This window comes from Odocoileus virginianus, chromosome 25 (genome assembly GCF_023699985.2).
Source record: "Odocoileus virginianus isolate 20LAN1187 ecotype Illinois chromosome 25, Ovbor_1.2, whole genome shotgun sequence".
Classification (NCBI taxonomy): Eukaryota; Metazoa; Chordata; class Mammalia; order Artiodactyla; family Cervidae; genus Odocoileus; species Odocoileus virginianus.
In genome coordinates this window covers 51,234,434-51,306,522 of record NC_069698.1, presented here as the reverse complement: position 1 = coordinate 51,306,522, position 72,089 = coordinate 51,234,434, and the positions used below count along the sequence as shown (strand labels likewise).

Genomic DNA, 72,089 nt, shown 5'->3' with positions numbered 1-72,089 from the left:
AAGAAGTCATCTGTTCATCCTTGCCTGGGAACAGACACATTGGAGACTCAAAATTTTGCCACTCTATCTGTGAATGACCACGAAGGTACCATATTGATTTGGGGGTTACAGACAAGTTTTCCCAAGTAGGCAAATTCATAAAAAGAATCATAAAATAATGATTTTATAAATCATTATAAATAAAACAATCATAAAATAATCATAAAAAATTCATTAAAAGAATCTTTGAATGATGAACCCTCCTCCCACCTCCCTCCCAACCCCATTCCTCCAGCATGTCACAGAATACCGCCTTTGGGTTCCCCGTGTCATACATCAAACTCCCACTCAGAGAGGCCTCAGTTCAGTTCAGTTCAGCCACTCAGTCATGTCTGACTCCTTGCGACCCCATGGACTGCAGCACACCAGGCTTCCCTGTCAATCACCAACTCCCAGAGCCTGCTCAAACTCATGTCCATCAAGTCAGTGATGCCATCCAACCATCTCATCCTCTGTCGTCCCCTTCCCCTCCTACCCTCAATCTTTTCCAGTAACACGGTCTTTTCAAATGAGTCAGCTCTTCGCATCAGGTGGCCAAAGGATTGGAGCTTCAGCTTCAGCATCAGCCCTTTCAATGAATATTCAGGATTTATTTCCTTCAGGATGGACTGGTTGGATCTTCTTGCAGTCCAATGGACTCTCAAGAGTCTTCTCCAAAACCACAGTTCAGAAAGTATCAATTCTTTGGCACTCAGCTTTCTTCATGGTCCAACTCTCACATCCATAAATGACTACTGGAAAAACCATAGCTTTGACTAGACGGACCTTAGTCGGCAAAGTTAATAGTAGCAGTTACCCTCCATCCAAAAAGCAAAATCTCACCTTCCACAAAGAGGCACGAACACTTTGGGATCCACAGGGACACACAGTGCTCCATCCAAGTCAAATCAGTACGAGTTTATGGACACAGTGGAGTCTCCCACTTGGCATGGAGAGCTCAAGAACCCACTTTGTATTAATACAATCCTCACTTCTGGCATTATCCACTGGACAATGCATCCTTGTCTTTTCCACTCACAATGCAACCACAGCTCAAGGCAAAATCTCCGGGAAAAGAAGTGAAGTCACAATTCCTTCCCCAGAAGGGGAAAGCTTAGCCCCAAGTGTTCTGGAGAAAAGGGTTCAACTGCAATACACAGACAACTCTGCCCCGTCTCAGCACCCCAAAGGTCTTGAGTACTCTGGATACTCGGCTTCCGGAGCTCAACTTTTGCTAATCTCCCTGTCGGGTCGAGAGGAGCTGGAAGCACACAAGGTTGTCAAGCTATTGCTGCTGGCACTATAAACAGGAAGTCAACCCTGAATGTTCACTGGAAGCACTGATGCTGAAGCTGAAGCTCCAATACTTTGGCCACCTGATGCGAAGAGCTGACTCATTAGAAAAGACCCTGATGCTGAGAAAGATTGAGGGCAGGAGAAGGGGCCGGCAGAGGATGAGATGGTTCGATAGCATCACTGACTCAGTGGACATGAATCTGAGCAAACTCCGGGACATAGTGGAGAGAGGAGCCTGGTGGGCTGCAGTCTGTGGGGTCAGAGAGAGTCAGACATGACTTAGCGACTGAACAACTAGAAATTTAGGGGCTGATTTAGGTAGTCATGGGGCAGCTCTCCCAAAACCAGAGCTTGCCACCACCCAGGGACTTCCTGGTCACACCATTTCTCTCCCATGGACTAACAGGATGCCTCCCATTTGTGTTTGGGTCCAAATCATGTGCCTTAAAGCTTTGTTCTCAGAGCAAAAAAGAACGCCGGCCTCTGAGGCTCCCTTGGCGGATTCCCTGTGGTAAGTACAGAGTCTATTCTGTCTAGAATTAGAGTACCAGCCCCACCCAACCCCCTGGCAGGCTACGGGAATAACAGTCGTCCTTACCTGAAGACAAGAGTGTGCAAAGAAGCCTCTGCGAAACTCTCCCCATCTCTGCACCCTGCCAGTTACCAGGTTCTCAAGTCGCTGACCAAACACCCCAAACCCCAGCAGACTGAGCAGTGGGACCTGGGCCGGGGCCACACAGACTTGGAAGGACTCTTCGAAAGCAGCTCATGCAATGGAGGCTGAAAGAAGAAACGGTCCGTGATCACATAGTCCATGGAGGTCTCTCAGCCCACACGCTATGCTCATCCCACTACTACGTTTTCTCCAAAGTGATAAACAATCCTGCAAACAGACCTGGACACGTGCCACTGCCAGGACCACAGCGGCCTGTGCCCAGGTGCAGAAAACAGGGCAGGGGTCGGCAGGCGGCCTTCCAGGTGTATCCAGGGGCAGAAACCTCTCACTGCACCCTCAGAACCCAAGTGGCAAAAGCCCAGAGCACCACACAGAGAGGACAGCATGCGCTTTTCAAATGCTCCTGGCAGCGTCTCGGAGCACCCCTGGGTCCATGAGGGGGCATGGGACAAGCACTGCCCTGTCCAGCCCACTCTGTCTGCTGCTGGAGGACACTCAGAAACCTTGCCTCAGCCCTCCTGGTACTTCTCCGTGAGGAACTGGTAGAATCGTTTCTTTCTCACCAATGTGTGGGCACCATCATGGGGGCTGGCCCATCGGGAGGCTCACTGTGTAAGAATCTGCGCAGGACTTGTTCTCGGCTCTTGGAAGTGGTCCCTTCAGTTCAAGAGACCCTTGGCAGCCACGAAAGGTCTCTCCAACCAGCAGATGGCAACTTGGACCCTTCCTAAATCTGCAGGGTGTCCCACACCCCACGCCTCTCTCGCCATCACACCACACCTGCCCACTCCCACGTGTTTCCAAAACACCTTTTTGGCACCTCCCAACTCCACCACCCCTGCTGCACACAAGTCGTCCCATGCCTGCTCAAAGGCCATCTTTGCTGGGAATCCAGTTCTTTGTTCATATAGCACTCGGGTTGCATCTCTGTGATTCTTTTAATTAGGGCTGAATAATTTCCACCTTCCCCGATCTGTGAGAGCCTCGAAGCTTGGGTCACGACCCACTCATCTTTGTATCCTGCCCAGGGCAGTACCTGCCATGTGCGGCACCTGTACACACACCCCTCGGGGAATGTGGAAAGAAAAAAGCTCTGTGGGAAATGGCAGAGCAGTTTGGAAAAAACAGCACAAAAGGAGGCCTGGTCTCCGGGGTACACACCAACTTTGCTTCCGATGTTCTCGGGACTTCCCTTTGAAGGCCTGAGATTAAAAACAGATCCCAGGAGTCCCAGCTCCACCCTCCCCTCCTGTTATGATGAAGCCAGGGGCCCTGGTCTGGTGGCGGGATGGGAAGGGCCCGGGCCAGAGGTCATTCAGAGCATGGGACTGGCAGTGCCCACCTCTGGGAGGGTGTGGTGTGCCCGAAGTGGACACTCAAACGACCAGCCCCAACTCTTCCACGTGACTCTTCTAGTCACCTTGGGGGGTTGTGTGTGTGCGCTTAGCTGCTCAGTTGTCTGATCCCATGGACTGTAACCCGCCAGGATCCTCTGTCCACAAAATCTTTCAGGCAAGAATACTGCAAGAATACTGGGTTGCTATTTTCTTTTCCAGGGGATCTTCCCCACCCAGGTAACGAACCTGCGTGTCACGTATTGCAGGCAGATTCTTAACCTGCTGAGCCATCGGGTTGCCTCAGAGGAGTCACTTATCTTACTTAGCACGTGGGTGCCCCATCTGCAAAATGGGTATAATATACGCCTCAAGGCGTTGCAGAGGGCAAAGGAATAATGCCCACCCTGAGCTTTTGCTGAAGCTGTGTGTTGTGTCCATCGGGTGTGTCAGGATGGCTGGCTCACTGCTCTTCTAGAGTAGCGCATGCTTCCAACACTCCTCCTATCTTTTAATCAATATTTCACCTTAATCAACACAAACCTGGTCTTTCAGCAAAAGGCTCGCTTGGGCTCAGTGGTTCTTTGCGGACATTTCAGGGTACAGGACTTAATTGTCTGGAGCTCAGATGCTTGCCAGTGCTTCCCTGACTTGTGTCTCCGCGAGGCAGCTTCCAGGGCACACCGGGGACTAGCGTTCTGGAGGCCTACAGCCTCCCCGACTCTCCACCTTCCTGAGCCCACCTCGTGCAAAGAAAACAAAAAACAGTGCTTCTGGAAGTTCATTCCTGCTCAAAGTGGACCACGAATAGGGTGACAAGCGTGAGAAAGAGGCCCCCAGAGGCAGCGCTCCAGAATTGTGGCTTCACCCCAAGGTCTGGTCTCTTCAGCTTCTGTGGCTCAACTCAGATGGCAGACTCCTATCCCTTCGCGTTTATTCTCCAGGGTGTCCCACCAGCCTCCAGGCCTGGCCCCCGCCGCCTCGTCGCCCCCGCCGCCTCCGCTCTCCCAGCATCTGCAAGGGCTGCGCCCTCTGCTGGAGCCACCGCATCACGTGACTGGCTCCGCACCCCACGGGTCTCAGCCCCCCGCCCCCCCCCACACCCTCTCCCTTCGCGGCAGCCCCCCAAGTTCTCTGCCTTCCCAACCAGCAGCGGCCCCGGGCTGTCTTGTTCGCTGCTCCGTCCCCAGCACGCCGCAAGTCACCATCCACTGAGGGGGCAGACCACCCAAATACCGCCCCCGCCCACCACCTACCTGAGCAAGAGAACCCCCGCCCAGCCCGGGACGACCTGCACACGAGCCCTGCTCCAACACCAGCACCGCGGACAGGCTGCAAGGGGCAAGCGTTGCCCTCAGCGCCAGGGTCCAGCTGTAAATCAGCGCCCGGGGGAGCGGAGGGGGGAACGGGAGGCTTCATTCCGGAGCTTCCGAGAAGGGGAACTGGCACACGCACGGCTGTCCTCCTTAGCCAGCCTCCTCTGAACACCCTTTAAACTGTGACGCGAGGTTCCGCATACCCCATGACCTGGAATGTCCAAGAGCCTCCATCCGGTCTTCCTGGGGACCAGCAAGTGCAGGAAACGGAAGTGGCAGTAGCACCCCCAGGCCCTGAGCGTAGCTGCTCACCACCTCCGTGGCACGTGTCACGCACTCACCCAACACCCAGGTGCCTTGTTTACAACCAGGAAGGACAGCCAGCCTCCCCGCTACTGGAGGGAAGAGACGACACGGCATCAGGGTCCCCAACTCAAGATCTGAGCAGTCCCTCGAAGTTTCGGGGTCAGGGTCAGACCTCTTGGGAGTCTTGTTCCCTCATCCAGATAACAAGGGTGAGCTCCTCATCACCAAGCTGCTGAAGAGGCTAAATGAGGTGCAGACTGTGTCTGTGCAGCATGGAGCACACCCATAACACACACACTTCAGGAAAACGGAAGCTTGCATCTCAGTTGTCAGGACCCGAGTGAAAGTGCATCGAGACCCAGACCGTTTGGTAGAGAATCTGTGCTCCCTCCAGACCTGGCCGAGTGCCTGTGCTTTCAGGAAATTCCTAATGGAACAGGAAATAGCCCATTTTCCCACATAATCTCCACTTTATCCCTTTTATTTCCAGTGTCCAATTCCTAATGACCCTCTTTACTGAACTATTGCTCTTCAAAGAGACTTTTTGTGCCTCTGGAGGAAGTGGAAGTTGGATGCTGTCCGGGCTCTTTAAGGGAAAGCCACGTGAGGAATTCGGGAGGGAGGCAGCCCCAGGCCAGTTCACAGCTGGGCGGGTCAGGCACCTGTTTGCTCATCTGTCAGTGCTTCACTGTCACCGTGGTTAGACGAGGCGGAGGCCAGCCCTCCACCCTCTCCACCCCTAACAGCATCTGACTATGATCAGTACAACGGGAGATCTAACTTGGTAACTGACGCTTCTCCCAACAGTCTAGGTGCAGAAGCTTCGCTGCTCAGGTTGCCGGCAGACACCCTGTGCGGGGGCCCTGCTCTGGGAAGATGGAAAGGCTGGGCAGCTCCTTCCAATGCACCAGCTCCTGGGAGGAGAGACAGAGACTCTTCCATCTTCACCCATCCTCACCTGCCACGGAAGGCATCCCACTGCCAGGGAACCTGGGGCCTCAGCTCCCCAGGCCTGGGGAGGAGACTGAGGTCAAAGTGTGCGTCGCTGAGTCGTGTTCCGCTCTCTGCGACCTCAGGGACTCTAGCCGGCCAAACCCCTCTGTCCAGGGGATTCTCCAGGCAAGAATACTGGAGTGGGTCACCATTTCCTTCTCCAGTGGATCCCTCTCGACCCAGGGATGGAACCCGGATCTCTTGCATTGCAGGTGAATTTTTTGCCATCTGAGCCACCAGGGACATACATGCAACTTGGTGAAGAAGAATTCTCAGACTGGGGTGTAAATTCAGGCTCACACAACAGATTCTCTGGGACTGACCAGACATGAAATCTCAGTTGGTCTCCTGATCATTTTCTGGTGGGTTGAGAGAAGACGGGCTTGAGGCAAATTAGTGCACGCCTGCTGTGTTCTCATCTGTCATTTGCCTCCCTGCCAATGTAGTCAGCCGAGAAGTCAGAATGCTGGACATTGACTTCATTTGCTTCTCAGCTTTGCTGTCTCTGGCTTGATATTGTTTATTCCTTTATTTGAGTTATACTAAAGCTAACCACTTAGGATATACAGGACACCCAGGTAAATCTGAATGTCAAATAGACACAAGAAGACAATGCATCATTTTATTTTTGGTATAAGTGTATTACCATGTAATATTTGTGAAAGCTGACTTGTCATTTAGCTGAAATTCACATTTAATTGGTCATCCTGCATTTTTATTTGCTAAGTAAATCAATTCAATCAATTTCAAGCAAAGACTGGTTGCTTCTGAGTCTCAAAGTATAACATTTCAAAAACCAACTTCTCCTCTGCCAACATAAAAAAAAAAAACTCTTCAAGCGTGTTGTTTTATTTCCAGGACATTAAAGAAAAAAAAAAGTCTATGAGTATCGAATAAAAACAACAACAACAAAAAAGATGCATCTTCTAACAAGTGCCCCGGAATCAAGAGCTCAGCACGTCCCTGGCCACAGGCAGTGGCGCCAGCTAGCACTTCAGGCACCTCCAAGTCAACAGCAGTCAGCCTCCAGGCCATCAGGGTGGCAGGGAAGAGTGATGGGGTGCAGAATTCAGAGGTGCCGACTTCCCCAAAGAGGTCCGCAGGGCTGAGGGGCAGGGGCAGAGGAACGACAGGACGCAGGCCACCTCCCACTGCCACCCAGCACCTGCCCCTCTACCAAGGGCAGTGCCTGCTGCACGGACAGGCAGAGGAGCGGGCACTGCCCAGGGCTCACAGAGCGGACCACCCCACCCGCCCTCACCCTGGCTTCTCCCAGGCTTGAACCTGGGCTCCTGCCAACACCGCCAGCAGTCTGGGCAGCCTGGAGCTGTGTGTGAGGCTTCCGCTGGCACACGGTGCCGTGGAGGGCCAAGAGGCTGAGGGTCTTTAAAAAAATCACACACTTTCACTCGATCGAAAGTGATGCATATAATACGGTGGTCTTAAAATTTTATTTTGTATGGGTGTATACAGTTTGAGTAATGAGCATGCAATCCAAAGTAGTTTTTATAAGCTTTGCTCTTCAAACTGGGGTTAGTATTGCTGTTGGGCAGGAAGTCCTCACTGACAAATCATACTCATGAGGTGAAATCGAGGAGGACATGCTGGTGCCAAAGATTACCAAGTGGCCCTAAGGCGTCACCCCCCAGTTCTCACAGCAAAGAGGACCAAGAGCTAAAAGTACCTCGGGAAAATCCAACAGTGCCAAGAGCACCCTCAGATCAAGCCTGTAAATTATCTATCCATGGTGCTCAAAAGTGAGGGAATTAACCAGAAGGCTCCGGTGAGGCGTGCCTTCTCACTTCCTCTTCTTGGTGGAATACAGCTTTTCTTCAAGGGGCACCGGGACCATCCCTTCACATTCTTTCACCTCCTGGGTTAGAGGGTGTTTTACAACATTTGGTCTAATCACATCAATGTCTCGAGACAAGTGCTCCATTATGCTTTCAACAGTTGTTGTTGGTGCATAAAAGTCCACCAAGAAGTACCTGCAATAAAATAAAAATGTGTGAACGGGCTGCATTCTGCAAGACAGTGATTTCGCTATTTTGGTCGATGTTTTCATTTTACTTCTCCCCATATAAAGACACCAACTCCCCATAAACACACATACACGTTTGCCACAAGAGAAACTGCCAGCGGACCAGTTAAACACAAGTGCAGCTGTATGCCGGACCTCCCTTTCCCAAGCACTCTACTGAAGTTTCCAAGCCGTGAGTTCACACTTTTTGTGAAAACATCTACGAGTCTTCTAATTTTCCAAAGAATTTTACAAGTGACTTGATGCACCTATGAGATAGAGTAGGAACCATGAGCCATATTCACAAACAAAGAAAACAGTTAAGAGAGGCCTAGGGCTCATCTCAGGCCGTTCGGTACCTTTAAGGACTGACAAGGAACAAGAAGAAAGTAACCTGAAGCCTGTGATGAGAGAAAAGGGTTTAACATCATCTGCTCAGACCAGACTAAGACAGATCCGCATCTCTTACAGCTCACTGGTCCCAAAAGATCAGTAACTTTATCAGTGATTGTCTCTACGCTGATACAAAGGAAGAAGCGTCTCTAGTCCCTGCCCACCCCATCCCTCAGTTCTAAACATTTAAGCCTCCCTTGTGCTGTTTAGTTTGGACCACAGTGCTGTTAAAGGGACAGTTTTCAGGGCAGTCTTTCAGAATTCTTCAGTGTTCCAGCTGGCTAAGATGACCTCTGACATCACTTACTTGGTTCTGGCCACACTCTCCTCCCAGGCATATTCCTATCCGAGGTCTCTGCAGGCGCTGTGCCTCTGCCGGAAATGCTCTTCACTCAGGTCCACACGGCCCGTCCCTCACTTTCATCGCATCTCGGTCCAAGAGTCACCTTGTTGAGAAGCCTGCTGCCCCACCCGCCTGGCCTCAGTCGCTCTCCCCTCCCTCTCTTAACGCTGTGGCTCCGTTAACCCCGCACCTGATCGCCACTGGCACGGGGCACTTGTTTGCAGCCGGCCTCACTGCACTCGAACAGAATGGCCCTAGGAAGGAGGACTCTGTCACTACACCCCCAGCATCCTGAACACAAGCTAACACACATCAGACCCACAGTAGCTATCTCACCGTGATGTGTTAGCCTGAAGGGTGGAATTCTCACAGAAAGCAGGAAAGATCAAACTGAAAATGAACAAATTCAGCAAGGAAGAAAGCTATTAGACAAACTATGGCATTTTGTGTAATTCTACACAAACTCAGGGTTCAAAACTCATAAGAAAACTTCCCAACCTCATGTGTGACCATTCACAAGCCTAGTGGGAAAGTCAATCAAGTAAAAATAATTAAAAGTTAAAGGACAGAAAAACATATATCATGCAAAAACACTGATCAGAAGAAAGTTCAAGTGGCTACAGTAATATCAGACCAAGGAGACCTCTAAACAACAACAAAAAGTTATCAGGGGAAAAATGAGACAACACAGAAAGATGGGTACACCAAGAAGACACAACAATCCTACTCTGATAACAGAGTTTCAACATACCGTAAGTAAACACTAACAGAAACGAAGAAAAGAGACAAATCCACAATCAGAGCTGAAAACTTCTAACATGCCTCTCAGTGTCTGACAGATCTAGTACACAGAAAAACCAGCAAGGATACAGAAAAAGGGCACACCACCCTCAACCAACTGGATTTGATATTTATCGAACCCTCCACCCAACAACAGCAATATATTACACATACTTGTTCTCAGAGCATATAAAACATTTACTAAGGATGACCATATTCTGGGCCATAAAATGAGTCTCAATAAATCTAAAGGGACTTGAGTCACACAGAAGATCTTGAGAAAAATCCCCAAAATACTTGAAAACTAAACATACATCTAATCAACCTACTGGTCAAAGAAGAAATCAAAAGGAAAATTACAAAATACCTTGATTGAATAAAAATGAAAACAACACATGAACATTTGGAGAATGCCACTAAAGTAGTACTTAGCAATAAATTCACAGCACTAAACATCTAGGTAAGAAAAAAGAGCTCAAATTAATGATTTCAGCTTCCACCTTGAGAAAATGGATAAAGAAGAGCAAATTAAATACAAAGTAAGACCAAAAAAGAAAATAATAAAAATCAGAGCAGAAACCTCTGAAACACGAAACAGAACATCAATGAAACCGAAGACTAGCGCACTGAGAAAATCGGAAAAACTGACACAAACAACTCTACTCAGACTAATCAGTAAACAGTCAAGATGCAAATCACTGATATTTGGGAATAAAAAAGGTGAAATGACTACAAAGTTTACAGATACTGAAAGAATGGTAAGTGAATATCTCAAAAAATATTTTACAATAAACTTGACAACCTAGCTCAAATTTCTTGAAAAAATACGAACCATCAAAACTCACTCAAGAAGAAACAGATGACCTCACCAGCCCTGTATCTATCAAAGAAATTAAATTCATAGTTTAAAATCTTCCCATAAAGATAACTACAGGAACAGATGGTTTCACTGGTGAGCTCCACCAAACATTTAAGAAAAAAATATCAATTCTGACACAAACTGATCTGGGAAGTAGGAAAACACTTTTGAACTTGTCCTAAGAAGTCAGCATTACCCTGGAACCAAGATCAGAGACAAAGACACTTCTTTAAAAAGAAAAGAAAAACAGACCAGTGTCCCTCATAAACATAAATGAAAAAATTCTCAATAAACCTCTAGCAAATTGACTACTCTAATAAAAACAACAATATATCCTGACCAAGTAGGATTTAGTCCAAGAAAGCAAGATTGGCTTAAACATTTGAACATGAATGAAAACAATCACATTAACAAGCCAAGAAAGAAAAACCATGTGATCACTCCAATACATGCAAAAAGGATTTAGCAAAACCCCATATCCATTCCTGATAAAAATCTTCAGCACACTAGGGAAAGACGTAATCTTCTACAACCTTTTATAGAGCATCTGTGAAAAATCCACATCCAGCATCACACTAACTGGTCAAAGTCTAGGTGCCTTCCCCCTAAGAAAGGGAACAAACAAGAATGTCTACTCTCACTACTTCTATTCAACATTTTACTGAAGTGTAAAAGAAGCAAAAGGCATCTAGACTGATAAGGAAAAAGTAAAACCATCTTTTTGCAGACGTCATAATTGTGTATACAGAAAAATCTGAAGCTTATAAAAAAGATATCAAAACTCTAGTTTAGCAAGGTTACAAGATACAGGATCAATAAACAAAAATCAACTGTATTTCTATATACTAGCAACAAATGACCAGACCTTAAAATTATAAATGAAAAATTTAGTGATAAGTCTGACAAAAGATGTGCAAGACTTCTACACTAAAATTACAAAACACTGCTGAAAGAAGTTAAAGAAAATCTACATAAATGGAGAGGTGTACTTTGCTCATAGGTAGAAGATTCAATTTATTTAGCTATCTATTCTCCTAAACTGATCTAAAGAGCCAAAAATATCCCAGTCAAAATCTTAAGACTTTTTTGTTAGAAATTGACAACTGATTCTTAAGTTTACATGGAAATTCAAAAGACCAAGAACAATCAACACAACTTTGATAAAGAATAAAGTTGAAGGACTAACATTACCTGATTTCAAGACTTACTATGAAGCTATGGTAATCAAGGCAGTGAGGTATCTGCATGAAGATAAGACAAATAGACCCATAGAAGAGAGTTTGGAATTAGATCCATACACATAAGGATACTGATTTGTGACAAAGGTGCCAATGCAACTCAGAAAATAAAGGATAGTCCCTTTCAACAAAAGGTACGTGAACAATTTGATATCCACAGGCCAAAAAATGAACTCTTTGATCCATACTTGTACCATATAGAAAAATTAACTCAAAACAGAACTCAGATATAAACATAAACATAAGGTTATAAAACTAGAAGAGAACCCGAGACAAAATCCTTGTGACCATGGATTAAGCAAAGATTCTTCAGATAAGACACCAAAAGCACAATTTCCATAAAAGAAAAATTTGATATTTTAGGCCTCGACAAAATTAAAAACTGCTCTTTGAAAGAGACTCTTTAAGATAACAGAAAGATAAGCCATACACTGGGACTTGAAAATCTCATATTTGATAGGGGGCTTATTTCTAGAATATTAAAACCTCTGCAAGTTTAATTTAAAAAACTATTTCTAAAAATGCACCAAAAATTTGAAGAGGCGTTTCACTGAAGATTTACAATAGCAAAGAAGTGTATGAAAAGATGCTTAACACCACTACTTATCAGAGAAATGCAAACTAGAACTACAAAGAGTTACCTACAAGAATGGCCCAATGCCCAAACCACCTATCAGAATGACCACACCAAGTGCTGGTGAGCATGGAGAGGAACTGACACTTTCATACACGTTAGTGGGAATGCAAAATGATATGACCAACTTCAGAAAACAGTTTGGCACTCTCTTAAAAAATAAGTTTGGCACTCTCTTAAAAAATAAAACATATACCTGCCATTATGATTAAGCCATTCCATTGAAGATTTACATTCCTAGATACGCCCATAGAACAACTCACGTATCGATGTTTATAGCAGTTTAACTCTTAACAACCCCAAACTAGAAATAACACAAATATTCATTAACATGTAAATTGATAAGCTAACTGTGGTATATCCATAAAATAGCATACTACTCAGCAATAAAAAGGGATAAACTGTTAATAAATACCAGTGATGAATCTCATAATAATTTTGCAGAGTAAAAGAACTACATCTTGATTGTGGAGATTTCATGGGTTTATACTTATGTGCAGTTTACTCTGTGTCATTTATACCTCTATAAAGCTGTTGATTTTTAAATGGTATACAGAAGTTGAATGAGCAAGTCTTGGTGAATCACTTGATGCAGTGGTGGGAGTAATTACAGCTGATTAAGACACCAAGGGTTTTTCATGAAATGAAATATTAATAAAAACACCAATTCCTCCACTACCTGGGCAAACTTCTTGAAGCACTGCATTGCACATTTGCTCAATGAGGAGACCACCATTTGGGCTTACTCTGAATGTTACACACCAACCTGGCCACACTTTCCAAGGTTTAGTTCTACTTGTTTATTTCTACTCCACATGGCAGCCACTAGGACTGCAATCACTCAACTTAAGAACTGCTCATTTGTTCAAAGGCTAATTGCTGATTACTTATCTTGACTAAGGCTCTGAATTAGAGCCTAAAAAATAAGTGCAGAAAGAAAGAGTTAGTCGCTCAGTCGTGTCCGATTCTTTGCGACCCCATGGACTGTAGCCCGCCAGGCTCCTCTGTCCATGGGATTTCCCGGGCAAGAATACTGGAGTGGGTTGCCATTTCCCTCTCCAGGGGATCTTCCTGACCCAGGGATCGAACCTGGATCTCTTGCATTGCAGGCGGATTCTTTACCACCTGAGCCACCACGGAAGCCCAAAGTAAGTGTATCGACCTTAAATCACCTTCTCCTTGTCCACCCCCAGTGCATTACCCACTCCTCCAACCCCCAAATAACTATGCCACCTGCTGGCCAGGGCTGGGCACTCACTCACTCAACGTGGCCTCTGGCATCTCTCTTCCCTTGTAATCCATTTGTTCTTTCATCCAGTAGTCATCAGAATGCCATGGGTGAGTTGTGACCTCACCCTCCACCTGTCAATATCCCACCATGCTTAATTCCACAGCAGGGAGTTTTACTTGAAAGACATATGCATCCTCTCTGAGCTCCCTTTTGTTCAGGGTCCCCTAGAAGTGTCCTCGTTTTGCTTTGTTCCATTTAAAGCCCTGACAGCCCAGGCTAAGTGCAGTGTGACCTGCTGTCTCCGATACGAGGTAATCTATGGAGGGAAATGCTTATGAACAAGGGCCCAGCAGGCACTTGGCACACAGCAACCCGGCAGCTGCCACAACCAGCTCCCAGGTGTCCTAAGTCCCCTCCCTCCAGAGAAGCACACAGGGGTCTCTTGCGCTAGTGAGCTAAGCCTGCCCTTCCTTATGGTTAAGTTATTCAAATACCATATCTGGGGTTCGGAAGTATTGTTTTCTTCCGTTTTCCATTCTACTAGGCGTTTTTGTGGACTCGCCTCCAAGTCCTAAACAGTTTCTGAGAAAGAATGTGTTTACGACAGCCAGGGACCAGCTCAACTGCCCCCAGTCACTTCTATTGCAGGCTTCCTGGGCAGGGTTCTCCGGCCACTGGCACTCGTCAAATAATGCCGCGAAATAACCCCAGCCTTTGGATGCCACTTTGTGATAAGGGGAAAGAGGATCCCCAAGGATGGAAACCAGAGGCCAGATGGATCAGAAACCTCTCATTTCAGAAATGTAAAGGAAAATGTCTTGGGTAGAACTTTCTTTTGAACAGCTCCTGAAGAAGAGGGAGGAAGTGGACACTCCACTCTGCGAGGCAACTCAGGGACTGCGAGCAGCAGAAGCATGCTGGTGCTGACTGGGGCTCACAAGCCTCTCCCCAGCAACAACTGGCGCGCCAGCCACTTTCAGCACGGTTTCCTACGCCGTACCCTCCTTTGAATTTCACACCAATTAAGTCATTCGTTCAAGGTCACTCAGCTTACTAAGTGACCACTGCCAGAATTCTAACAGCCACCGAGAGCTTTGGAACCCAAGGGTTACATGTAGAATCTGAGAACGTAAGGGCTGGAGGGGACCATGGAGACGACATAGTCCAACCCCGAGGGGCCACTGCTTTCGAGAGAGCAGAGCTGCGCTGGGTCACAGGGTCTTCAAGAGAGCCGAGCTGCACTGGGTCACAGGGTCTTCAAGAGAGCCGAGCTGCACTGGGTCACAGGGTCTTCAAGAGAGCCGAGCTGCACTGGGTCACAGGGCGAGGGGCAGGCTCCAGACCCCCATGGCTCCCACTCGGTCCAAACTACAGCAACCAGCATGTTGGAGGTTTCTCAAGGATGAAGAAAAGCCCGAGAAAAAGGCCTGGAGAGCATAAGCTTGGCTTTAGTGGGGGTGGGGGTGGGGGGGGGGGGAGTCGGTGGGGAGGCTCTGTGACTTCCAAGCCCCCCAGTCTTCACCTTCTTTTTACCTCTTCTGCCTTCCCTTTCCTGGTCACACTCACCCAGCAATCAACTCCAGACAAAAGCACTGGCCAAGATGCAAATGGGCTTGTGCCCACAGCCACAGCTGTGACACTCATTTCACGCTTATCACCCTGCTGATCTACGCCTGGGGCTGCTCCTTATTACATCATGGAAATTTCCACCAAAAGAAAACACCACCACCACAGGGAAGGGGAGGCATGGCTCACAGATAGACAGGTCTTGCTGCAGCCAACACTCCTGGGCCAGAGCTGAACCTCTGACCTCCACCACCTCCCCCGCAACCCCCTGGAAACCAAGCTGTCCCTCCCCACCACAAGGGAACCAAGCCAGGGTCCAGAACAATCTCCGTCTGCCTCAGCGGCCCAAGTTCTAAAGCAACAGTCCAGCATGGCTTCTCCACACAGGGGTGCCCTGACCAGTTCCTGGTGGCTGCAGGACAGAGTCTCTTTCTCACTGATTTATCTCAGGCAAACTTAACCTGTCAGTGGCCACCGACAATGGGCAAAGCTCAAGAGACAAAGAAGATGAGGCACACACGGCCTTGACCTGAGTCCGACTGGGGAGACAGGTCACAGGGCCACTGTGCTGGCGAAGACGCAGTCTTCCACGACCCACACACGTCTTCCCGTCCTGCCAGGGCTGTGGAAGGGATGCAGTGGTCATGGACACCAACTCCTGGCTGCTGGCGTTTTCTAACCACAGGGGGCCTGAGGAATGACTGTGGGACTTTCTATCCATGAGGAAGGGAGGCTCAGCAACAGCCTACTTAGGGTTATAGGTCTGGGCAGCTTCTGATGCCTGCAAGGATCCTTCTCCCGTGACTGCACAGGTCCAGCACAGACTTGTAGAAATGGGAGTACGGCTGACAAAACAACCTCAGCACACCCTACCTCCCACTGAAACCCACCATGGAGAGGCCACTCTGAAATTCAGATGAGAGGCTGTTCTAACTGTTGTTCAGTTTTTCAGTCGTATCCATTTCTTTGCGACCCCATGGACTGCAGCGTGCCAGGCTTCCCTGTCCTTCACCATCTCCTAGCTTGCTCAAACTCATGGCCATTAAGTCGATGATGCCATCCAACCATCTCATCCTCTGTCACCCTCTTCTCCTCCTGCCCTGATCTTTCCCAGCATCCGAGTCTTTTCAAATGAGTTGGGCTGTTCACATCAGGTGGCCAAAGGACTGGAGCTTCAACATCAGGGCTGTTCTAAGGAATGTGCCAGAAGAGGGGCTCCGTGCCTCCAGAGGACTCTGCCCCTCCTTTACCCACAATAAGACCATCCATGCGGGCTGCCTGCCCTAAACCAGCTAGGCAGAGTCAGCACACAGACCCCCAACGTCACAACAAGTGGTGACTCTTTCGTCACCTCCATCCTCACAATAAGCTCCTCACTCAAGGAAGTTCAGAATTATGACTGTAACTGCCTGGCCTAGACGGGCCCCAAAGGTGACATTCCAATAAGGGGGAAAAAAAGAAATCAAGTTCTCCGAATAGCTAGTTCTTCCTTTTCCCCATTTACTCTCATCAGTGATTAAGTCAGTAAAGTGAACGGATTATTCTGGAAAAGCCCAGTGTAGTGATCTGAAGTCTAACTGTAGTGCACACTCCCAGCATCTTCAGCCACGTGCAGGGAAATAGCACTGCCCTCGCCTTCAACACAAAACCCAGTGGTGCTGCCGCTCTGAGGTGTGTTTTTCCCACATGTGGTTCTAATTACAGTATTACTTTATCCGCAAGGTAGACAGGAGCTTCATCCCAGCATCTCTCCTTTCTACAGAAAAGCACTAGGGTTTTATGCAGCACCAACTCTGCAGAAGCAGCAGCCAGGAGATGATTGATACCAGGCAGGGAGAGAAAGGGGCTTCCCTGGTGGCTCAGATGGTAGAGAATCTATCTGAAGTGCAGGAGACCTGGGTTCGATCCCTGGGTCGGGAAGATCCCCTGGAGAAGGGAATGGCTACCCACTCTAGGATTCTGGCCTGGAGAATCCCATGGACAAAGGAGCCTGGCGGGCTACAGTCTATGGGGTCACAAAGAGTCAGACAGGACTGAGTGACTAACACTTTAACTTTCAAGGAGAGAAAGGGCAAAAAACGGTCCAGTACATGAGTGCATTTCCCATCAGAGTCCATGTTCCGAAGCTGGAGGAACAGGGGAGCCGTCTCGTGGGCAGAATTGCCCACGTGGTCTTGAAGGTGATAATTCACCTTCCTGGGTATTTCTGAAGACATTCGCTACAAAGCTCTCCACTACGAAACCCCACAGAGACTGGAGAAGACTCCATCAACAAGGGCTTCCCCAGGACGGGCTGAGCCCAGCGCTACCAGGACACTCCAGCCCAGCCCAGTTTCTCGAGGGAGCCAGCAGCTCTGAGCGTCCTTTCGGCTCCTCCTGTCTAGGAGACGAGCCTGGGGACCCCTCAGTCACCTCCCAACTCAAGGCTCAGCTGGCTGCCAGCCCCCGGCCCACCCAAGGGGCGGAGGGAAGAAACGTGCCTTCCTGCCATGCTCTTGTATGGAAAGGGTGTATTTGGTTTTCATTTCACTTTTGTCTTCACCCTGCAGTTACAAGTTTTCCAGAAAAAGTGCCTGCTTGAATGTGAGCTATGTTCTTTGTCTGTCTCTCTCAGACACAGCCACACACGCGCTCACAGCCTCCCCTTCCCCCGGCAGACGGGTGGAAATTTCCACTGCAGCGCAGCCGCTCACAGAGAGTGGGGTGGGCGAGGGGCGGGGGAGCGGGCTCTGCAGCGCGCAGCCTCGTCAAGCCTTTCTGAAGAGCAGAAAGAGACCCAAGCGAACGCCACAGCCCAGAGTGCACGGGCTAAAGCTTGCTGGACTCAGGCTTCCCTGAGGCAGGGGACTGTTCGCCTTCAAACCACCCTCTGTGTGGAAAAGCCTCCGTTTCTTTTGATATCTATGGGGTCTCGTACATTTGAAAAACCACTAAACCTGCTGCAGGATGCTTACACGTCTTGGGACACTGCCACCGAAAAAGCAAGCGAGGCCAGAGCGGCCCTGCCTCGAAACCTGTCGTGAAGCACCTCTACACACGAGAATGGGGTCAGGATGCTGGCCTGGGCCTGACGCTGGCAGCAAAGTGCAAAAATATGGAAACGTGAGCCAACGGGAAAACTACAGGGGAGCATCAATCTCGAGAGAGAGAGGGTGCCAGCACTCCTGGAGGATGCTGCAGACACATTTGGAGAGCGAGTCAGTAAAATTCCACTGATTCACCACAGGGCCAGTTATTTTTACCGCTCTGCTTACCCGTAAGTAGAAGGGCATCTTATATGTAGGCCAGCAGATCTCTGCTGTGAGCACCTACTCACCTCTCACAGCAGACGAGAACAGAGAAGAAGGGGCAAGAGCGGCAGGAAAAGCCTCCCTGCCAGCTTAAGCATTCAGACACACACGCTGGAGGCGGCCCAGCGGCACTGCAGTGAGATCAGACGGGGCAGAAAGCAGTCAAAGCCAACCGGGGCGTGGGGTAGTTCTTTTACACATGAGCACAGGCCCGATGCTGCCATATGGACCAGGGTTTCTTCTAAGGTTCCCTGTCCCGCATGAGAAACCGCTCTGCGTCTCAGTCCAGCCCCATCTAGTGGAAAGAGAGCCTTAAGCCAGGCTGTACGGCCCGGCAGGAAGACGCCGTGCTGCCGCTGCAGGCAGGGGCGAGGACAGATGCCAGGCCCCGGCACGGGGACAAGGGTCTAAACGAGCACTTACCCCCGTGGCTCCCTTCTGAGTATGTCATGCTGCACCCTTTTAGACACCAAGGAGCACGGTTAAGAATTCTCCACAACACCAACCTTGCATTTCCCAGAAAGTCAACACGGATACAAAGGTGAGCGTGTGAAGGCACATAGGAAAGAGAATCCGGGGGCCCTCCTGAGAGACCCAGGCAAAGCCCAAGCTGGGACTAAATCCCAGGCCTTCTCAGACCTTCCCCACCCCACCCCCTCCACCTAGCTCCTAATCATGCTCCCGCCAGGGGGTTCTAGACACTGCCTGGTGAAACAGGGCTGGGGGGCCAGGGGGCTGGGGGCTGGGGCTGCAAGCAGCCATCTAGAGAGCTGGTCCAGGAGACCCAAATTCCCCAGCCATCCCACGCGGGCACAAACAGCGACAGGGCGTCTGGTCAGCGCCTCTCTGTTCCTAATTTCACATCACCGGGGGACAAAAATGACGTGTCCAACTCCACTGACCCTCAGAGATGATGAGTTTTTTTAAAACTAAGTTCGTATGGATCAGCCTGGGGAACTTAACCATCAAGTTGTTCCAGTGGGAAAATAGGTCCCCAGCTATAAACAATAAACTTACAAATCCCTGGAATGTAACCTGCTTCCAAGTCAGAACTAAGTTAATATTTGGAATACAATGATTACATTTTGGGGGCCATAAACTGGTAGTATACTTGATATCATAATAAACACTGGCTACCACCTCTTCCTTTTGGAAAACTTCCCAAATAACCTAAAGAACCCCTACCTCTCCCACCTAAGTACGCTCTCATTCTTCTTTCAGGCCTACTGGGCACATGTGCAGTAGGGGTGCGGATTTGGGGGAAGGAGGTGAGGATGGGAGGCTCAACATGAGGGAAGTTAACTGGAAGAGGGACGGCTGGCAGTCAGCCTGGCTGGGGGGACCCTTCCATGCTGGGCCCCTGCCCTGACGCACCCTTAGCTGGAGCCCAGGTTAGCAATAGGCAGGCAAGTCCTCAATTCAACTGAAAACTCCCTGAGATGAGGAACCACGACGATCAAAAGAACCATCTTGAGACCTAGGAAGACCACTAGGATGTATCACTTCTTCCCACAAAATATAAAGGCAACAAGCCCTAAGACCCACAACACCGCAACACAACGTGGATTCTGGGGGGCATCAGGCTCACTCATCAACTGGCCAAAAACCTGGCTCTCACACATCAACTTCAGGATTCAAATCAGCATGTGCGCGCTCAGTCGTGTCTGACTCTTTGTGACCCCATGGACTGCAGCCCGTCAGGCTCCTCTCTCCATGCGATTTCCCAAGCAAGAATGCTGGAGTCGGTTGCCATGTCCTCCTGCAGGGGATCTTCCCAACCCAGGGATCAAAACTGTATCTCCTGCATCTCCTGCACTGGCAGGCAGATTCTTTACCACTGAGCCACAGGGACCCACAAAAATTACAGATACATTTCAGATACAGATACAGGCCTCCGGGGTTGTTTGAAGAGACAAAAACTTGTGAACACTGATACATGTGTAACGGACAAGTCCACTCTGTTTGTTCGCAAGCACTTCATGAACGCGAGCCGTGAGCACACCTCACACACCCTGCACACAGTCTGCTAAGCACCCGTCTGTAACGCCGCCTCTGGCTATGCCAGTGCACAGAATGAACTCTCCGAGTGAACACCATGACCCCTGCAAGTGCCGCTGGGGTCAAAGACGACGGCAGGACTGGCTGCAGTGAACAGCGCACCAGACCGCAATGACGCTCCCCACCACAGACAGCTGGTGTCACTCAATTCTACATCTCCAACCCACGGACTCCAGACTACAGGAGCCTCCCATTTCATGTCCAAGAGCCACTGTGAAGAGTATCAGTGAGTGTTAAAAAAACGAAAGAAACGTGGTCAAGTAAAATTGACAAATGGAGGCATCTTACGAAGGGGATTCTCACCATTTATACACTAAGGTATGTTGTCAAGCTCTGGAAGGATTAGATCATGAGAGGTTTCCCGTCTTTTTAAACAAACAAACCTAGTAACATGTGGAATCTTAGTTCCCCGACCAGGGGTCAAACCCTCACCCCCTGCACTAGAGGCACAGTCTTGACCACTGGACCAGCAGCACAGTCCCCGCCTCCCCCACCCCCTTTCTGTAAGGCTTCCCACGTCTGACTGATCACACACGGCCTCCACTTTTGGTGGCACACATCTCTATCACTAGAGTTTCAGAGACCACACTTTGGAAAACATTACCTCAAACAAACAAATCCCACATACTGCTTTATCCTCAGCAAAGCAAGCTTAAAGACACGAACAGCCCCCTCCCCCTGCCCAGGGCTGGGAAACAGCTTTCTGTGGTGATGTGAAACAGACACAGTCTGATACACTTTCAGCATGTTACTTCTCCTTTCCTGAGGAGTTTGAAAGTAAAAACAAACAAACAAACTCCGGCCCCCCTCCAGAAATAAAGTCCTTAAATGTAAATGAAGCACGTGACTCCGCAGAGTCCTCGGTGGGCGCAGGCTCCGTGACAGAGACCCGGGATGTGGAGCCGGTGTTGTCAGCAGCTCTGGCTTAGTTTCAGATGAGCTCTTTCCAGAGCTGAACTTATTCTACCAATGAGGAAGACAGAGAGCTACCTACCCCAGCACGGCACACAGAGGCCCAGAAACTCAGTAGTGAGTCAGCGCTGTGGTTCTCAGAGCGTGCTCCACGGCACCCTGAGAAGCGAATTCTAGGATGCTGGCTGCACCAGACCTCGACACGGTCAGAGTCCTCCACGTGGAAAGGGGTCTGTGCTGTGCTTAGCTGCTCGGTCGTGCCAGACTCTTGGTGGCCCCATGGCTCTAGTCCGCCAGGCTCCTCTGTCCATGGGCACTCTCCAGGCAGGGCTGCCATGCCGTCCTCAGCAGGGTGAGAACCCTGCGCGTGGAAGGGGGTTCTGTGCTGTGCTTAGCTGCTCGGTCATGCCAGACTCTTGGTGGCCCCATGGCTCTAGTCCGCCGGGCTCCTCTGTCCATGGGCACTCTCCAGGCAGGGCTGCCATGCCGTCCTCAGCAGGGTGAGAACCCTGTGCGTGGAAAGGTGTGGGAGGAAAGCACTCCAACAGCACTCTGCACCAAGTACTAAGGAGGAAACTGCCTCCTCTCCCTGGGCAGCACCTCTCACCACAGAACCTCGCTAATGAGTCTTGGCCAAGTTTTATCAGCTTCTCTTAAAAAAAGGGTGGGGGGCAGTTGGCAAAAGGATTCATAGCCTGGCTATTAAGGCCAAACTCCTTTTCAGTTAAGCTAAACAAAAAATTCACACACACAGTGTCCATCACTCACTGCTGTTATGATGGTGGAGAGGAATAAGCCACCGTGCATTTCCTGTTGCCTAGCAACAGCTCAGGCACACTTCCAGAGGTGTTCTCCAGAAGCTGAACACTAGCACAGAACAAGGGGAAGCAGTCAAAAGGTGGCACGTGCCGTCCATGCCAATCTTGGCAGGAGGTGTGCAGGCAAGGAGGCACAGCCGGGGTGAGGTGAGACGCCGCCCGGGCCCGTCACATGCATCGCACCTGCACAAGGCCACGTGCCCGCGCAATGCAAAGCGGTGTCATACGGCACGCAGCGCTGTCCACAGAGCGCATCTTTCGAGGCCATCCCGTTCCACCCCTGTGGCAACATGGATGGGAGAACAACCACCTGGATTCCTTCCAGAGAAGCTGAGTGACCTGGTCCAGGCCACACAGCTAGGAGAGCCAGAATCAAGTCTAGTCCTGGGCTTTCCCAGCAAAGCTAAAAACTGATTCCCGTGTCTCCACCAACCTATTTCTACAAAACGCAACAATGTAAGATTCTTCCTTCAAACCAGAAACCCTAGAGAGGTGTTAAACCAACCCAACAAGCAAACTGCCCTCTGAGAATTTCTGCAAAGATAGTTACTGCTATAAAATCGAACCCTTGACATGTTTGAGGAACTTGCTATATACTACATGAAAAAAAAAATCCCATTACAAAATATTGTGATTAAAATTGGCTGGAGTAGGTAAAACCATTCTTCTATTGGGGATTTTAAGTTCTGGTTATATACATTGGTATGAAGAAGTGCATCTTGCTTCCTACCTGCAATCTTTGTAATTGCAAAGGAAGTGCTGAGTAGGTGGACAGCACATCACTCAATGAGGTGTTTTAAAGGCAAATGTTAAAGAACTGTCAGGGGAAGACAGTGCTTACGCTGACAAGAAAGGGTTCCCACAATCAAAGGCTTATGAATGTGTTTCCACTGGCATGCCTCCTTCGGGGCTCTGGTTAGTTCACTGTGGGTGAGCATACATGCATCCCATTTGCAACAGAACACTGCTGGGGTCCACCACCCGCACGCCACCCAGCACAACGGGGTGGGGCTGTGAGCATCTGGCCACCTCTGAGATGCGCTCCACAATGCTTCCGATGGAGCCCATCAGAGGCACGGGTCCCAGACCTGCGGAGGACTTACCCTCCCCTGGTGTGCCGCTGACTGTGGGCCGACATCTTGTAGGGAAGCGCACGCTCGCCCAGGTTCTCCAAGCTCCTCACCACTGCCCCTCTGTCCATCAGGGCTTCCAGCGTCCGCTTCAAGGCCGCAGCAGTCTCAGGCTGGGTTTTGTTTTGGTTTTTAAAAAGAAGAAGAAAAAAAAAAATAGACACACATGAGAATCAGTGTAAGAAGCAGAATGATTAAAGTCTGGTCAGTTCCGATCGTAACAGCTCTATTGGAAGGGATCTTTGGGTAAAATTAACAGAAACTATTTTTGGCTAACTTAAAGTTTAAAAAAAAAAGAGAGAGAAAGAAAGACACATTTATTGTAAGGATACAAATAGCTCACAGATATGGAGGAAAATCTGGAGAGGCAGGCCTCGGAGAGTTCAGGGACCACAGCAGCTCCAGGGGTCTGGGAGGCAGGGACTAACCAGTGGCTTCTTCAGAGCACCTTGGCCAGGGTGAGTCAGCACCAGTCACTGCCAGTCCTTGCAGCCCAGGACTCAACATTCAAACTCCAGGGAAAGGGCATCCTCTCGGCAGGACGCTTGGAACGGCCATCCCACCAGAATCACAGACAGCCAGGGGGGAAAGGGGCTGTCTCCCAAAGAAAAAGTAAGAGACTGTAAACCAAAACGGGGAAAGGTGAGTAAGACCCAATCTCTGTCCGCACGGAGCTTACAATCTAATGAAGACATAAACACAAAAAAACCCACATTAAGAAGACCAGAGGGCAGGACACAGAAGTGACACAGGGACCAAAGAGCTTGTGAAAAGAGAAAGCACACGCAGCTGGAACAAGGGTTCCACGAAGGTAAGAGGTCTTGACGGGAGCCCTGAAAAACGACGACGGCAGACGCAAGCACACACCAAGCGGGCGCTGAGCAGAGGAGCAGCGATGGCAGGCGACAGCCAGGAGCCCGTCGGGGGAAGTCCAGGACAAGGCGGGGCTCAGAGAGGAAGACTGCAGTTTGGATCCAAGTACAGAAACAACTAATACCTGTTACTGAGACCCAAAACTGAAACGATAAGAAACTCCATCATCCAGAGATAAAAGACTTTCAACACTGTGGTGAATTTGTTTTCCAATATCTGTGCATATGTATATACCAAAAGCTTTTGAAAGAAGAGACACTTCACAGGGGTAAACTTAAGAAGACACAACTAAATAAATGAAGGTGGAAAATGGGGGAGAGACGAGGCCAAAGACAGGCCCCAAACATGGTAGCTGGGAGAACGGGGTCACTGTTAACAGCTAAGGGAACAGCTGACCTCTCAAGATGTAAGCATTCAGCTGAAAACAACAGGGCTGGCTAGGATTACACGTTTCACCATCATCGGCAGAGCGGGGCTACCTGAGACATGGGAGCAGAGAGGGCACGAGAGAGGGCATGGGGGGGGGGGGGGCAGGAGAGACCAACAACAGAGCCTCAGGAAGCACAGACACGCGGCGGCTAAGACGAGGATTCCACGTGAGAGAAGCAAAGAGCAACAGGGAAACCAGACCGGCCTTGTCACAGAAACCAAGGGAACAGGCAGCTGCCAGAGAAACCGCATGGAGAAGAAGGAGAGGCCACAGTACGGGGACCACACGGGCATGCAGCAATCTTGCCAGAAGCTGCTCTGCCAAGGTAGAGACGTGATGGAAAGAGAAAGCACCAGAGTCTGAGAGGCAAGCAAATCTGAGCAGTGTTTGAGGAGAGAGAAAACAACAAGCAAGGCAGCAGTTAAAGGGAATGAACCAGACAAAGGATAACAAGATGGATGTTCTTACTCATTGCCAACACGATGTGCTGCATAACTGCTATATGACCTGGTCTAGTGTTCTACTGTTACATATATTTAATCTTCATCAGGACCAAAAAAAAAGGGGAGAAAGGAGGTTTACAGACTTGGCAATCGGGCCATTGAGAGATGTCCTGACTTGGAGACCATGTGGCCATTAACAACTGGAGAGCCTGATGCGAAGAAAAGGAACACTGAGAAAGCGGAGTCAGTGGAAAAAGGTCAGAGGACGAGGAGCACGAGTCAGACACGAGTGAAGGGATGCCAGCAAAGACAGTCTGAAACGCAGGAGCGAGCTTCAGAAAACGCTACCTTCCCACGGCTTGTTTTGGATCAAATGAAAAGAAAACTGCAGAAAAAGTTTAAAGTGTACATCCTAGTAATTGAAGAAAACCTACCACGCACCTGTGTAATTTCTTTCTGACAAATACTGCTAAAATGCTATGAATGCATTAAGTGTTAGTTCAAGGTTTAGAAATAAAATTTCTACTTGAATTTTATACTGTAGCCCACTAGGGATTTTTTTTAAAATTCCTACTAATGAAAATTATGTGTATTTACATATTTAACCAACCTTATGATAAACAAATTTCCTTGGAGGAAAAAAGGGGCCAAAATCTCCTTGTGTTAACACTGGGTAAAAATATATGGCACTTTCTCCATAGACATTTTTATATCACTCTAATCAAGTGAAGTCTAAATTCTTCTCACATTTCATTAGTTCACAGACATTTCCATGTGCTGCAGAAACCTCATATCGAACAGGAGGGTAATATTTCACTTCATTAAAAATGCTATTTCTTGACTTGGTATTGCATCAATTAACTTATGATAAGGTAGATGAACAGTCTATACAAATTAAGAATGGGTAAGGGAAACACACACACACTCTCTCTGACTAATTATAGTCTGCTGACTAGCTACTCAAATCATAAATTTTAATTCAGTTTTGCCTGATTAGAAAGGAATATATCTCAATGCCTCTTGCCTTGTTTAAACTCCGATTGAAGAGTTTACAGTATGAAACATGGAGCACCTCTTCTGAAGTAAGAGCTTGTAAAATCAAAGATTTTCTTCTGTCCAAAGAAGGGGAAAGGCTACCTAACAAGAATGCAGCTCAGGAAAACATCAAAACACCCTCTAACGTTGGCACATCAAGGTCAAATGGCCAAATGGCAGACTGTTTGGCCACATTTATTTCACTGTAATTCATGTTACCAAAAGTTAAAAAAAAAAAAAAAAGATGGAGGAGGGGTTAAAAGTCTTCCTGTTTGTGAAGAGAATTGCTCAACTTGTCCTATATACCGCGCCTCATCAACTTGAAGTCAACTGTCAGCAAACCAGAGCCTAAGGACTAAATCTCAGCACACTAGAATTGCAAATAAAGTTTTAGTGGCACACAGTCAGCTCAGGCATTTTAAACAGTGTCCATGGCTGCTTCCATGCTAAAAGCAGACTTGAAATTACAGCTGAGACTGTATGACCTGCAAAGTGGAAAGTAATCTGGCCGACCTCTGCTCTACAGTGTTACTGGGTTGAGGGGACGCGGGCAAGGCCTCAACCTCCTCTCCCTAAAATGTACGGCAGCCAATATGGTGAGCCTGGACCGCTGAGCTCCAGACCGTGGGTCCCCCAGGGGTGGGTCCTCAGCTGGACACACCGGGCACCAACGTGCTGAGGGACATCAGCCTCACCGCACAAAGCACGCCGGGATACAGACGGGATTCTGCAAAATCCACCACTCTCCACCCACCGGCTCCTTATCTAATCAACCCATGAACCCAGGCATCCAACTTTCCTCATTTGGTGAAACTCAGAAGCCTATTAAAATAAAAATGTTAGGCTTCTTTAAAAAAAAAATTCTGTTCAACAAAGCACAATGTTCAATTTGTTTAAAAAAAAAAAACAAAAACATATGGTCTACAGGAAGCACGGGACCTCGCTGGCGTAATTCTCGTTTACAGGCTTCTGAACCCTTTAGTTCCAACTATTCCAAGAGAGGTTGTGCGCGCGTGCTTCTTGCGTGCTTCTCTCACCCTATCTGAAAGCAGCTCCTTAAGACTTTCCTCCAACCCACCATATGTCAATGAAACACAGTTCTGTTATGGCACAGATTGGAAAGCCGAAAACGTTCACTTGAGAAAAAGAAAAAAATATGGAAAAGAAACAGTGAATGAATGTGAATGGGAACTAGAAAAACTGAATTCCAGTCATAGTTCCTTCACTAATGCTACACAACTCTGGATAAATTATTAGAATCTATCCATCTTAAAGCTGTGCCTCAGTTTCCTCAGGTGCTAACTTACTGGCTCTCAACGAATTTTCTGTCTCTGTTGAGTTTCACACAAACAATATTTATGCCTCAATTCTCAAAATATCCTGGGGGCACATAAAATTTTTTTTTTTTTTTTTTTTAACCAAGTCTTTTCTCTCAATGTTCCTCCTTCTGATATCCTTATCACCGCCCATCCCAATCCCGGACTTTTTATGTGGTTCTCCCTCTTGCCTGGAGAATCCCATGGAGAGAGGAGCCTGGCAGGCTACAGTCCACGGGGTAGCAGAGAGTCCGACACAACTGAACAACTATCACTCACTCCACTCACTGATTCAACACAGCAGTGTAAGACTCAGGAGAGCATGCACATTAGTCCATCCAGTACACGACTGTTACAACAGTCTGTATCGCTAGAACAGGCGCTAGAAATAGCTGTTAAACAAACTACCGTACCTCTTCCCAAAGGGGCCTCTTGCTTACCTACTCCCAGTTTTACCCCCAGGGACATTAAGTTTCCTCTTTGCTCTAATACAGTTTGAAGCCGCTTTTCACGTACAACATAGCTCACTATCAGGGTAATGACTGTAACACCAAAGCAATATTTCAGTGTAGGTGTTCTCTGTACCTGTTTCACGTACTGCCAAAATGCTGCTTACACTAAGACTACAGTTGAAAAGAATCCAGAATTCACTTAATAGAAGTGAAACTAAATAGATCATGTACTTCAGGAATAGGAATTCCTCACGTACACAATCGTAAATGTTAAACTCAGACTGTTGTAATAATCTGCTGCTAAGATATAGTATTATCCAAAAAATTTACACTAAACAATACTTTAAAAAGAAAGCTCATCCTAAAGAAAATTAAAACCTAATTAAGTTAAAACTTTGAACTACTGTTCATTACTGGAACTGCTGGTATTCAGGCTACTGAAGACGACGACTGAGGGAGAAGCCAGCAGCTAACTTCAAATGTTTACAGGGCTACTATGTAAAAGATAGGCACATTTTGATTGGACCCTAAGACTTAGACTGGAATCAAAAGATAAAAATTACAGAGAAACAGAGCCTTGATGTATAACAAAAACACATTTCTGAAAATTACAGCCTTGATGTATAAACAAGAACACATTTCTGAAAATTACAGCTACATGAAAGTGAAACAGGCTGCCTTGTGAAGCACTAACCTTCCCATCACTCAAAATGCACAGACATGGGGTAACCATCAGATCATGCCTTGGACCAGGTGGAAGGTCAGACCTGTCCCAGGCAGAAAATATTGGAGTGGGCTGTCATTTCCTCTTCCAGGGGATCTTCCTGACCCAGGGATGGAACTTGCATCTCCTGCATTGGCTGGCTGATTCTCTAGCACTGTTGTCACCTGGGAAGCCCCCTAAAGCCCCTGCTGAGATTAAATTCCAATACTACTCTGGCACCACTAATCATTCTGAAGGATACTTGGAAGTAAAATGGCATTTTTAAAAACACTCCAATTGCACGGTGGTGAGGAATACATTCACTAGGAGTAAAGTCTGGTGGTGGTGCCTAGATTTATACTAAGGCAATAGCTGTTTTACCCCCTGTTGTTTTTGCAATGATCCCCTGAAAAGGTCCCTGGGAAACCCAAGGCTCCTCAGATCACAATTTGAAACCTGCAGTTCTAAGGACTCTAATGGGCAAAGTTGCTATAATAAACAAAGAGCAAGGAGATGAGGAAAACAAAGGAAGAGCATCTCCACTTGCCCTTCAGTAGGGTTATTTAAGCTAAGAATTCAAGGGAGTACAATGAACAGCACCATCAGTCAATGACCAGTGTTTAATTGAACATATGTTCATCCCAAAAGAGAAGCCTGTCAACAAAACTCTCTCATAAATTAGGCTCCGGCAAACACAGGTTTGAACCAGTGGTGCATGCACCTATCACTGCAACCCCCTCGTGTCCCACCAGAAGAACACTCAGAATACACAGTATTTTTTTTTTAAACGTTTTTTATTTGGCTGCACCAGGTCTTAGTGGCAACATGTAGGATCTAGTTCCCTGACCAGGAATGGAAACTGGGCCCCCTGCACCGGGAGAGCGGAGTCTTAGCCACTGGACCACCAGAGAAATCCCCGGAAATTCACAACATTTAATGGCATACAGCACCCACCTACACCTCAGCTTTCTCACTCTACAGAGAGTAGCCCAATTCCTGGGAGCAAGGAGGGTTTAGGGAAGGCAGAATGTAAATGTAAAAGCCTTTCCCTATCTTTGCTGCACCTTAATTCCAAGGTTTGTCTCCTTAAAATAATTTCCTTAAAATTTACATTTCCAAATAGAGAGACTTGTGCCTGGAAATTCTGCATTGAGATTCTCACAACAGTTGGAAAAACAAAATCTGTGAGCACCTTCCAACAGAAGAAACCAGGTTCCAAGGAAGCTCTGTCACTGACAGTCCTGGGTTAGAAAAGAGAACAGACACCACGTACCTCAAGCAGGTGGTGAAGGGCCAGCCCTGCAAAACATCCACAGAGCCCAACTCTGGGTATGAGTCCATGGGAACTGTTTCATCAAATATTCTTTATGACTCAAGAAAATCTCTTTGCCCCACAATTTATTGAATCAAGAGTTGCAGTCCTCCCGGTAATTAAGGATTAAAACTGTTAAGTACAGAAGCTATTTTAAAATTCTGAATAAAATTCAGTAAGGACAAATGTAGAACACTAAAAAAAATTTTTTTAATGTAAAGATATATAAAAAACATGCTGGAACATGATTATACTTATCTACAATGGACTATTATATACGATATAACTTGTAGGTTAAGTGGCTAGAAAAATAACTCTTACAGAACTTTTAAAGGTCAAAGAGAGAAAATACCTTTGAGATCTTAACTGCTCTACTACTCTGCCCATGAATCATATTTAACAGATCATTTTTTTAAAAAGATGTAAAATAACTATCAACAAAGACTCAACAGACTTTAAAAGGCAGAGAAGAGGATGGGAGAAGAGGCAGGAACCAATACACATCCGGTGTAGCAGGAAAGTAAATACTGTAACGCTGTGAAAAACTATTTCTTTTTCTATGCCTCTGCTGTGTGCTTCACAAAGCCGAAAATACCTCAAAATTTAAAAATATCATTAAATATATTCACAGTTCAGACATTCCAAGTGGTCATTTAGCCATTAAAGCAAAAGCACCCTAAGAGCTGCTGAAGTATGTGTTAAGTGAAAAAGCCTTCATGATTATGAGATTCAGTGTTTTACACAATCATCTTTTATGGGAAACAATTATCGTGGGGGGGGGGCATCTAGAAATCTCTACTAGGGAACAACTTTAAAATAATCTTAATGGCATAAATCAGAGAGAAGGTGCAGACATTCACATCTGGAAATGGAGTGAGAATAAATTGGATAGATCTCCCATAAATACAAGAGTCTGTGGGTATCAGAAATATAGGTTGAACCTTGTGAAACTGCCATTTGGGGAGAATCAAGCAGTTCAAATAGTGACTATTTCCTAAGGTTCAACCTCTATTTACCCACATTCCTCTCCAAGTGTCTTCCTCAGGACAAGGATTTCCAAGTCGCTCACCAGGTGATCCACCTCCAAAAGAAATGCTACAGGATAAGAGACAGAGTCCCCGCCCTTCAGAGGGCTGTGAGGCAGACCGCAGACACAGGCAAGTAACTAACAAAAGGGAAGAGGCAACACTCCTGAGGGGGCCTGGGCGAGGTTAGAGCTGGCAGACTTCAGCCAGACTCTGAGGGCTGAGCACCTCTTGAAGACAGCGCAGGGTTAGCCAGGGTCCTCTCGGAGCATGCGAGGGTAACAAGTTCAGCAAGCGGCAGCTTCTGATGGGATCTGTGTTTGGGACGGAATCCACGTGGGCACTTTCCTCAGTACAGGCGGAAGCCTTGCTTTCCCACTCACGCTGTTTTCTGCCTACAACATTTAGGACTTCAGTTTCTTCAAACACACTTTTGGTAAAAACGTAAACTTTCTGGAGGACCATTTGGCAATATATATTAGTTTAAAATATGTACACCTTCAATCCTAGTCACTTCTAGGAAATTAAGAAAACTACAATATCCATGCACAAGAATTTAGCTACCAAAATACCACAAAATTATTAGGCTAGTGAAGAGATGGAAACATAGTTGTCCATTAACAGAAGTCTGATTCAATAAATTATTTTCGCTGAACAAGTGCTATGCAGTCATTAATAAAGTGTTGATCCTAATATCCTTAAATACTGACATAAAAGTATTTTAATAAAATAAAGAAAAAAATCAGCATGTAGGGTCAATGCACAGCTTTTTCCAGAAGAAAAAAGTACTAAAATATATATATATATATATATAGCTTCTAGATGAATATACACCTAAATTGTATTAGTTTTCTTTAAGTACTAAGATGAGAGTATTCCAGTCTCTTCTTTTTACACTTTCATTACATTATCTAATTTCTCTTACACTGAAAATGAAAAAGTGTTTTAAAAACAAACTTTTAGGATGGGTGTGAAGGGCAAATTCAGTGTGTGTGTGTGTGTGTGTGTGTGTGTGTAATAAAGTTTTATTAAAGTATAAGGGAGACAGAGAAAGCTTCTGACACAGACATCGGAAGGGGGTAGAAACAGTACTTGCTAGTGTTAGCAATGGAGTTATACACTCGCCAATGAATCCAAAGAATGTCTGGAGGTTGTAAAGGCCTCACCAGACCTAGTCCCATAATTTACATTTTAAGATAAAAGAATTAGCCAGAAAGTTTAATCCAGAGACTGTCCTCAGGTAGGATATATTATTGTTATATAATCCTTGTAAAGACCAGAACTACTCCCATAATTTATGTTTTAAGATAACAGAATTAGCCAGAGGGTTTAATCCAGAGACTGTCCTCAGGCAGGATACATTATTATTATATAATCCTAAGGAATGTAGAGGAAAAAAAGTAAAAAGTTTGTCCTTTCTTCCTTCTTGAGTATTCCAGACTTCTCTCCTTGGGGACCCCTAGACTTCTTATCAACCTGCCTAGGAAATGACTCCTTCATTCCCCCCTTTTCTTTTAGGAGAATTATGTTGCCAAGGGAAAGGGGCGTCATTTTCGTTCCATAACTACTTCCTGCTGTTTAGGGGCGTGGTCCCTAAATTGTTATGGCAACATATTCTCCTAACCCTCATATTGCGGGTTTTCAGAAGAATTTCTTCCCCTAAGCCTATGCCAACTGCTATCTTCTTAGATGCCACAGCTGTGAATTCTGTGTCAAAGCCTTGAAACTATGCCTCAACACTGGGAACTCCACCGACTCCATATCCATATACATTTTAAATATTTTAACAATCAGGGTGGTTCACAGAGAGACAGCTTTTCAGGGTTTACTGAAACAGCCTTGCAAACTGTACTTCCAGCAACATGAGCGCTTACAACTGGCTGCTCCATCTTTGGGGAATGAGAGGGAAAACTGGATCCCTGAGACTCTGATCTCAGATCTCTGATCTGAGTCTCGAATCAGGGCAGACCAAAGAGATGCAACGGGGAAAGGCCAAGTGTGGCCTTGAAAAACACAACAGCCAAGAAAAGCAAGAGAATGAGAACAGTTAAGACAAGCTGCCCATTCTACGGCCAGGCAGCCAGGACTGAGATTCTCAAGGATCTGGGAAAGCTAACACCAAAATGTATTCTTTGGATGATATGAAGAAAATAGAAAGAACCCAGGGAAGAATGGAAGGAAAAAAAATCAGAGGGGTGAGTATCCAACGACTGCCTAGTTCAGCACAGATGAACGCTGTGCCAATGGCAGAGTGCAAATAGTAAAGTCGGGTCATGGTCCACGGCATCATCGAATGTGCGGGCATAAAAGGGTTAGCTGCAAGATCGGCACCATGCCTTTCAATCACAAACTGGACTTACCTTAAATGCAGCGGGCGTTCAAAGGACCCCTACAGCTAGTACGTGCAGAGACATCAATACCAGCGTTGGTGTCAAAGGTTATAAATGAGTAAATTTAAAGAACGAGCAAGAAGGAAGTCGTGATTACCAGAGAACCAGGGAATGGCTGCCCACTCCAGAATTCCTGCCTGGAGCATCCCACGGACAGAGGAGCCTGGTGGGCTACAGCTCATGGGGTCGCAGAGAGTCAGACACAGGAAATCACGACTGTCAGCTTTTCGTGTCTGGGTTGCCTGTGAACCGGGCCTCCCTGGCGGCTCTGACGGTGAAGCAATCTGCCTGCAGTGCAGGAGACCCAAGTTCCGTCCTTGGGTTGAGAAGAGCCCCTGCAGAATAGCTACCTACTCTAGAATTCCTGCCTGGAGAGTTCCAATAGAGGAGCCCGGTGGGCCCCAGCCCATGAGGTCACAAAGAGTTGAACACGACTGACCAACTAACACTTTTCTTTTCACTTATCAGTAAACTTGACTAGTTCAACCACAATGCAGTTTTGTTCCTTAATAAACCCACTTGTGTCCAAGGTCTCAACTCAAAAAAGAATGTCATTCAGAGGTCACTTAAGGGCCAAAGTGGGGGCTCATTTGCCCATACCCAACCATTCCCTTTGCGATTCGGATAAGTCAAAGGAAAAGGGCGGAATCCCCATGGCACTGCTTTAAATCTCATCAGAATCATCTGGGGAGCCTTTAAAGGGAGAAGCCTCCGTCTCACCCTCAGATACGCTGATTCAGTTAGACTGGGGGTTCAAAAACCTTGGGCATTTATCATTTTTCAGAGCACACCAGGTGTGAACAAAGGTGAGAATCACATTCTAGTAGGAAGTTGGCTGGCTTCTCATCACTCCAAAGATGAATGATCTTGGCTGAACTATAGTTAACAGGATTTTCAGCAATGCTCTCCGCCAACTTCCAGAAACATAAAAGCTCCACTCTTCTCACAATAATAATGGGGCCCTCCCTGAATGTGAAATTACAATTTTAATAGGTGACTACTTGTGGTTAATACTACCTGAAAAGGTGGAGAAATGCCAAAATTGAGGTATCCATGGTTGCTATTCTGAGAACACTCAAAACCCACAATCCTTTTAAAACTGGGGGATTTCCATTTCTGTCCTCCTCATTCCCCCTCCAGACGCACTTCCAGATGAATAAAAGATGGGAATCAAGAAGACTGGCAGGAGTCCTGGTTACCATGGCAGCAAGCAGATGAAATGCCACAGCTCATGAAACTGATAGTGAGAGCAGGCATCAGGTGGACAGCATGGAGCGGCACCTGTCTAATTGACTGCTCTCCTTCATGCACAATTCAGAGCACGGCCTTCGCCTTATATTTCAACCCGTTCAGGGAGCAGGAGGGGGATGCAGCACTGGAATGACAGAGAGACCAGGGAGGTAAGAATCAGCAAAGGACTCTGATAGCAGAGAACAAGGATTATAAGAGTTAGTTTAGCTTCCGTGAGCCTTCTATGTGTCACTCTATGTATGGGTTTAGCAAAAATATCAGCCGACCGGTTTAAGGGAAATTTTTTAAAAATACGCCTCAAAAAGAGGCAGAAACGCAGGCTTTGGCAAGAGAGCCAGATTTACGTATCTTGCTGAACAACGGACCAAAACCATGACTATCCTGCAGGAGTGCTTAATTCAAGAGGTGAAAGGAAGGTTCTTATGAGACTACATTGCTCCAAAGAGAAGAGAAGAGAAAGAGCTTAAAAGCACAGAGGAATTCAAGAAATCAAAGCACCCTTTGAGAGTCAGCTACTTCCAAGGAAAAGTGTGCCTTTCTTTCCCTAATCCTGTGTGTCAGTCTCTCACTTCACATATATCTTGCGAGTGCCATTATTCAGGACACCCTCTTCCCCAATCAAGCCTCTTCAAGGTGGCTTTCTGTTCCATCGTCACCAGATGCTGGAGATTCAAAGAACCTGGCACGCGGGATGCAGTCGACAAATGTCTGATGAATACGTACATCAGAGAATACGTGGAAAGATAGATGGAAGTTACTAACTATATATTATTCAACTAGAATGGAAAAATGGCTTCAACTAAAAAATGAAATAAAATGCAAGGAGAAAAAAGATCTTCACTGCAAAAAGGAAAAGGGCACACACACACATGTATACAACTATACATTATATACATACTGTATGTATGTAAAGGTAGATACGCATAAGAGAGTTAAGCATATCTTGTTAGTCAAAATCAGAGATGTACAGTCAAGGAACTAGGAACAAACAGGTGGAGGGTGGAAATAAAGACACAATGGGAGACTCATAAAGGTGCCTCCAAACTCCTGAAGATTCTTGGAATGCAATAAAACCAGTGGACATTCAACTCTTAGAGTGTACCAAGAGAACATTACAGCAAAACTCCAAACACCCATGAAACACCCATGAAAACTACTGTTAATGAGTCAGCAAGCCCCATGTAGAGACAATAGTATTTTACAGCGTATCTGCTATAGGATATGACAATAAAATCTCAAATGAGAGCTAGAAGGAGTAAAATCCAAAGTTAACGACAGACCTCATTCTGTTCTATTTTTTCCCATCAGCCTAAAACCAGCAGCATCTACCCTGGAGCACTGCCTTCAAACTTGGAGGTCACACATAAAAGTTGTCTAACTCTGAAGGTAAGCAGAATTTCTCAGCTCCCACTGTGCTTCTGGTTGACACCAGGTTCTTTTAGGATAAGGCAGAAATGGGCAACAGGCCCTGAAATTTCAAGCTTCAAAAGCTAAGAGTGAATAACAGGATTCCCCAGCAAGTTGGGAGGACTCAACAGAAGCATATTACACCCCCTCTTGAAAACCTATGAGAACTCCTGTAAAACAGTGTTGTTGTTAACACACAACTCTATGAGAATGAGGGAGAGGAGGGGAAAACAGCAATATGACTTTAGGAAAAAGAAAGCAAGTGGAGAAAAAGCACCAGGGGGGAAAATCAAGAGTCAACCATGTTTACACTGTAGAATTCCCCCCAAAGACGTGGGGACTGGCAACACTGAGTACAGCTCTGAAAATGGGGGTGAGTTGGAAATGAAAATAAAATTGCTTGAAAGTTTATGGAGTAGTTGGACCCCTAGATGCATGTTTGGAGGCTGATTCTCTGGAGTGGATAAAACAGAGAAGTACATGGACTGGAGGACCCAGGCACAGCTGTAGGAGGCAATATCATGCACACTCAGTTGTGTCTAACTCTTTGCAATCCCATGAACTGTAGCCCTCCAGGCTCCTCTGTCCAGGGGATTCTCCAGGCAAGAATACTGGAATGGGTTGCCATTTCCTCCACTAAGGGATCTTCCCAACCCAGGGATCAAACCCACATCTCATGTTTCCTGCATTGTCAGGCGGATTCTTTTACCACTGTACCAGTAAGTACTCAAGAAACAATGGAACGTGCCACAGAGAACACAAACTAGCCTGAAGGGACACCTGCTAGCTAAATCTGACAACATCGGAGAAAAACAATGACAGTAATGAATCATAACCTACTAGACAAGGTAATACATGAGTTCAAACTGATAAATAAATGGGAAAAAGAGGAAATTCTTGATTTCAGTATAGTTAGAAAAAAGAAAAATCACTGTTTTACACCACCACAGGAATAACTTGCTCAGGCAAAAATTATCAGTGGATGCTAAAACTATGGGCTAAAGTTTGATGAGGAATAGTACATTACTTATGTGAACTCTGTGAAAGCCACTCAGTCATGTCCAACTCTTTGCGACCCCATGGTCTATATAGTCCATGGAATTCTCCAGGCCAGAATACTGAAGTGGGTAGCCTTTCCATTCTCCAGGGGATCTTCCCAACCCAGGGATCAAACCCAGGTCTCCTGCATTGCAGGCGGATTCTTTACCAGCTGAGCTATCAGGGAAGCCCAAATTAGAGTTTATTAGGGAGATAAATGCAGTTATCTCCCCCACAACTTACTTATTACCAAAAGGGAAAATGTTAACTAGACAGTGGAGAGACATAGTAGGTAGCACTTGAATCAAGTATCAAAGTTAATGTCAACAATAATGAGACAACACATCACACGCCTCCCAATGTGAGGCTTTGTGGACCTATTATTATTGCTTATGTTGTAGTCAAAATGTAGCCCAAAATGCAGTGAGTCAAGTCATGAGAACAGCCCTAAACAGGAGTGGAATTCACGAAATGACTGGCACCTAAACTTCAAAAATATCAGTACTACAAAGACAAAAAGAACAGCTGAGAAACAATTTCAGACTAAAAGAGATAGACATTAAAGCTAAATGCAATGAACTGGTTTCCAAAGTTGAAAAAAAAAAAACCAGTTGCTATAAAAGACATTTAACAGAGTAACATCTAAATAAAGACTTTAGATTAAAATATTTTATCACTGTTTTCAGATTTTGATAATTATTTTATGATTATATGGGTGACTGTCCTTGTTTTAAGAACTATATCCCCAAGTACCAAAGGGTAAAGGGGAGTGAGGTCTGCAACTTATGTTTTCAAATGGTTCACGAAAGTGATGAGAGAAATGACAATGCAGCTGCGGCCAAATGTTAACTACTATAAATCTGGATGAAAATGATTCCTGGGTTCTTCACACTATCATTACAACTGTCCTACAATCTGCAATTATTTCAGAATTAGAAGTGAAAACACTGAGCATATTTTTATTTACTCCATGTTCTATATTCTCAGTTAATACTTGCTAGTCCATGCTTACCAAGGTAAAGAAGAGCAAAAAATGGTAGGAGAAATGCACTGGAACCCTTTATGAGCCAAGAGAAAAGGAACTGAGACACAGCCTCTTGAGGACGGACATGTGTGTTCGTACTGAAAATACTCAGTCACAGAAATGTAAATTTTTCATTTTATTCAAAGTCGGTACAGAAGTGCTAACGTTTCCATAAAATAATTACTATACTTCAGTTACAGGACAAAATACCACAGAAAGGAATATACTTTGCAAGAAATGTAGTTCATCTTAAGTTTCCAAATACTTTTAAAGGCTAATGCAGCAGCTGGCAAAATAACACACAGTACACAAAGAACAGTGTATTTTACAGAGTCAGTAATGAAAACTGACAGCTCTTTAGCAGATTTGCTTAATTTTTTTTCTTTTTAAAACAATAACACTTTTAAAAACACATTAAACCAAGATCATACACGTCTACAATTTAAAAAATCAGATTGTATACAATAGGTTAGAATAGTCAAGTTAGAATTGTCATGTATGGTTAACAATCCTAAATCTACAATTTCAATTGTATGCCTTTCAATATGGAAGTTACCTGGTTTATACCAAATTCTACTTTCTGTTCGCAACTAAAACATTGTACAATGAGATGGACTTGATAAGTCAAACCTTAAAAAAAAAAAAACACACTGCAGACAATGAAGCGTACACTGGAAATCAGTTTACAAGTCAAAAAACTCACCAATAACTCAACAACTTCATTTAAGATCACATTTGGTCTACAATGCGTAAGTGACAAAACAATCCATGTATACAACACACACCCCAGTGCACAGACTGGGCTCTCACAGAACATGTGAACAAAGCTTTAAGAGGCAGGACGCTGGGAAAAACATTTTTCAATGTAGACATCTGTTAAAAATGCGTTAATACTTACATATCAAAATTACTAGATAGAAGGCAGCAGTACTCTGCTGACATTTGGCTTAAAAATAAAGGAATGAATGAAGCAATTTCACAGGATATTATAAAAGGAATTGGTTTTCTTCTTGAAGAAGACTACTAACTTTTGCACAGCAACTATTTTTGATATCCACCTTATCAAAAAAAAAGGAGCAGCAGCAGCAGCAGCACTGAGAAACATAACATAGCTCATATGTGATCGCCAACACAGGTCCAGGCAACAAAGACGGGATGTCCAAGCAAACAAAGGGTGCATCCTCACTTCATCTCTGAACTGTCGGCAACCCATCAACTGAAGCGACAGTGGTGGGGGAGCAGGGCAACAGATTCCATACCATCATCTGACACGAATGTAATAGGTCATTATTTAAAAAGAAAGTAATAAAGCTTTTGCATTTTAACAACCCCACAGAAAAGTTCATGAGCAAAAAAGACTAGTTGATCTGTTTGCCACTCAAAAGAGATCTCACAGTGAAATTAGAAAGTTCTAATTGTACATATTTACACTGCTACAACCACGTTCACCTAGACTAATTAAAGCAATTTTTCATGGAAATTAGAAATGAAAGATATTCTGCCAAAGGAATCTTCAAAAGCATCCTTTAAGTTCTTAAAAACTAATTAGACTTAAAAATAAAATTTAAAGGTACAGAGTACATTCTATATAGTATATAGGACTAACAGGTTATTACTGCTTTGCCTTATCACGCATGGCTAAGCCAAAGATGTTCCTCAAACTTCTCCTTTCCCCTGTATTTCTCACTCCTCTCAACTCCACCAAAGCCTGAGGTGCTACACTCTCAGAAACTGCTGTAGGGACACACTTGCTGGCTTTCTGCTGTAGGCCATACTCTCTCCCTCAAAGTGCTCAGGTTCATTCTTCTAAGCCATGTTCCATCAGTCTACACCAGCTCGAATCTTCATTCCATGTTATTATTAAAACTGACTATCCCTAAGATAAATATATGAAACAGAGAGTGGGAAAAAGGTAGTCACTTCTCTCCATTCTGAGTTTTCCTATCTTTTGATATATGGGCAAGATGCAAGAGAGAGATGTATTTATTCATTGCTGATAAACAGGGACTATTCAGGTGAAGAAAGTTGAGGAGTAAAATAAGGGCAATGCTGAGTGCAAAAAAACACATTTTTTTCTTCTTTTGCAGGCATATTCATAGATTTCATCTAATCTAGTCTTGTAACGAAACAGGCAAAAGAATCCTTTAGACTCTTACAACCAATGTGAAAAGCAAAAAGTAGTTCCATTTGGCAGATGTCTCACTTTGTTTGATGCTTATGACACCTGGATCGAATTCTGCTCTATTAAAATGAAGGGTAGCCAGGCATATGAAAAAATAACTTAAGCTTATTAAACTTACACGAAGATTAAAGATTAGTATTTGCCCTATTAAAATGTGAGACTTCTCCATGCTCTCAGGGTGCTATTGACGGGGGGTAAAATTTCCTATAGATCTATGATTAAAAAAAATAACCCAAAGGCTCTACAGCTTAAAGCCAAAGTTTGTCAAAATGTTCCACCCACCAGAAACCTAGAAGTCTGTTCCTGTTTCTCCAGTTTGATTGTAGGGAGGAGCCCACAGTGCCCGTCTGAGCTGGTGACCCCCCAGCACAACTGCAGCAGTCTTGACAGTAGTACCGTCTCCTCCACCAAAGCAGCACACAGGTCCTCAGACTAGAACACTGACTCTCTTATGACTGAGGACCCCCGACTCAGGCACCTCTCACTGTCCGGGGCTTGCAACACTGTGGGGCTCGTCCTGACAACTCCGGAGATGACCCATGGCGGGCTTTTTATGCCGGGCACTTGTGGGATACTGAGAATACTGTTAGTCTTGTGCTTTCCACATGTGGAGTTACACACATGAGGGAACATGGTTTTGTGCTTTCTGTAAAATTTACTTTAAGCTTTTTTCTTATCATGGAATGTGAAACTCTTGTCACATGTATGTTCTCAGATATGCCTACCCAACCTACACTGGAAAATGATAAAAGTTAAGACATATTCACAGAATAAGTAACCTTGAATCTTTAATTAAGGATATAAAGGAAACAAACACAGATGAATAAATAACATTTAAGCTGCAACACAAGCTAGACCTACCTGGTTCTTTGAACCTAAATAAAGGCTGCACGTAAAATATGTTAGTATAAATGTATTTTCTTCACTAGTCATAGCAAAATTTAAAAAGAGGAATTGTATAAGAGTTATGTATCAAGAAAGGGAAAGGTGTGAACTAGCAGATTAAATATCAGCAACCAGAAGGCACTAATCAAAACATAAATTTCAGAAGCTGATTACATTAAGGAATACCCTACAGAATGGCCTGTGCCAATTTGGGATTTCAATACTCTAGATAGCAATGAGCTTAATTTCAGTTTCTAACTACTAAAACAAAAAAGTGAGTTATTAGTGAATATTCCACTTATAGAGGTATAGGCGACATTGATATACTGAAAAATTATCCAGACAAGTTTGTCCAGAGGCAATAAAAAAAAGTAAACACTCCTTTATCCAGCAGCACTAGGGGACAAGGTGAATTTATCAGGGTCAAAACAAGTCTCCAATAAAGATGTGGGTACCTACTCTCAAACTGTGCTGTTGCCGAAATCACTAAAAAATGTACTTCCCTCAATGATAAGAGTTCACTCTCTGTAAGCTGTCTTTCGAGGGGGGGTGGTTCCATCATCACGGCAACAATCACAACCCAGGGCTTCTCTGAGGAGAACAGGGCACTGCGCCTACACTAACAAGAATCTGAGACCACTGTGCTTTGTCTTATTTATTCTAGCATCCCTCTCCCCAAACACACTATAAATCCAGATAACCAAATTGAACCTCAAGTCATTACATAAATTAAGGTTACTGGTTTAAGTCAAGTCTCAGATATGGTCCTCCCTCCAAAAAGTAAAGTGCATGAGATGAGAAATGATGCAGATACATCAAACCTTTGTGTTTATTTCTGAACAAAAGACTACATGCCAATGGTTAAGGCCATTAGTTACCAGATAAATGGGGTGCTTAACCCGAAACAAAAAGCTAAACCCTATCTTTTATAAAGGATTTGAGATGGAAACAAACATAAATTATATCAATTCACACAACATTCCTTTAAAGGCGAATCAGTAGTTTAAACCCTTATTCCCAGCACTGGAGAGAGAAGTTTAAATAAAAACATTTATACGACAACGTGAATAATGGTGTGAGACTCAGCACTGGCAAAGCCTATCAATTATTTTGAACCTTAGCTAAATTCTGTTCTGCAGTCAAAGTAACTGAATATCTACTCTTCCATCAGAGGTGAGAGTTTGACCAAAATAAACATACCAAATTAAGAGAAGTTAGCTTAATGAAGGAAAAGGGGGTTTGTAGCCCTGAGTTAAGTCATCCAAGAAAACCAAGTGTAGTGATCAAAAGATTACTTCTTACATAATCCAGCTTCACACCTAACTAGTACAAAAGAGTTTCTCTATATGCTGACTAGTTCCAACTTTTTACCTTTAATTGCTGCAACAAGGTTTTTTGGCATCAAAACAAACTCCATTCCTCTCTACATTGCGATACCATCATTTCCAAGGGACTGGTGTACATTTTAACTATTTCTGCCTAATTTTTGAAAAATGAGCTTTGAGAATAAAATTTTGATGAATTATTAGGGCTTTTGTTATTAGTGAACACAAAGTCTGAAAATAAAACTCTGGAGCATCAACAGTTTAAGCTAATAGATATTTTAGTATATTTAAACACAACTACTATTTAGTGAATCATTCTCTGGATCCAGGCCTTCAAATCTGGGGCAAAGCACCACTTTTGCACACCATGGCAATAAGCCTGAAAGTGAATTAAGCTGACAAAAGATCAAAATAGGAATATGTTAAGTGTTCCAACAAAGAAAAAGTGAATAATTAAAGCAATGTGAGGGGAGACAAACCAAGGGGAAACCAGTCTCTCTGAATGTAGGTGGACCCCAACACACAAACAGGAGTAAGTCCTATCGCCGCGCCTGCTCAGGCTAACGTCAACATTAAAAGGACAAGCGACTTAACACCCCACTAATGAGAAATCTTATGAATACTGAAGCCTAGGTCTGCTACACCCAGGTACTTTTCAGCATCTCCTCTAGTAGTTTTTCCGACTTCAGAAAATCTTGTCCTGGCAAGTCTCTGCAGTCACATAATTTAACAGCAATGGCCTTTACACATCTCTCAACCCAAACTCGGAAATGTGGAGGTGTCACTGCTAGATACCCATGTGGTCATTTTCAGCCATCACACCTCAAATGAAAATGACACAGGGGAGTACAGCGTAAGCAAAGTACTGCCAAAGGGGAACATTAATGGGTCTAAGTTTTTAATAGCTAATAATACAGCAGGTCTACAGGGTGGTGAAGAACGAAAGTAACCTGTATTACGTGCTCTCTAAAGAGAGAGGATCCACAAAACCCAATATAGAGACGATAACAATGGACTGAGAAATGTAGAAACTTAAAGATCCTAACCACCCTGGACAAGACTTTCAAGCCCCTACTCAGCTTCAAGTTAGAGAATTGAGTAGCAACCCTCCTCCTCAATTCTTAAAATGTGAAATTTCACGAAGCAACAGGCCCCTGTTAACTACTTTGCGTGCCACTGCTAGTGTTTGGGCTTTGTGACCCAGGCCAGCCTCTCTCTGCAGAAAGACAATGGCGCCTTTGAGCCAAGTGAAAAAGAAGCCTTGGGAGATCAGATCTGCTGGACTGAGGCCAAAGGACACAGCAGCACTGCTACTGCTCGATGCTTCTCTAACCAGAAGATAAGAGTGATAACTTCACTAGGAAAGAAAGGCTAGGGACGAGATCGGCTCTGCTGTTTCAAAAGCCACTTACTATCTCAGGGTAGGACAAAATATTCTTCAACAGGGAAATGAGACGTCCCACAAAGGAACCCATAACCACTCTGTAGGCCAGGGCAACAAGCTCTTCTCATCAGATCTTGAGACGAAGACTGCCTGAGAGGACAAAATCTAAGAACTGGGGCTACCAGATGAGACAGTATTTGTCTCCACCTTGGAGTACCAGTGTCCTCACTTCATCCTGACTCTTAGCTAACTATTTCAGTCAATCACTCTTAGCCAGTTCTCAACCTTAGCTCGAGCCAATAAGAAAATATATACATGTTAACGTCTAGCTATCAATGTCATCATTTAAGACCCATTTAGTGTAAAGTATGACTATTTTGCTAGCTTAACGAGACTACGTATCATTCCATGATCATTCTAATGAAATAAAGACTGAAGAATGGTCCCCTGAAATGAAGCGGCAATCAGGAATTCACATACTCATTCAAGCACATTATCTATTACTGGGAAGCAATAAGAAGGGCAAGCTTCAGGGACTTCAGTCTAATAAAGTGATGTTTACACTGGCAAGAATAAACAATCTTAATGGATATGCTAATAACCATTCCTTATTTACAAACATTAGTACTCTAAACTTGACCTACTGCTATATACACACAAATAAGACACAAGATGATGTATTTTATGTATCATACTAAGACAACAGCAGAGAGAAGGCAGGGGGATGCTGAAACCCCAAACTATTAGGAATCAACATTAAATAAAGGGGGGAAAATCCACTTAAGACACCACCTATTCATTTATGCTTTTAACAGAAGGGGTAAGAAGGCTGCTCAGCCAGTATGTCAAACCTCACTGCTGAGTTACACAGCAATGTGTTCAAAGAAAAATTTTAATTTCTACAACTTAATGGCAATTTGAAAAATCTAAGATCCTATTATTTCCCCAGATACCAAAAGGCTGCCTCAAAAGAAGAACAGTTCCTTTGAGAAGAAGACAAACCATGAGTCCAGATCCGGACACCCGGTTTTCTGCTCTTCCTAACAGACTTTGTAACATTGGCTATGTCACAGCCTCGGCCTCCACTCGAGGACCGTCCTTACTTTCATTTGGCCCCCAGCTTATAAACCTTAAGAATGAAACTAAGAAAAAAATTCCACAAGGCACTCTAATAAGCTTGCAGAAATCATACTATTCAAACACAAATTACTACAGACTCAGTCCATCAGAAAGCCTCCTGGAGATGGGAAGACATTATGCTACCTAATAATTTCTAAAAATCAACTTTGAACTAATTAAGTCCATCATAATGAACTTAATTTACAAATACAAAAAAATTTAAAGTCATTAGGACTGAGTTTTGATTCAAAATCTACAAAAGTATCTAAAAAAGTAATAATTTTCCCCTAAATATAAGGTTAATAAAATCATGCAATTTAAAAAATATCAGAGATTACAGAAAAGTCAAAGAAAGTAGATACAAAATTAGTTTCCTTCATCTGCAATGGAGGAAAAAGGACAGCATGCACAAGGAATGACCTCACGTGGAGAGTTTTTCTCAAACATCTTTTGTACCCTGTCCTCATGAAGGGGAATCCACCTGTGAAAAATGGATTCTCTTCCAAAATGCTGAAACTGGATACCGAGCCATGTCAAGACAGAGGGTCCTACAATTACACAAGTCCTGTAATCTCCACAGGACACACTACTAAACCCGTAGAAGTTCTCTTGAATATGCTATCCATCCTACAGAAAGACTATACTGCAACCCACCAGTGGCAAAGCATGCGCTCTTTTGAGTTTTCTATTACTAATGGCCTGTTTGCATTGAACTATCCTCATGCTCTCACTCACTGTAACTGTTTAAACAAAAATGCAGAGGCTGTGTACATATGTTGTCTTTAAAAAAATATTTGAAAAAAAAACTCACGAATGATACATTATGATCTCAGAATGATATTTTCACTCTAAAAACTCAACTTCAATGTACCACAATCTAATCAAGTGGGGCAACCCACAAAAGCTGAGTCAATTTTTCTTCAAATTTCCGGACATATTTTCCAAATGGATCCACTCAGGAAGGTTAACTGGTTAATAAAGAATGTTACCAAATGACAAGAACAAAGCTAGAGAATTAACAGTGTACGAGGAATCACCTGTTCAGCTTAGCTGATCAAACACTGCTTTAGGGGATGCTAATTTTCAAACTATATAAACGATCTTAACTTGGTCAGTAAATTTGAGGATGATCAGCAATGTTAACTTCATTCCCCCCCCCCCCCATAATCATTTACAATACAGTCATGACACACAACTTTATAAAGACAAAACTACTTGGTGGTCATTTGAGTATGGTTCACTTAAACTTCAGAGGAAAAAAAAAGAAAAAAGAACACAAAAAACAGCTGAACTTTTTTCCAACATTCCATATACTGGTGGTACAGGAACAACTACAAGAAAACATTCCTCTTCCTTTCTTCCAGCATACAGAATCCATAGGCTCATGCTAACAGAATGAACCTGGCAAACGAACTTGCCCTGAAACAAGTACTCCACAAACACATGTTAGATTTTCAGTATATAATGGATTATACAATGTACAAATTCAGTTCTTTAAAATGGGAGTAGGGATTACAGAGACAGAGAAAAAACTTTAAAATGAGCAAGTCTTCCATTTCAGGGTAAGAAGGCCTACCAAGATTTGGCAGTGTGGACAGTTATCTTACTCATGACACCTTAGCGTGTGACTCTGCTCTAAGTGCTCTGTGAGAATAATCGGTCTCTCCTTACTTTGGTATGGAAAATTTTAAACCACGTTTGCACAATTCAGTCTTTTTAAACAAGTTTTACTTCATTTAGGTTGAAAATTTACTTTCATCCATCTCTGGGAAAATAAAAGTCTTGCAAATAGATGATTTTTCTGCTAAGTAAAGTTTGGCTAAAACCTACAGCGTAAACAATGCCTGAGAGATGCAACAGTTACATAAGTTTGCAGGGGTTTTTTTTCGTTGTTGTTTTCCAAATACTAGTATTTTCTTAAGTTAGTGTCTCATCATATCCTTAAAAATTCATAAGGAGAAATAAACAAACATGAAAATTCCAAGTGAACACACAGCAAAAAGTCCAATATTGAGTATTACTTTAACTTGTGGAGGTTCTTCCAACATTTGTAAACAAACAGCCTCCTCCTCCATCAGGTCTCTGAGACTCCTCTTGCTAAGGCTCTTACTTTTAAAGCCACAGAACCAATCGACGAACTTCCAGTACCGGCTTCCGTCCTCTGCTTCCTTCTTTCTCTCTTTCTCACCCATGAGCGCTGCCTGCCCGTTAGAATACGCATCCACGGGTGTTTCTGCCTCTGAGTGACCTAAGGAAGCCACTGGGTTGCCCTCCTCTCTGCAGGTCACCAACAGATTAACATCTTCCGGCTGCAGGCCCTTGATGCTGTCCTCAGATTTCCCGTTGGGGATGACGTGGTTGATGGCCTCGCTATTCTCGCTGCACCTCAGAATGCTCTTCTCTTGCATTTTGTATGGTTCGTCTTTTGGGGAGCAGCTCTCCTTGACCACCAGGCTCTTCTTAGACCAAAAGGTGGTGGTGCGAATCTGTTCCTTCGTAGGAGGTGGTGTGAGGAGGCTAACAATTACAGTAATGAGTCCTGTGATCCAAAACAACGCTGTGGCCACATACATGTAATGGATATCTTTGATGAAGCCTGGCCTGTTATCAGGTTGGTCACATTCTGGGGCACGGTAGGCAAAGGCCAGTGTCAAGCGGACTGCTCCAAGGATAAAGCCCGCCATTCCACCATAGAAAGCCCCTTGCTCGTTGCAGCGCTTCCAGAAAATCGCCAAAAGGAACAGGGCTGCAACTGGGGGAGTCAGGTAGTCGGCTACCTCCTGGATGTAAAGGTACATCTGGCCTCCTTGCATCTCCACGATGATGGGCACCCACGCAATGCTGATCACCACCATGAAGGCCACAAATATCCTGCCCACAATCATCAGTTCCCGGGAGCTGGCGCTCTTGCGGATGAGTTTGTACACGTCGAGGGTGAATATGGTGCTGGCACTGTTGAAGATGGAGTCCAGATCACTCATCAGAGCAGCGATCATCACGGCCATCATCAGGCCCCGGAGGCCCACGGGAACCAGCTTCATCACCAGGCGCGGGTAGGCAATGTTAGAGCACCCGGCTCTGCTTCCACACACCTGCATGCAGTGCTCGGGGTTGATGCAAGCTATGTCATCAGCAAACAGTATCCGGGAAATCATTCCGGGGACCACTATGATAAACATTGGCAGAAGTTTCAGGAAGCCAGCCATCAGGGTGGAGCCTTTGGCATGAGCAATGTTTTTGGCTGCTAGGACCCTCTGCACGATGACCTGGTCGGCACACCAGTACCAGACCGAAGCCGGGGTCTGACCAAGGATGAATCCAGGCCAAGGAACGTCTTCATCTGTTGGGTTCCGCAACATTTTCAGTGCATCTTTCTTGGGGTGGACATTACAAGAATTTGTGTTGGAAAGGTTGTACGTCAGCAGGATGGAAGTGACATTGGGTGAGGCCAACATGTACCTTCTCTTAACTTCCTCAAACCCGCCAATCTCCATCATGCTAATCACCATAAGTGTGAGTGCCCCAACGATCATGAGCAGAGCCTGCAAGGTGTCTGTGTAGATCACTGCGACAAGGCCTCCGGTGACAGTCAGCAAAGCGGTCATGCCAATGAGCAGGATGACAGACACATAGAGGTTCCAACCCAAAGACTCCTGGATAAAGAGGGCACCCGAATACAGATCCACTGAGAGCTTGGTGAAGATATAGAGAATCAGAGACAACGCTGCGAAATAGACCTGAATCCTATGGCCACCAAATCGCTTGGACAAGTATTCTGGCATGGTGTATACCCCCGACCGGATGTAAATTGGGATGAAAACCCATCCCAGAAGTTGCAAAAGCAGCAAGGCATTGAACTCCCATGCGCCCACTGCAAATCCACTTGCCGCTCCAGATCCTGCCAGCCCAATGAAGTGCTCACTCCCAATATTGCTCACAAACAGAGAGGCACCAATTGCTACCCAGGTCATAGAGCGCCCCGCCAAGAAGTATCCACTCACGGTGCTTCTATTAGATTTCCACATGGCAAAAAAACCAATGCACATGACCAGGATAAAATACAGGGCCACTATGGCAATGTCTGCTGTCTCCAGTACAGCCCTCATGTTTGGTAACTTTGCGAATAAAAACGTCCAATGACAGAAGTGTCCGACTTTTTATTTACTCGTGAGAAACCCCAGCCAAGTCTGGAAACCATACGTGAACTGGACTACACAGAGCAACACAGCAGGTCAAAGTCTTTGTCCTTTGGTTTGCTGTCTTGATGGTGGTGGTTGTGATAAACTTTGAAGGAGACAGTTTAAATTTTCCTCCGCTTCTTAATTGGGATTGAGAACTTAGCTCGTCCTCTTAATCCACTCTCCACAAGACCATCAGCATTTACTCAGGGGCTGGAGGAGACATTCTGAGTTGCAGCTAAGTCTAGTGAAGCCTACTGTACCAACCCTGCAAGGCAGCAAAGACAAAAGACAAAGATTGAATTAGAGGAGGGGCTCACCAAGTGATGAGGAAACTTTCAGTCTAACAAAACGGCGCAACAAGACATTATTAAAAAAAAAAAAAACTTTAAAAATATATATACTTTAGTTCCACAGGAAAGAATGATCCATGCTATCACTTAAAAGTCAGGGAGAGTATTTATCATTTTGAACTGAAAACAAAAATATACTGTCCTAAGTAAGTCATCTAACTTCTCTGGCAACTGACAACTGCCCACCATGACACTGCCCTTTCTTCTCTCACTGTGGTAGTCTCAGACTGGAAAAGCACCAAGGTCATAGAGCAACCTGGGGGAGGGGGACTCTAATCATTCACACTAATAAAGGTCACCTGGGGGAGGGGATTCTAACCATTCACACTAACTAAGGTCACCTGGGGGAGGGGGGGACTCTATTTACACTAACTAAGGTCACCTGGGGGAGGAGGACTCTAATCATTCATACTAACTAAGGTCACCTGGGGGAGGGGGACTCTATTCACACTAACTAAGGTCACCTGGGGGAGGGGGACTATTCACACTAAGGTCACCTGGGGGAGGGGGACTCTATTCACACTGACTAAGGTCACCTGGGGGAGGGGGACTCTCTTCACACTGACTAAGGTCACCTGGGGGAGGGGGACTATTCACACTAAGGTCACCTGGGGGAGGGGGACTATTCACACTGACTAAGGTCACCTGGGGGAGGGGGACTATTCACACTAAGGAAACCTGGGGGAGGGGGGACTATTCACACTAAGGTCACCTGGGGGAGGGGGACTATTCACACCTAACTGAATCTTCAGTCTTCCCAGGTGGCTCAGTGGTAAATAATCCGTCTGCCAACACAGGAGACACAGGTTCGATGCTCGCATAGGGAAGATCCTCTGGAGGAGGAAATGGCAACCCACTCCAGCATTCTTGCCTGGAAAATCCCATGGTCAGAGGAACCTGATGGGCTACAATCCATGGGGTCGCACAGAGTCAGACACGACTTAATGACTAAACGACAACAAAATGAATCCTCAACTACTGTTGAGTTCTAAGAGTAATGTATTTTGTAGCTAAGTTAGGGTCCTGGATAGAACAGGTATTTACTAGGTATTATTATCCACTCCCAAACACAATACCAAGTATTGCTTAATCTAGGTAGGCTACTGTCACAAAATTTCCCTAAATTCCTACTACAAATGTACATCTGTGCTAGTCATCACACATTAACCTAGAAACTGTGACATGACTCCTGCCTTAAAGGGAAACCAGATGTTCCATACAAAGAAACTAGGAACATACAATTTATAAACAACCCTGAATTTTTATTCTGTTAGCCAGAAGGAAGACATTGAAAAAAGTTTTGGGTTTTTTTTTAATGTTAAAGAAAGTAATCTCCTTCCCTTCCAACAGGCATTATTTCCAAGAGATCCTCTGAGAGGATAAAGGCACTAACTCAAGGTGTGATTTTGCTGAATAATTTTTCCTTTTAATGCTTTCTTGTTGAACAGTATACAAAGCAAGGAGAGAAGGGAAAAAGAGAAAATTTTTCTGGAAGACTGAAAAACAACATCATTATTGTTATATCTTCCAAACCTAAACAAAACAGACATCTGTAAGCCATTACGTAACAAATTATTAATCAGATATTTTTATTAATTGTATTAATCAGATTTTTTCCAGTCCTGGATTAAGAAAATCACTGAAAAACAGACATTTAAATTTACCTAAAATTGAGTTTATGAATATGACAGGTTTTCTCCTGGAAAAAGAGAAAAATTCTCAACCTTCAAAGTAATTATAATTGGAACTGAGGAACAATATGAAAAACATTTTGTTATTCAACCTAATGCCTTCCACATGTTAACTCCTGAAGTGATTTCTCCTTTTGAAATAAGGCAACCTCAGAGTGAAACATTTTTCTATGCTTGACAAAGCAGATGCTTTTTGATGAACCGAGATATTTTCCTTTAAAAATCAGTAGCAAAGTTATCAAGTCCTATAAATGATACTAAAGCCACCTCTTTTCAAAACAGACCACAGTACTAGTCACTTAACAACATACCTCTTAAGGAGCTGGGAAAAAAGCTTAAAGATAAATGCTCTACCATATTAGTTATTAAGTCTAATTAATAATACTGACACATAGAAATGTCTTAAACTATTCTCTATGCCTTTTTGAAGCTTAACACACTACAACAACTATACTAAAAAAAACTGACTAAAATCCTTCATCCTAAAACTCAGTGTCAATAATGACTGGCATGAGTAAAACTGCCACAAACAAAAACAAAAATACACTAAAAGCTGGGACTTGTATCACTTTATTCTTGCCAAATCCTGAAACTGGTAGTATTTCTATGACTACTTTCTCTGACCCTGAAACATTCAAGTTATTTTTTTTAAAAACCTGGATATTATTTAGGAAGAATTACCTAAATTTCAAACAAAATCTAATCAAATAACTAATAAGCAATTATTTAAAAGGGCACCTTTAGTTGTTTCACTATGAATTAGGTCCTCAACTACAAAGAAAACTGTAGCTGGCAGTTATGAGATCCTTCCCTGCAGTCAACAGGGCTCCCACTGCCACCCAACATCCAGCCATACCCCTGCCATTCTGTTCCAACTTACACACAGGTAAGCCTAGTTCACTGGTCCGAGGGTCATTTCAAATGTCTCTCTTCTCAATGGCAGTCGTTGGCCATCTTCTCAAGAGAGACAAACACCCAGTGTTTATTTCTGTTTGGAGGGAAGGTGGAGTGGAGTACGCATTGTAGTGGCCACTACAGCAGCTTATTCGTTCGAAGAACAAAGCGCTCAGGCACAAACTAAGCCCTTCCTTCTCCGATCACTAGGAAGCACTGCAAATTGACCACACTGTTCCCACTGTCAAACATGACGCACGTCAGACATCTAAGCCATACTCCACTCCCTGATGAATGCTTAGGCTGGTCTAACCCCTAACTTCCCTACAACAGCAAGCGGGTCAGCTAGGGCAAAGATGTTCTGCCCACAGGAGAGGCGGCAGGGAGAGGGCAAACGCTAGTCAGGGCTTGAGTTCTCAATGCTTTCTCCCTCCTCAGATCCTCCAAAAGCCCCTGCCGGCAGCCCCCATCTCACGGGACACCGTGTCAGTCTGTGGACAGATTTAAGATTTTTCCAATTTAAACAAAAAACATCCAGAAACCAGCACCTAGTAAAGACTGGAAAAGGAAATTAAAATAGGTCAAATCAGTTTATAGAAAGATGTAAAATACTCAACGCAATGCAGCCAAATTCATATCGAGTCATTTAGACTGTCACAGCCTTGAACTTTAGCCTTTCAGAAGATGAACTGTGCAATTCCGAAAAATGGTCTCAAATAAAATATACAGTATGTTTTGCATATTTTCTCACTCTTTTTAATAAGTAAACATTTCTACAACAAAAATATAGTGAACACTATCCAGAGTTCCTTTACTGTTAGAAAGAAGACACATGGAAAAAATTTTTTCTCCAGCTGCTAAAAAGAAGCCTTTTAATTTATGTTTTCATATTTCTAGGACTAAGCTGGTTCACAGTTGAGATAAATCCCTTAAGTGAGAAATGTAGGACAAGGAATAAAGTAGGTATAGTAATGGTAAGTATGTGGGCTGGTTCCCTCGTAGTGCATTTTTAAGAAAACAATTATAATGTAAGTAATAAATAGTCATAGAATGTATAAAGAAATAGTCCCCTAGTTATAATGGCCAGTATAATAAACTTAGCCAACTTGAATCAAACACAAGGGTGTCGTGAAACAGAGACACTCCTCCCAACAGGAGGGGGCTTCCTTCTCAGGTAACAGTGTTTTATTGGGAATTCTGCACAAAATTAGAATACAATCTTGGTAAATGAAAGCACTATTTCATGTACTTGGATGAACGAAATTACAACTGAAGAATTAATCCAGATAGACAAGCATGCATAAATATCTGCTGTTTGAACTAGAAAGAGTAAAATAGGAAAGATCAAATTAACATCAGCTATTAAACTCCTCCAGATAATATAATCAAAACAAATTAGTTATAATGACCAAATCTAACATTTCTCTTCTATTACCTAAGGAGACCATACAATTTATCTTCCAAACTAGGAAGTTATTCTGGGACACTCTGTCCAGAATAGGATGTATGGTCACTCTAAAAAGAAATTCATCTGCCATTTTTTAAAAACCAAACAAAAAACAAGTAAAACAATCCCTAAAGCCATCAGGGCTCCAAGTCATAATCAAGTCAATGAGGCACGTGGACTGACAAAGAGTAGAACACAACGACTCTCAAAGTGACCAAACCACAATCTTTTTAGCTTTGGGCTCAAAAAGTACAATCTGAACAGGCAGAACCCAGTACTGTCAAAAGTAGGCTTGCCAAGTCTCGTGCATTTTCTGACCCAACGGTTTGATAAGGAGTAAGTACGCCTAGGAAGTTCGTCATCTTGCCCAGTGCAACAGGCAGGTGTTCAGTAAATGTCACTTCACCGTCTACAACTTGCATAGACTGGAAGTGGTGCCATCAGCCTCTTTCAAATTAAACTGCCAACGATACCCCCAAGGCATTTTAGGAGCATCTTGTGCTGTGCTTGCTGCGTGCTTAGTTGTTCAGTCGTGTCCAACTCTTGCGACCCCATAGTCTGTAGCCCGCCAGGCTCCTCTGTCTATGGGATTCTCCAGGCAAGAATACTGGAGTGGGCTGTCATTTCCTTCTCCAGTCCAACTTTTTAGGACCCCACAGACTGTAGCCCTCCAGGCTGCTCTGTCCATGGAACCTTCTAGGCAAGAATACTGGAGTGGGTTGCCATTCCCTTCTCCATAGGAGCTTCTTAGAAGTTATTTATTGATAAAAAAAGAAATAGATAAAATAATGTATTAAATATGCAATTCTCTCACGAATATTTCAAACTAACTCCCAACCACCTCTTCAACTATTAGTGCCTATCTACATCACTTCATTCAAATAAAACTCACTCAAGCAAAACTCAAGAGAAAAAAAAAAACTCACTAAATTTATATAAAAATCTACTTTTCAGACATATTTTTCACTTTCGTCATCTTGATTTCAAGTCCAATAGAGCCAATTCCACTAGTGGAATAGGCTATTCATGCTTGGTATGTAAATACTCGAAACAGGACCTTCCGTTGCCCAACCCCTGCTTACCTTAAAAATGTAGAGCTTGGCTATGAGAGCAAGAGACACCAAAACAAAAGCTGAGTGCTTCTAATACAACTTAGATCAGTTCTTAGATCAAATTACAAATGGAGCTGGAGACATTGTATGTAGTCATATAACAGTCCCTAAAACTTTTAAGGAGCCTGCCCTTAAATTTCTTTGGCAAAGTATTTCTACTATACCTACAATCTCACTATTCAAGCTTTTGGAAGTATATAAGAAATGTCTGAAGCCCTGAATTAAACTCAAATGGCTTATTCTGAGGGTTTATATTCTGAGGGTTCCTAGTCACCGTGTCCCAGCACAGGGGCAGGAGGTGAGGCAGAATGAGCAGGGATTTAAAGCCCTGCTCTAGCAGCCTCGACCAAACAGAGCAGCTCTATACTCTCAGCAAAGTACTGCTGGGAGAGGGGTTAGGAGGGATGACTTCCCAGGTAAGTAAATTAATTCTTCAAATAAAATTTTCTTCACCTGGAAAAGTTCATAAACCACCAGACTTATCACTTCACCCATACACAAACACCCCTGAGATACAGTCATTTTGACTTGCTTCTACCACTGCCAGAGTGTGGCTCACAATGGGTCTTTCTGGTTTTGGTTGTTCTTCTAAAGAAGTCTCAGCTAATGAAGAAGGTCTTTTGGGTATGGTGGCAACTTTGAAACTACTGCTGGTTTCAACATTTATTGGATGATACCAGAACATGTGTATGGAGCAAACTCCAATAACCTATTTCTTTCAGAGCAATGAAAACATAAAATAACAGAGTTGTAGCGCCTATGGTACCATATTATGTAATCCCAATGACTAAACATTGGTGTTAATTTTGAATGGGGAAGAATTCAAGAGGCTCAGTGCGGTTAGATTGTAAAAGATTGATTATCACGTAAGTTATACATAATGGAGATTAAAAAATAAAAACTTGGCACTAAGTCCTGACACCTTGTAGGTACCGTGCTTAAAGTGCTGTCTGCATTACTTTAATCCTCACAATAATTGTGGGAGAAGTACATTATGATCATATTACACACAAGAAAACTGAAATCAGTGAGGTAGTGTAACACCCCAGGATACAGTTATTTGTGTTTACATATGGATTTGTACCCCCATTTGTGTCTAAACTGCTTCTTCCCTTAATCACTATACAATACTATCTTTAATGAAAAGGGCAATTTATTAACAGAAACAATATTAATAAAAGTCATTCAACATCAACATTAAAAAGTTTAAAAATTTTTGAGCTTGCAAACACCTAAGATGTATAAATAACAAATGTTAAACAGAAGAGACTGCAGAAAATGCACAGGATAAAGTCCAACTGAAGTATCTATGTATGATCATACATGATGGATATACGTATGAAGAAAATAAAGAGATTAAAACAAAAAGAAGTCCCAGGCACAAGCTTCCTATGTAAGTAAAAACGTGCAGATCAGAAAATTCAGCTAGAAGACGAAGGTTTAACCAGTTTCTCATCCAAGATGAAGGCTTTTGCCTCCATTCTCTTTTTCAGTGTTAGAATTAAAATATTAACTCTCAAAGTCTATTCTACACCTGACCTTGTTACCATGGCTATATGCGTCTCAGTCATCCTTCTTTCTTCTGCTAACTTCCTTCCTCTGCTAACTTCCATCTTTAAGACATTAGACATTAAGATTGAAAGAATTAACTCAGTGATTTATAGATATGAGTTCTCATAGTAAAATCTACAGACCACTCTTCTTACTGAATGAACTGTTTGTAACTACCTATCCTTTTCCCTGGGAGTATGCATAATTTGGTTCATCACCCTTGAAACTATTCCACTGAATTCCTCATCTCAGAGAATGTCAATTCCATCCTCACTATTACTGTTTCAGTCAAAAATTAACAGCCATCCTTGAAGGTCTGGGCTTCCCTTGTGGCTCAGACAGTAAAGAATCCACCTGCGAAAAAAAGAAAAAGAATCTACCTGCAATGCTGGTGATCCAGGTTCAATCCCTGGGTTGGGGAGATCTCCTGGAGAAGGGAAAGACTCCCCACTCCAGTATTCTGACCTGGAGAATTCCATGGACTGCATAGACCACGGGGCTGCAAAGAGTCGGACATGACTGAGCCACTTTCACTTGAAGGCTTGCTCACTTTCCCTCAACCCACACACAGTCAATCCATTAGTAAAATCTGCTGGCTTTAGCTCAAAAATATATCCACAATCAGAACATTTATAATCTCAACTGCTAGCACCCTGACCTTTTGGCTCAAAGGTCATTTCCCTAACCATCTCCATCTCTCCTTATCCTGAGTTATTTTTCCCCCAACAGCATGCAACAACTTCTAACATACTTCAATAAATCTTCGTTATGTTTACTGTCACCTCATTATCAGAATGTTAAATTCCATGAGGGCAGAGACCCATCTCTCAGGCTCACAGATGTGGCTGGTCTGTCTAGAACATCATCTTACATACTATATGCTCAAATGTTTGTTAAATGAATCTAATATTAATGAGTAAGCACCTTATCAAGAGTGTTAAACTTCCAATTGTCTATACACTCATCAACAATTGGGTTTTAAAGCAGTAACAGAAGGTAGATTAAAAGGCCAAGAAGTAGGTTAAGCATTTCCTCCCTTAGCAAAGTGATTTGCAATCTCAAACAGCACTGGTTCAGAGTGTGCAGAATGACAAGGCAGATCAGACTAGGCAAGCATGCTGCCCTTTGTTCAGATGAAAACCTCAGTGGGCCATGACCCAGGAGAAACCTGTCTGGAGCCACCATCTCATCTCATCCACCTACCTATGTTCCTTCATGTGCTAGCTCCACTTCACAATGTGTCCCAGATCTCACCTCTGCAACCGCCAACGGCCACCTCACCGTAAGCAGTGGCACGTTCTTCGTGTGTTACAGCTGTTTCCATGCTGGTGTGGGCAAGCAGCACCTCCCTCAGCAACCTCGACACAGGCCCCAGCCTCCTGTTGATGTCAACGCAGGAAGAAATCTCCCATCTCTGCCTCTCCACTAACACTTGAAGAGTTCACTAAAAACTTACTTTAATAACTAGCACTTCCCAACTCGAGTGCCAGGCACCATTTTTATACTACATGCACCAGATCATTTAATCCTCATAAAATCCCCCAAGAGGTCGGCATGGTAACTGCTCCAAATTTGAGGACATATTAAAAGAATTACAAAGGAAGCCCAGAACCATCCTCTGTGAAGTAAAGATGAAGAATGTGTCCTTTCACAACACTCCCCAGGAAGATATACGTAAAAAGTAGAAATAAATATATCTCAGAAAAATAAAATCTGCCAATCAATTCAGGGGAAACGATGCAATCTGAGAATCATCTTCTGTAATCCCTAATGAAATAACGTTCTGAGGCAATGATTATGCTTGATGCTAGAAGGTGAAAACATTTGATGGGGACTTCAGAATGGATGAATGAAGCTGACAACAGCTGCCTCATGACATGATGCTATACCCCAGAACGCTTGCAAAAACATCAAGTAAATACAACCTGTCGACTCTGCTTGGATTCAGGTTCAAGCAAGTCAACTGCAGAGACACATCTAAGACAATTTAGGACATTTGAATATGGGTATCAGATGTTAAGGAATTATGGTTAAGTGGCATAAAGGCACTGTTTTGTTTGTTTTTTTTTAAGCCCTTACCTTTTAGATATATACTAAATATTTACAGGTGAATTTTTCTGTCTGCATTTGCTTTAAAGGACTCCAGCAAAAACTGATTTAGTATGTGCATGCACACACACGCACACATGTGTGAGCTGCTCAGTTGTGTCCAGCTCTTTGTAACCCCAACTGATTCAGAATTATCAATAAATGCTAAATCTGGTGGAAGACTGCTGGAGAAAGAATATTCAGTCTCAAGTTTGTCACTCCATAAATCCTTAATAATTTCTAAAAGAAAAAAAGTACATTAATAATGGAACAATCTGGTGAATATCACCTTAACCAAATGACTATGTGACATCCCCAACAATGGGACAAACTGACCTGTCTCCTGGTATAATACATTGATATCCCTGTGTAATATTCCTGCCAACAATGTTTAACCTATCTCTAATCATGAGAAAGCAACTAGACAAATTCAAATCTAGGGACTCTCCAGACTAGAGGGCCTGGAGTCTTCAAAGTGACACTGTCTTTAATGACAAAGAATGGTTCAAGATCTGTTCAAGATCAAGGAGACTAAATAACAACCAAATGCATGAACCTTGATTGAATACTGAATTAAAGAACTAAAGGTTAACACTGGAATAAGGTAAACTTGAACACAAACTGAACATTCTGCAATTGTATTGTAGTAATGTCAAACTTGTAATGGTCATGCTCTGTTTAGAAAGTTCTTATTCCTAAGAAAGGCAGGTCAACAATACCTGCAACAGATGGTACAGAGAAAGAGCCAATAAGGCAAATTTTAATCACCAGTGATCTATGGGAAAAGCATACAAGTGTTAATTTAATGGTTCTTATAACTCTTCTAAAGCTGTAAAATTTTCAGAAAAAAAAATATAAAGTACTCCAGCAAAAAATAAACGAATAAAGGGAAGGGGTGGTGGAGATAAAGCAAGAGTGGTAAACATTGATAACTGTTGAAGCTGGGTGATAGGTACAATACAGAGATTCGTTAAACGAGTTACTTCTGTGTATGCTCGAGCCCATGTCTTTAATTCTCACTTCTACAAAACAGAAAAAAACATGTACTTCAAGCCAACATCATCAAGACAGATTACTAATCAAGGTAGATTACTAGGTAAAAGTCCTGTGGGGAAAAAGTAAGCATTAAACAACCATCATATATAGTCAATTCTTTCGGGAAGGCTTGGAGACGACCTATAAAATAGAAGCCTGCTAGATTGAATGCATGTTAATATAATCACTCCAACACGTCTGCACTCATCTCTGCTCTTCTGCCCAGAGCTAGTGGCCAAGGCTCGCTCCCTCGCTGAAGTCTCAGTCTTGCCCGAGCACTGTAACAAAAATATATTAGGCCACATTTTGTCCCTTTATCCTGATGTTTCTCTTCACAGCATCTGCTAGTCTGTCTCCCTCATTAGAATGTAAGCCCCAGGAAAGCTGGAACTTTGTCCTATAGTCTACAACACATAGTAGTGGTAGGCACTCAAAATAGATATGGAACACTTCCTTCGATCTAAAGCGACTTTTTCGCTCTAATACTATTACAGTGGATGCAGTGATCAAAAGTTTAGCTTCTAGCTTTGAGACTGCCTTTAGGATCCTAACTCGGCACCTTACTGAGCTGTGTGGTTCCGGGTACCTTTCTGCTTCAGTGTTTTCATGTGTAAAATGGAGAATACACACACACACACACACACAATACACACAACTTGCTTAAACCAGCCACTGAGGATGAGGTATTACAAGCCGTAAGTTTTATAGATGTAGGACACCCAACCACATCAACTTGTGGTGGTTTACCTTCATGTTTTCCGTTCCTATCCTACTTGGTTCCAATTTTATGTTCCTAGAAAAACTGTTCCTAGAAGAAGAGAAGCCAAGAAGTTTCTCATTTTTCCATGAGACTGAGGCCGGAAAATGTAAACACAAGAGTCTTCCTGGTAAACCAGATTCTAACTCCCAGAAGCCCAAGTCATAAAACAGAAGATCCTGAAATTGGGATGATTCCTCAGGCAGATGCTTTTGGTTAGAAAACTTTTAAATCTTCTAATCTTCTCAAAGGTTTGGGGAATACAGGGTTTTCAAGAACTAAACAACAGGACTATAAACAGGGAACAGTTTTTGGAAGGAATGGTCGAGTTTATGCCCTGAACAGAACCGAAGAAATGAACATAAAACTGAGGCATGGTTTTGCAGATTACAAATGCAGCTGATTTTTCTCTTACATTTCAAAGATAGAACAAGTAAAATACAGAGAAATAAGATCAGAAATGCTTTCTTGGATGTCAGAAGGCAGGAGATCTTGAAATTGTAAGTAGCTTCCAGTTATTTCATCCAAATCAGATAAAATATTTAATAAAGGAAAGGGTATTAGGAGAAATTTCTTCGCTTTAATCTTCTTAAACTGGATTTGCACAAACTCCTGGTCCTCAGTCTATACATAAGAATGGCATCCCTGAAACCAATCAGGCTACTAGAGTCTCGTGAACTAAAGATCATCCCTGATGGAAACTCAGCATTCTAAGTTTTCAAAGTTACAAAACTGCACTCTCATGTCACTGCCAACAAAACAGAAAACAAGCAGTATACTAGCACAAAAGAATGAGAATCAGAACCACCTACTACTGGTCATATATTTACCTTGGTTGAAGCCAACTTTCTTAAAAGGACACTGAAGTACACCTTTCCTGTAATACATGTTTGACAAAGATCCTACCTCCAGACTTAGCTGACCACCACCCAGCCAAGGTGTCCCTGTACTGAACTACTTCCACAGCAACCTGGCTGTCAGAGCTGCCCTCGGGTTTCTACACCTGACAAAAATCAAAGCATTTTAATAGCCAAGGAGACACTTTAAACATCGAAGTCTAAACAAAGACAAAACCAGGAATTTTTTATTTTTTTGGCTGCACCATGGGGCTTTGTAGGATCTTTGTTCCCTGGCCAGACATCAAACCTGCACACTCAGCAGCGACAGCTCGGAGTCCTAACAACTGGACTGCCAGGGAATTCAAAACCAGGAATTCTTGAAGCCAGGGCAGAAACAGGCAAATGCCACTTTATGAGCATTGAGTGCTGCAGATGGAGGTTTTAAGAAGTCTCTGCTTTCACTTGCAATTCCATTTTTAAGCTCTCATCCGTGTCAATCTCTACTGAAATGTTCCCAAAGTGGGTAGGGATTCCCTTAACTAGGGCACTGTAATCATAATAAAAATGATAGGGGAGATGAGTGGGAACAAGGCAATTGTACTCTGGACTTGAAAGGTAGGGAAGAACAAACTGGACCTGAGTTTATTTGCAATCTGCTATTGAGTACCTGGAGTGGGAGTGGGGAAGTAACAAAGACAAAAAGGGAAAGTCAGTCAGGGTAATGATTTGGCTTCCGTTCTATGGAAACATGAAGCCTGGCCAAAAATTGTAATGCCACATCATCCCCTTGTTCTACACTCTGACTAGAGGAACACCTAATTTTTTTCATAGTAATACTATATTCCAAGGATCATGTAAGTTAATGTGAATTACCCTGATACACCCTGAGGGAAAATGTCATCTTCTAGATAAAGCAAACTCTTTCAAGTAGCAGTATTTCAAACCTGTAGGACTTCAGTACAGCAGATGTAAACCAAACTGTACTAAGGCATCCTTAAAATAAGCAATCACCCAGACATCTAAAGAGAAAGTGAACTACAAATACCAATTTCTGACAGTTCACACTAAGTCATACCTCAGTCTGTGCGACTCTCTGAAGTCTGTATGTACACTTGGCCTAAATGGGCATACATAATCCACTAGTCCAAAACTAGATATAAACTGATACTTCTTTTAAAGACCTGGATGTGTTTGCCATTTACTATTAGTCCTATTGTAAATCAATGGTCAATTAACTAGATGGGTTCTGTCAATGTGAGCAGCAATTTCTGTAACCTAAATGCTGAAAGAGGTCCAAAGGCAATTAAGGATGTCTTTAAAGAACATCTGAAACCCATTATCTAAATCAGAAATTACCCAATGTTAGGCAAATCTGACCAACAGATACATTTCCTTAGATCCACAGTGCTTCGATATTTTTGTTGCAAACATCTAAAAATGTAACAAAGACAAAAAGGAACCCCAAAAAATCAGCTTCCTGTAACATCTGGAGTTTTGGCTAAGAATAGGATAAAAACAAGGTGGCAAATCCAGGCCCGCACTTCCCACGGCAATAATACACTGTAGTGGTAGGCACCAGCACCACCATGAGCGAGCAAGCGCGCACGCGCGCACACACACGCACACACCTGTAGCAGCTCTACCATTTTGCCACAGCCCCACTAACCCTGTTCAGTCTTTGAATTACATTACAAACTGCAACAAAATAACCTAAGGTTAATTCATACTTACCAGTTTTAAAACACAGAAGTCAAAAAGAATTCAACACATAACCTTTCTATTCCTTAGACAACTTTGTTAAACAGTTTTCACATTAACTCACATATTTACTTCACACTGCCATCTCCAAACACAATGAAAATGATTTTAAAATTACCAGTGTTACTATTCAATCTTCTTAGTCACATTCTTATTTCTTCATCCACTATCATACACTCACACACACACATTTCTCAATCTGCTTCATAAGTGCCTGATATGCTGTATCATCCAATATCTCATTATGGAGCTTCAGAGTAAAATAATCGGGTACAAAAAAAAGTCACAAATTAAGTCTGAAACAAAGTTGGACTTCAGAGGATGACAGTTAAATATACATCAAAATAAAATGTGCATTCTCTTGTAAATTGGTCTTGCAGATTTGGATCATAGGTCCCTCTGGCTTAGAAGATAATTATTTAAAATTCAATCATGTTAATGATATATATACATTCCAGCAATATATGCTATAATGCCAAATACTGTTTTATTTTAATTCCTTTATAAAAATAAAATCTGTACCAATAGGAATGGAAAAAAACTTAAGAAATCAACTATTAAATGGAAAGGTGTAGTCTTATAATACATTGCTCCATCAAAAATTATAAGTTAAAAAAATAAATGAACAGAAAAATACTAACTGAAGGTATCACACAGCAACAGAAATCAATTAGGCTATGATCCACCAGCTCCATGTGTCGATTTTACTGAAACAAGGTCATCCCTGAAGTTTCAGCAGCAATTCGGCAAACAGCAATCAAAATTTACTTGAAGATTAAAATACTAAGCTTTCCCCTCACCTGCCTCAAATTACTTTGACACTTACGAGCCTCTCCAAAGTAATTCTTTTCTTTAGATTTTCTTCACTTTCTCCAACCTTCTCCTCACTTGAAAAACACATAAGTCTAACTGATTACTAGTTCTACAAGGTCAGATGAGAGACAGAGATGAACACAAAGTCCAGCTTCAAATAGTTTAGTTCTTGATGAGGAATCCCAGTGCACTCAGCCTGGCAAAGACCGGCAGCTGCTGAATCAACGTTGCACATCTGTCTGACAGGCCGTTCCAAGCAGTGGAGTTCATTCACTGGACCCCTCACAAACATTCTACATTTCACAGATACAAAAGCTCAACCTTACTACAAGTGATTAGAAAGTATGGCTCATGTTCACTTCAAAAACTTTCATATTCATTTCAAAAACTTCTGAGCAAGTGCTATATTCCAGGTTTGACTCAAGTCTTGGATTCTGGTAGCTTACACATTAACAAAATTTACCTTTTGGAGTCTCTTCATTAATAAAGCGGGAATAATAGAAAATTACACAATAAAGTTTAATACCCTGCCTGAGAGCACAAAGGTACCTTAATGACATACTGAACACCTACTACCTCCAAGGTTATGCTACCAATTTATCTTCAAAGACCCTCCAATTGACAGATCACTCCCATTTCACAGACAGGAATGAGGATCCAAGAGGGTTACTATTCCTTGCAGGTAGGTGCCAGGAACCAAACCCAAGTTCACTGTCTCTAAAGCTCTTCTGCTGCCCCAGAGTCAGTTCTTTGTTTATTCCAACATAGCACAACCAGGACCTTCATTTCGAATCTTTTGTCCTTCTACTCATTGAGAAAACAAAAACTGGAGCACTTACTGAAGCGGAAGCATCTGTATCCAAAACAATCACACACAAAAGTATTAAGTAAAAAAATGGGTTAAAGCGACAATAGGAAATTTTTAAAAAAATATACATACCTTAAACATTTTACCTACATGTAATATATAAATTTATTTCCCAATCTGAGTATGGGGTCAAGCACTTGGGAGAACAGGACTGATGACGTAGAGCTCCTTGCTGACCGACGTTCCTTCTGCTTGATCTAAACTGTTATCTATAAATCCATCATCTACCATCTCCATTCCAGTTTCACCAAAGTGCAAACCTTTAAGGAGTCCTTGTAAGGCAGTCTACATACAAAATCATCCTGGACTATTGTTATCTTCTTTCCAAAACTTTATAACAACTTTATCTGATTCTACAGTCATTATTTTAGGGACTCACCTTCAGCATTTTTTTTTCCAAAGAATCCAACTTGGTTTTCAGGAGAGAAAAAAAAGTTTGCACTCATTTCATCAGTTTACATATTTAAACTATTATATTATAAAAGCAAGATTACCTGCCATGAAATAGTCGTGGAAACCAACACAACTTCTGGTAAGCATACAACTCCCTCAATGCAACATGTACTGATCTAAAAGCAACTTACTAGCACCAGAGGTCAGCATGCTGTCTCATAGTCAAGAACTGTTTTAGACTGATGAGAACAGGAATCCCCAAGGAAGCTAAATAAGCATCAACCTTGTGGGTAAAGCAGAGCAGACCTGAAACAGACCTGTCCCTCAAGCACATGTAACCTACCAAAGTAGATATGAAACATTCACCAATAAACTGTAACACTAACGAGAAAGCTGTCCACGGGATAAGACACAGAAACACACCATGCAAGTTCAAAGGAAAGACTACAATTCAAAACAGGGCAGGTCCGCAGTATTTGTTTCATATACCAAATGATCAAAATGAACTTGAGGCATGTTTTCTTGGAGATGATCATTCCAAGAAAAGCAGTATCACACAGGCACAAAAGGAAATAAAAGGGAATGATACTTATAGGGATATACAGCAATTTTCTTTACTCAGTACTGTACAAAAATGGAGAATGAAAGAAATTAAAAGATGAAGTTAAAAAAAAAAAAAGATGAGTCGTATCACAGGTGGCGTTAAATGCCAGACTTCATTCCAAGTATCTCTGAGAAAGAGCACATTTCTGAATGTGCTGTAATTTGGCAATGGTGTTGACACAGTCAACTGACATGGGAAGGTGATGAAGTAATCAAAAAAGCATCACTATACAATGGTTTGTATTATTTCCCCAAAAATGCATCCCAGTTTAATTCTTTAAAAGTATTTCAAAAACTTGTATTTTTGCACCCCAGAAAACATATTTAATAGGCATTGATTACCCTCCCCTCAGCAGTACGTTAAAGAGATCAACTAAGAAAGTGCAAGAACCCAAGCAAGAAACCTAAGTAGCTCAGCTAGGTCAGAGAAGAGACTATATGGGAATGAGACTGCAGGAACAAAGAGTTGGATTGGTTTAGCCCCATGTGACAGAAAAGAGGAGCCACAAACAGAAACAACTCAGGCAAGTCTGGGGGTAGGCAACTCAACCAAGTTTGAACCAAACCGAGCTAGCAGTGTCATGGGAACATCCAGGAGGCTATAACCAGCACAGAAAAGCACAGAACGCCACAGTTCTCGGCTTGCTACCAAAGAAAGGCAAACTATATGAAGGCAAAGGTACAGTATAGAAAAAGGAGGGAAAGGAAGAAATCAAAGCAGAAATCTCAGGATATAACACCATAAGAAGTTAAGACAAATGGTGAACCTAGGAAATTATGTCTGTTTCCTCTAAATCAGGGGTTTATATAAACAAATGAATAGGGTTATGTTCCAACACACCTGTATTTATGGACTCTGATATCTGAATTTCATAGAACTTCCATAAAATCTTCTTTTAATTTGTTCCCAACTATTTAAAAATGTAAAATCCTTCCTTAATCTCACAGGCCACACAAATGCAGGCAACAGGTCAGATTTGGCCTGTGAGCCATACAGTTCGCCAACTGCTATTTGGAGCACAACAAGGATAACAGGACTGGATTAACTGTCTTTTTCCAAACTTCTGATGGTAGTTTTTCCTTCAGATAAATTGGTAACTTACCAGACAGTCATTAAATGTTAATGACTTCTTTAAATCTGACTAATTCCTTCAATTTGATTCCCCTGAGAAAAGATTAACTACCTGTGTTGGCAACAATCCCTGTTGGTTTAGAATTGCCTTCCACTAAAAAGATGCACTCCTCATGAGGAACAGATAAGTCCTACCTGTACTACAAATATAATGAGGGTACTAGATGAAAAACATTACTCTAGAATTTCTTCATTGCTTTCAAACTTAAGTTTTCCTTGGAGTGATTTTATAATCTAAAGGTTGAGAAGATTCAGTGGTAGTCTGCACGTGAAAACATCTAGATTTTGAAAGGCAATAAACATCTGCATTGAATGTGCAAGTCACAAAGGAAACAAAAAAAGGTTAGTGCAGAAAGTCAAACTTGTGCCCAACAGTCTTCACATATACAAACCACATCTGGTGAAGGCGGCTTCCTCGGCCCCCAGCCACTCCTTGTGCCTTAGCTGTAGCTCAAGGGCAGGGACAGCACTCCTTCAATCGCTTGCTGCAGCAGTAAGCTGGAACCCAAGAAAACTTTAGTACCAAGTCAAAGTATGACACTGCTTGCCCACAAGGCTCAGCTCTTTCCTTACGGGGTAACTGTTTTAAGTGATCTGATTCCAAGTAGACAAAACACAAAGGGTGGTTACTGAAGATAAAGATACAAGCTAAGCTGTCAAGGGCAGGCTCGGAGAAGTGGAAAAAAAAAAAAAAGACCAAACAGTCATCTGACAACTAGAACAAGGATGTTTCCATTTGAACTTCTGTCTGCCACCACCTGACAGCAAAAATACCACTAGTTCCTAGTTATCAAATATTGCCAAGCAAGCCAAGCTATAATGACCTAAGGCTGGCCAGTCTCATACTGAGTTCCCAGCTAGACCCTATGCCTCCAGAAAGTATCTAAAATGCTAACAGTTTGGAGAAACTACTTTCACAAAATGCTAAACTTGGGATACAACTCTAGAACACACTTTTGCCAGGTCTTCTAATCAAAAATGCTTGACTAAAGAAAAATATGAGAAACTCTTCCCTACATTATCAGAAAACCTATTGCTTTGTACAATTATAGAAACTAGAATATAACTACATTTCTATTTCTAAATGTAAAAACCCCAAGTCATAAACTCAGCACGTCATAAAACTCTTTACTTGCAAAGAACTATTTCAATGGGCTATCCTTAAAACTTTTAATCTTTCAATAAAATTAAATATGAAAGATATTGAACATAAAATAACTTGTGAAATGTTTTAATTAAAAAGATTTTCAAAGCAGCCATCTGCTTTTACTTCTATTCGAAAAAATATACGAGAATATATAAATGCTATTTTATTGTACACACCTATATTTACTTAGAATTAAACTAAGAATTAGAACTAAACTAATTATTTAAACCATTAACCCAATAACTTGTGAAATGTTTTAATTAAAAAGATTTTCAAAGCAGCCATCTGCTTTTACTTCTATTCGAAAAAATATACGAGAATATATAAATGCTATTTTATTGTACACACCTATATTTACTTAGAATTAAACTAAGAATTAGAACTAAACTAATTATTTAAACCATTAACCTTTAATTCTTCATGGAAAAATTCCTGAGTAGCAATGAGAAGACTTCAGGAAAAAATATTTTCCCAGGGCTTTTACAACTCTAAATATGCCAACTGGTTATCATCCTTTGGGCAAACGTGCTAACACATGTTACGTGTTCCCAAACTAAGTAACCGAAAAATATAAATGTTCTGCATAGATCTCTTTTTAACCTCAAAATTCCTCTTCCTGAGCCTACCCCAAAAGTACAAATTTTTCTACAAAGTTCAGCTTTTCCACATAGTACATGGTTTTAAGTTAAAAAACTGTCAATTCATTCTTTTACCTAGCTTAAATGAAGCGCCCATCTTTTATATCAAATTGCAAAGTGAACTCAACAGACATAAGCAATTTCTCAAACTCTCAAGAGAAGGGACCTCAGAAATCAGAGTCCTATCTCACCCACCAAAGTCATGACCTCTCCTCCTCTCTATCTACCTAAACTTCTCACAACAAGAGGTCAGCAGGGACGTGGAGAGAAAACTCACCATCTCACAGGCAATTTGTTAACTTTTCAGTTGTTGAAAAATGTCTCCCATAGGCTGGACTGAGACTGCCTGCAGTGTGTGGTCTTTCCTCTGCAGCTGTGTCCTTCCACACTACAGCCCTGAACACTGTGTTTGCAAGAAGTGAATGGAGCTTTCACAGTGCTAATCTACGACAAGCTTCTCAAAACCGTTTTATTCTGGAGACTCTTCTACATAATGGTCTAAGACTGGTCTAAGCATCCACCTTCTCAAATGGCTTTAATCATGACCTTTAAAAGTCTAGTTTCACAACATCCATGACTTTACTGCATCAATTTTCAGAATTAAACAGTTATCTACTTTTCACATCAGATTGGTAAAAAAGGGGGGAAATATGGAAATAAGTCAACTTTATACATACATGTTTAATAAAACTCAAGCTAAATGGTACATGCAAGTAAATTTCTTCTTGGGAGGTCTGGCATCTACATTCCTAAGGGCACAGACTTGCAAGTGCAAAAAAAGCAGACTCACAGTGACTCCCAACTGCAAACTGAGAAAAAGCACTGTAACGTCTAAGTGACTAACACACAACTGAATATAGTTCAATAAGGATTCATTCTATGTACTACACCCTGAAATCTTCCAATGGGGACCCCTGTAGAGACTGCTACAATGTAGTGGGGCTCCAACACAAGAAATGCTATGAAAGCCTCAACAGAGTATCTGCATCTTAAATTCGACACCTCTTCTATGCTCAATTTTAAGGACTTTGAGCTAGGGAGTCAAAGGAAATGCAATGAGTTGAACAGGGAAAAGTAATACACCCCAAAGAGAGGAGGAATGCTCTTCAGGCCTATGGTGGTGGTTTAGTCACTAAGTCACATCGGGCTCTTTTGCAACCGCATGGACTGTAGCCCACCAGGCTCAAAGGCTCTTCAGGCCTATAGAGTATCCCCCCCAAAAAAGAAACAAGAAAATCTCTCTGGGAATCTATGAAAAGACTGAAAAAATTAAGTCTCAACATGCACATCTGTTTTAAAAATTACCCACAGTATTCCCTCTATTCCAAAATACATAAATGACTTGAGGGAGGTGGAAATTAAGTCATCAAAAAGGTGCACCATAAGAGGCATACACATTTCCAAATCTAAAAATAGATACGCTACTTAAATTGGGGAGTTACACACAATGGGCTACCTACAGAACGACAAAACTGCTGCATATTAGAAAGGAACTTTCCCTAAAGCCTGTCAAAGCTCACAGTGGCATTTTTCATTCATTTCCTCCCTAAGTATTGATCTTATTTTAGAACTCAATTTCCCCAAATTGAAAGCAAGCAGAACTTAGAAGACAGAAGTTTTGTGTGTGTTACTCGAATTGACAACCTACTCAAAAACACGTTTTATGAATACAAAAAAAAGAGTTTTTTTTTTTTTTTTTTTTACTGTTTAATCTTACTTTATTTAGGTCAAGGATCTCTTCAACACAACTTCATCATCATTGTTACAATGTCCTTATTTGTAGCCATGGAGGCCTGCACCTCCAGGCAGGAGTTCACCTTGATTATCTGCAAATAATCACCTTGATTATCCCACACACCTGCCAGGATTTCAAAAAAGGTTAATTGAATTATTATTTTAAGCTGCACTATGTAGCTTATCTGGAGTAAAAAAAATGTGTGTTCCACACCACAGATGACTGAATAATCATCACACAAAAAAAGTATATAATAAATACATTTAACTAACATACTAGAAGCTCTGTGAACAAATGCACAGTACTCAGCAGCTATCCTAAAGATAAAGAGTTCTGAATTTTCATTTCAAAGGTTTATGGAATGAACAAACACTATACACATTGACTCATGATACTTGCTTTCTCCCTAAAACAAGGTGAAACAAAAAAAATTTCAACACATTTCCCAGGTTCTGATACCTCCTAAAACGGGTAAGTTAAAAGGAAGAGTTTTTTTCATTGTTCCTATTCTCTTTAAGCACTGTATTTTAGAGGGAAGTGAGCCAAGAAAGCGGTAATACTCAAGAGGCTAAACAATACAACCTTATCTTCTCCCAAATTCAGGAAGAACAAGCTTGAGGCCACAACAGCATGCCTGACCAGGCTCTCCAGACCTGATCCAGAGACCCGGTGTCTTCCCAGCTCAGTGTGCAAAGAACCAAAATTTTCCTAATGCTCTGGGATTGGTAATTTTCCAATAGCCCCAAATTTAAGTACCATCTAACTTTCTAACAGCTCGTTTTCAACACTGATCCGAAATATACAATGTGCCCCAAGTTTCTGGCGATGTTAAGAAGCTAGCTATGTTCCCAAAGTTCAAACATTAGTATTTTGTTGTTGTTCTTGTCGTCGTTATCTATACCTGCAAGGGAAGGGGGTGGGGGGGAGGGGAAAAAAAAAAGCATACACCACACGCTACGTTACCAAATTCACAGAAGAAGGGGGTTTCGGCGACGGCTTGAGGAGTACCTGACCCAGAACAGAGAACGAAGAACGGCTCCAGGCTGCGGGGTCCCTGTCCTCGGCCGCACCATTCCCTGGAGTGGAACGGGCTTGCAGGATCGCTTAGCATCCCTCCAAATCTGAAATCCCCTACCTCAAGAGCAATCAAAAGCAGGGCGGGGGTGGGGTGGGGGGGGTAGCCAAGTTTCTTCCGGAAGGCGCAAAAAAAAAGGCCACAACTTGGATGAATGAAAACTGGGCTAAGGGCACCCGGAGCAGGACTGCCGCTGAAGTCACAAAAAGAGAAAATCAAAGAATTTTTTTTTTTTTTTTAACGTGAGAGCCGGTTCTACGCGACCGTGGTCCAGACACAACCGCGCGCGCACGCGCACACACACACACACACACACACACACACACACACACACGCTTTGGAGAAGGTTTTATTGAGCACGGACGGTTCCGGGGCGGCCGGCGGGCGCTACAGTGGAAGGCGGGCGGGCGGGCGGCGGAGGCAGGCTGAGGCGAGTGGGCGGCGGCGGAGCGGGGCCGGCGACGAGGCAGCTTCGCGACGGCTGGCGCGCGGGGGACCCTGGGCTCCAGGCCCGCGCTGGCGCGTGTCCTCCCCGCAGACCTTCTCATTGGGATCCGGAGGGCCGGCCCGTCCCCCCACCTCCCATCGCCCGCCCGCCCGCCCGGCGAGGCCGCGTGCGAGGCACACACCCTCCCGCGCCGGCACACCCCCGCCTCCCGCGCGCACGCGGCCTCGCCGGGCAGGCGGGGGCCTCCCCCCACTCCACAAGCGCCCCATCAAACGAGAACGCCCGCTGCCCCAGTCCCCCCGCTTCCCCAACCTCCGGCCCCGCGGGAACTGAGGGAAGGGGCGGCGGCGGCGGCCTAGCGGGGAAGGCGGGCTGAGGTGAGGTGAGGTGGGGGGGGCGGTGGGAAGGTCACTCACCCGCTGCATGGCTTTCAAGATCAAAGCCAGCTCGTAGCGGGGCATGCCCGAACGGATGGCCCGCGGCTTCCGCACCGAGCCGGCTCCCAGGACACCGGAGGAGGGTGGGCTGACCCGCGCGGAGAAGCTGACTGGCTTCACTAACTGGGCCGGAAGGCTCCCGGGCGGCGACAGCACGCTCCGGCCGCGCGAGCCCGGGCTTAAAGCCGCTGGCAGCTGCGCAGACGGGGCTGCCACGCCCCCTCGGCGGGCCACACCCCCTACACGGGCGCCAGGCCACGCCCCCTCCTTAAGGCGGCCGCGCCGCGCCCCC

The 72,089-nt window shown here is 43.6% G+C and overlaps 1 protein-coding gene across 2 annotated transcripts; it reads right to left on the bottom strand.

Moving 5' to 3' along the window:
* Nucleotides 1-38,033: 38,033 nt before the first annotated feature.
* Nucleotides 38,034-71,867, bottom strand: SLC5A3 (solute carrier family 5 member 3). Of its 2 annotated transcripts, none has more exons than XM_020892655.2 (2): nucleotides 71,777-71,867; nucleotides 38,034-49,251 (listed from the first exon to the last, which is right to left on the bottom strand). In XM_020892655.2, the coding sequence occupies exon 2, from the start codon at nucleotides 48,909-48,911 to the stop codon at nucleotides 46,755-46,757; it is 2,157 nt and encodes a 718-aa protein (XP_020748314.1). In that variant the 5' UTR covers nucleotides 48,912-49,251; nucleotides 71,777-71,867; the 3' UTR covers nucleotides 38,034-46,754. The 2 variants fall into 2 exon arrangements, with proteins under 2 accessions (XP_020748314.1, XP_020748316.1); XM_020892657.2 differs by lacking the exon at nucleotides 71,777-71,867 and adding an exon at nucleotides 50,073-54,462.
* Between the last annotated feature and the right edge of the window lie 222 nt (nucleotides 71,868-72,089).

Excerpts from the sequence above, each read along its gene's own strand:
- SLC5A3 (XM_020892655.2), bottom strand. The coding sequence starts at position 48,911 with ATGAGGGCTGTACTGGAGACAGCAGACATTGCCATAGTGGCCCTGTAT.